The 60,948-nt window shown below is 45.3% G+C and overlaps 1 protein-coding gene, 1 non-coding gene and 1 pseudogene across 2 annotated transcripts; 1 reads left to right on the top strand and 2 right to left on the bottom strand.

Annotated features, from left to right (window-relative positions):
* The first annotated feature begins 783 nt into the window (after positions 1 to 783).
* On the top strand, positions 784 to 31,022 carry LOC121560977 (protein FAM193A). Its single transcript, XM_045211418.1, is given in 29 exon segments — positions 784 to 1,175; positions 3,505 to 3,579; positions 3,978 to 4,232; positions 5,969 to 6,153; positions 8,707 to 8,874; positions 9,486 to 9,717; positions 11,126 to 11,250; positions 11,512 to 11,659; positions 11,848 to 11,922; positions 12,137 to 12,211; positions 12,307 to 12,419; positions 12,773 to 13,027; positions 16,793 to 16,847; positions 16,849 to 16,924; positions 16,927 to 16,949; positions 17,412 to 17,561; positions 17,819 to 17,848; positions 17,850 to 18,092; positions 20,577 to 20,793; positions 21,641 to 21,973; positions 23,780 to 23,844; positions 23,846 to 24,087; positions 27,617 to 27,803; positions 28,159 to 28,410; positions 28,754 to 28,769; positions 28,772 to 28,946; positions 28,948 to 29,624; positions 29,814 to 29,895; positions 30,004 to 31,022. Coding segments are annotated over 29 exon segments (4,851 nt in total). The 5' UTR covers positions 784 to 947; the 3' UTR covers positions 30,098 to 31,022.
* Positions 31,023 to 49,087: 18,065 nt separating this feature from the next.
* LOC123482708 overlaps positions 49,088 to 60,948 on the bottom strand; it is a 14,110-nt pseudogene continuing 2,249 nt past the window's right edge.
* trnai-aau lies at positions 56,877 to 56,950 on the bottom strand. Its single transcript has one exon. It is a non-coding gene; the product is annotated as a tRNA-Ile (tRNA).

The following is a 60,948-nucleotide window of genomic DNA, read 5'->3' as shown; positions in this document are numbered from 1 at the left end:
CGTATGAAGGACATAATGGATGAGGAGAGGAGAAAGGAGCATGAAGACCTAAGCACAAGGACCTAATGACCAATATTCTGCTGTTTGAGCAGAAAGTGAAATGGGAGCAGAACAAATCTTTAGTGCTGGACTGGACTCGACACAAGGCCAGGTTCTCAGACCAGTGGGCCCAGCAGGAGAGACTCTGGAAGAGGGAGAGATGGTGAGGACGATCTGCTGCTCAGTGCTCACCACCAGAGATATCCAGGATACTCATGAGAAAGTGGAGAAAGAGAAAGCTGAGATGAGGGTAAGAGCTTTAGGATGCAGAAGAACTTAAGCGTGCCTCCAAGCAGACCGAGGCTGAGAACGCAAGGGCAGAGACGGAGAAAGCTACCCTCCAGGAAATGATTCACACACTCGATGAAGATGAACAAGGATATAAATGGTGAAGCCTAGTTAATGCAATGAACAATCTGTCATGACCTAGTACAGATCACTCGACTGAAATTATAAATACTTGCCCACTCCCCCTTGAGGACACATGATTGCACATACCAATAACCTACAAATTGCCACTTGCATTGATGAACAGGAGTGGTTGTGAATGGGATCATGAATGGTCACTTCTGGCGTTTTCCCCAATTTTGGGGATACAGTCAGAAAACCAGTTTGTCATCATTCATCTCACCCATAAACTCACCATCACTCATTTAAAAACAGCATTTCCCATGAATCCTCAAAGAGAGAGTGGGACGTACTGTTGCAACGCAAGCTCGAGCAGCCAATTCCTGTCCAGTGGCCATATTGGAATCTCAAGTCTGTTAGGACTCTGAAGGTACTGGGTGGCTGTCTTACTGGAAGTCTTTAAAATATCCTCTATTTATACCAGAGGGATTTGAGCTAGAAATTCCACCTGAGACCCTGCCTGTACTGGACGGCAAGTTGTCTCTGACTTTTGTGGGAAAATGAGTCCAACCGATGCTAAACGAGGAGCTAAACGCAGGAAGAACAAGCGGGGCGGTGGCAGCAGTAGCTGCAGTAGTACTGTCTGCAGTACCAGTGGCAAGGCCGGGGTTTCAGCCACGGCCCTGTGTCCTCAAGCCACGGAAACACCCGTGTCTGCCATGGGCTTTTTGACATCAGGGAGCTCTGGAAATGGGAACATGGCCTCTATCACAGGCCTGAACGGAGAGGTGAGAATATACAGTCGACGTGTTGAACACTAGAGATTGCGATACATTTGAGGCCTGACATTCTTCAGTAGCTAGCTAGTTAGTTAAGCTACTGAGGAAGCTAGCTAGTTAACTAGCTAACATTAGCTAACTCCTGATATGGCAACCTGACGTCGACAACAGCCAACAAGTTAGTTTAGCTGGCTAACTAGTGAACTTTCTTTATAAGGTAACGCGTTAGTTCTAACGTTAGCTACTTGCTCAACTTGAACATAAACTAGCCTGGCTGACGTTTATAGCCGTCTTGTTCTAGCTACTCGACAACCACAATGTTGACAGCCCGAAAATAGCAGAATTTGTTTACTCGACAGTCGTTATCTTATTAGCTAACTACGTTAGCTAGCTAACTGTTCGCGACGTTGTGTGAGTGGACGTTAGTTTACACGCTAGCTAGTTAGCCAGTAACAAACGTTAGCTATGACCAAACTGACCATCGCCACTGCACTGTGCCCTTAAACTTACGTATTGTACCTGACTAGCAGCTAACTAGTAACAGTATTTAGCTAGTTAGTAATGCGCGACAATTTGGACAGCCAGTTGGCCTTTCATTTCTTGTCTGGTGTTTTCATATTCACAATTTTAGCAGGAGTAGTGGCTCACCAGACTAACGTTACTGTTTACAAACAGGAAGTCTCAGTCGAGTCTGTCAGTGTCATCGGGTTAGCCTGCTAAGTAGGCCTATAGTTTGTTTACTCAAACCAATTATTTAATAGGTAGGTCATTACTAGTTAGGTCGTAAGGTGTAAGACAACTGCAAGACTACTGTCAGACAGCCAAGTGAGCCAAGTTACTTCCACAACCACCATCCTGCAATATACCAATGGCATAGCTAAAATTACATACTTGGCTGTCAAATGGCATATTGAGTGTCTTGCTTTACTCATGGTTTTTTGTCTCCTCTCAATATATTGTAGCAATGCCTTGTCAGTCTTCTCTATATCACAACATTAGCTAGGGAAACAACATCCACTAATCACCGAAGACTAGGCCTATCATGTGTACGTCACATTGGCTGCATATGCGTATCGGTTTACCATCTTTAGGGCTGAAGAACTTTCTCATATGATGAGCCAATAGTCCCAAACAAGTCCATAATGCAGACTTGTTAATAACTTGCATACCTAGTCACTGTCTAAGCAAATCCAAGGCAAGTCTGATTTGAGCAAAATGCAACGCATTGTATTGCACTCACTCATTCAAAGATTGAGTTTAATTAGCCTAGCTAGCCTATATGCCAGACAGTTTCTCCATCATACACATTCAGTTGGCCCTATCTCTTGCAGGACCGGTTATTGGTCAAATTATACATGTTGTTGGTTGTGTAGTCAAGGAGAGAGAAAGACGGCTGTCAAGAGATGCTGGGTAGTGTACTTACTTTACATGGCATCTGCTACCTGTCTTGGGGAGGTTTGGGGTCAGTCCCACCCAAGACAAACAAAGCAGCTAGGAGGAGACTTTAGTTTGACTTTGAGGTGACAGGCTGCATCCCAAATGGCACCCTATTCCCTATATAATGTACTACTTTTGACAAGGTCCCACAGGACTCTGGTCAAATGTAGTGCACTATGTAGGGAAAAGGGTGCCATTTGGGATGTAGACAAAGGTTCCAGAAAATAAATTGTGAGGAGAACGCATATTGTGAATACTGAACGTGGCAGAATATAGGCCTAGCAACATCAGTGATTATGATAGTGGTCTTATCTTAAATCTTTGTTTCTTGGAAAGCTCAAGATGAACGTAACTTATTGTGGAAGGAATTTGCCTAGATCTGCTCAGTATTTACACTAGTCAGGACTATTATTTACATCTAAGAAGTAATATAATTTTCTCATAAAAACCTCTTGTTTACCTCATCAATGTCTTTTGATTCATTCTTCAGATGTTTACAAAATCTTTGCATAGTGCATACATACACTGCATTTGATCTATCAACTCCAAATCGAGACTACACTCCGCTTATGTAAAGATCAACTGTGGAAGACAGAAACAGCAGGTGAACTTGCTGGCCGTGTCAATATACTGCTGGACCGAGGCATTAATATGAAACATAATATCTGCATATGTTCCTTGAAATATCGCCAGGACACATCATCAACTGCTTTGTGTTTTATTTGTAGTTCAAATAACGTAATTTGGAGACTAACCTTAATTGTGTGTGGCCAAGTAGCCCCCAGCCAGGTCAAGTGCTAACATGCTTCAGATAGCCTTGTAATTGACGCTTGGCATCAGTGCTAATGAGAGGGGTGACTCCGGAGGTGTTGGTTCATGTCGGGCCCTTTGTGTCCTCCAGGTCCCTATGAACGGTAACGTTACGCCACAGTTTTCGGAGGGGCCGGTGAATTCCGACTTCTCTGGAGTCCTTCAGGTAATGCATCACTCACTCTCTCTGCAGCTTCTCCAGTTAGGCCTACGGTAACATAGATCAGCATCAGCGTGTCAGCTTGTCCGCTGTGAGTGTCACTTTCTGTGTGGACTGAAAAGCCCCGGGGTGGCGTTCAGTAGGCACAACATGTATGAAAAGGTTTTGAAATGGAGAAGGCCCATCCTAAACGTTATGACCAATAATAGCTACCAATCAGTTTCCAATTTAAAACATTTTCCACCCGTTTGTGCTTACTGCTCGTGACCCTGTCTTAATTAACTTTGGAACCTGCCTGGGTAGGCTACATATTGGAGGAAAAGTTAGTAGCTACTGGTTACTGCCACTACAGTAGTCCTACACACACTTGTCTAACTGACATCCACTCCGTCTCCAACCACCAGACCCCGTTCACATTTGGCCTGAGCCAGAGGGCCCCATACTCCACCACAGGCGACCGCTGCCTCCTGTGCCGGAGTGAGCGCAAGCCTGACAGCACACTCCATCCTGACACGGGGCTCCCCGGGGCGGGGCAGAACGGTATGGCGCAGTCCCCCAAGTCCCCCAGCGCTCTGCAGCTGCCCCTGTGGGTGTGCCCCGACTGCCGGCGCACGGTGGAGAAGGAGGACCGCCACGCCGCCCTGGAGCAGTCGCTGGTGGTGAGTCACCACAGGCTGGTGGAGGGGTGTGGGTGGAGGGAGGGAGAAGTAGGGTGATGAAAAGGTGATGCTGGACCAATGAACTGAATGATAAAGGCTGTTTAAGTGGATATTTGTGTACAGTTAGTGGATAGCCAAGCCCTAGATGGATGCAGGCAGGCATTGGTGGATTACATCAAGTAACAGAAACCGGGCGCGTTCAAGCAGATACATTTTGTCTAGGCCTTTCAAAGTGTGTTGCATTATGCGGATAAACATTTTCCGACTTGCACCTCCAGGTCGACTGCATGAACTTGACAAAAACCATGTGATCAAAGGTCATGCAGTTTCTTATGAAGTCGCCTTCAAGTTGCTGCAGTTGCTTCTCACCAACTGCACCATGCAGCCATCACCTGCATTGTGGGAGGCACTATTTGTCAATCAATCATTAGGGGACCCACGCTAATGTGACTGAAACAGGAACCAACTTTACTGCGATTCTAAAGATACAGGGGATACCAACGAAAGTGATAATTGAGACCTCTGTAATCAATTAATTTAACACACGTTATGTTTTCAGTTTGTGAGTGTGATATGGGGGTGTAGAAATGTTTTTTTTTTGGACATTTATAAAGAACAACTTCTATAAACAATAGCAGCTATGTTGACACTTCCTTGATCTGAGCCTTGCTGTTGGAAAACCACCACAGTGTCCGACTTTCGACTGTCGCAGATGCCTCCCCCGACTTCACTTGCTGACTTTCATCTACAGTCGGCTTTGTTAGCGTTGCTGCTCGAACACACCCATAGAGACGGCGCAAAAGAGCGAGATGACGACAGGCATACTAAAGGTAGAGCACAACAAGGAATAAAGAGGTACATTGACAGACAGGGCTTGCAGGTGACTGCTGGCTGACTGATCTACAAATTACCTTGTATCATAAATAACTACTCATTATTATTTGTAGATGAGTCAGTCCGTCACCATTTACCCACAATGCATCACCGATTTGATGCTCTCGAACACGGCCAAAGAGAGAGAGACAGACAGATCGACGCGTACCAGACCGACGTGTACCACACAGATGCGAACCATACAGACGCGAACCACACACACAAAGAGGGGGAAACAGGCACGCTACAGGTGGAGTACAGCAAGGAGCTGAAACACCTGAGTCCTGACCATGACCAAACACACACATTGTATAACATTACAATTTCCGTCTGTCTGATGACTCAGCATTATAGAGGCTTTGGTTCCTCCTTTCCTATCAGCGGGAGATAATGACATCAGACAGAAAGCCACACCAGTGTTTAGATGTCTCTCTTGCTGATGCCTTCATTTTAATGGCTGTTCCGCGTGCACTGCCTTGCCTCACTCATAAGGGCCACTCTGTGTTGGCGACGTCTAGCAACTAATGGCTAGGTTAATTGAATTCCAAAGTTGGGAAGAGCCCGACAATTCCTGGAGTGCCCCTCTGTCCTGGAATGCATTTGTTTTTCTTTCCCTCTTTTTCTGCTATTTGCTTGATTACGTTCTCTAATTTCCTTCCTGTTCTGGAATTTCGTCTCTAGTATAATAAGCATCGACCTCTGTGCACTTTGCTGCAATGAAATACTTCAGAGGACAGACCTAAGGTGACAGTTGGTTACGTTAACTCACGTTTATGGTCGCGCTTGGTTGCATTATCACTGCTTTTTTGCATTTATTGGTGTTGATGCACGTTCTGATGCCCTGTCATTTCTCATTCCCCCAGAGCCAAGACTTCCTGTTGCACATGCCTGTGGGTAACGGAGGCTTGGGCCAGGAGCTGCCCGCCGCGGGGGGCAGACTGACCAATGGTGGCACGCCCCCAACCCTCCCAACTCTTCCCGCCCCGGACCTCACCATCCCTATGACTGCTGACACAGTGTGCAGTTGTGAGGCCTGCAACGAGAGACGGTGAGCTGGATGGACGCCGTTGTGGTGGTCACTAGATGACCACGCTTGAAAGGACGAAAGTGTTTGTCGTTTGACATATTGAGCTAGCCTATATGTTCAGGAAGTTTCTAGAAGGCACCACCTGTGCTACCATCCTTTCTAGCATTGTCAGATAATGACTAATCTCGTCCACCAGCCGGCTCTCTCTCTGTCGAACAGTCTGGTTTCACAGCGCCTCAGAACGGGACTTGACTGGAAATCTATGGCTGGAGTGGACGTAAACAACCGCTGCATCTTGTTTTTTTCTTTCAACTTTTTTTTTCTTGTTCTCTAACTGCACTTGATTGAGCTTGCCTGGTGCAATGGAACCAATGGGATAGTCTCAAAAGTGCAAACACCGCCCATGTAGCGCTCCAGGCAGGCTCAGTGAAATGCTCAACGTTTCAAAGAATGCAAATACTATTTTAAAGTTGCACTATGCAGAAATCGCTCCGCCATTTCCTGGTTGCCAAATTTCAGTTTATGCGACAAAATAAGCTAGTGTATTGTAGAGAATCATTGTACCATCTAAACCGCTGTGAAATATATTTTCCATAACCAAAAATGTTGTTTTAGCTGTTTGAAGCTGGTGTACAAAACCGAAAGTAAAAGACTCAAAAACAAAACTTATGAACGGGAATCATAGAAATAGTGCACATAGAACAGATCTACCGCTTCCTAGAATTGCTTTCAAGTAGAATGGTACATCTAAACTCACATTTCTATGTGAATTTGGTTGGGTCGGCCAAAATATTTCCACTTTAACCCATGACTGATATCTACTCCCTCCAGGATCTGCAAAGTATTTTTGTTATCTGTGGCAAAACAAATTGGTGAAGATTTTTGTTGTTGTTGGTCATGTTCATTTAATTTAAAGCAATAAAAAGTCATGTGCTCAGTTCTAGTACGATTTTAAGCAGAATACGTCTATGCTGCCTGCAGCATGATCTATTTTCTTGTGCGCACATATGATAGACAGTTGTTTGTCTGAACATGTCTCTAGAGCCGCTGAGCCAGAGGAGCGTGTATCAATCCTTCACCTGAAATTCTTGATTTATTGCGGCCAGCAGTTAAAACAAAAAAGAATAATGATTCTCGAATCAGTCAAGAGTCATTCAAAAAGAACGACTCTTTCGCGAAATGCACATTACTACCACAGATTTCCCTGCTATTGCTTAGGTCACGTTGATCCGCTCTTTTGTGGTGGGTGTTAGGACCAGAGTATGTGAGCGGAGCTGGAGCAGAGCGTGCCCAATTTGACTGGCGCGAGATTCCTAAAGGCTGGAGCGTCGGCAATCTCGCCAGCTCCAATTTCGCTCCAGTAGCGCTCACTTCATGAGCTCAGGGCATGCCCGGCCCAGGATGCATTTGTAGTGTAGTCTACTTGTGTGCTGCTACAGCCCCTTGCTTTAGCTACTGTCATGGAGTTCACAAAATATTTTCATAAAGAAACTGATAAATCAAGGTGACTTACAAAGATGAGGACCAAGAGAAGGAGTGCGGTGATGTAGTGTCCACAACTAAAGAATCATTGTGCAATCTGAAAAGACACATATCCCAAAAGCGTAATACTAAAAGAAAGGAACGAGGTGGGTAGATAACTAAGTGTGTCATTGTAGCAAAGTATTTATAAACAAAAAATCAGATCTCTTAAATTTTTCGTTCTATTATCTATACAATAGACCATAATTTTTCGTTTAATTTATATTTAATTCTATGTCACATCCTATATGGGAAATTTATAGACTAATGATTTAATACTACAAAATGTTTAAATGCTGAGTGCTTTATGTCCCTACCAGCCTGTTGTGTCGCACTCGCAAATGCTTCACAATGTATTTCTTGAAATAATTGGAATAATATAGCCTAAATAATTCATTTCCGTTCCATCTTAGGCTCCCTGTCTGGCTCCTGACCTATTTGGAGTGTTTATATGCTGTTTAATATGACATGTAGCCTATTTGAAGTGATGTTCGCTTCTTACATTTGTCTTTTCATGTTTATTGAAATACTTTTCATTCAAATCCATATGGTTTGGTTTCAATACTTAAAAACCAATTGGTAGGCCCATGTAGTCACAGAAATAGATGGGTGTTGGTTAAATTGTGATTTTAATGAATAGAGTGAATTTTTAGCGGCAGTTGTCATTTTTTTGGTTTTTTGGTGGAGTTTTTACATTCTCTTGTTTGGAAATTCTTTTCACATGCTTTGTTGACTCTTGTCTTCCGGCACAACGTTGCACTGAGTGCAAAACAATTTGCCCCCACTTTCATGTAAAATGTTTGGAAATAGTTTAGCACGGTCTTTAACTATGATTTTTGTTGGAAAATGACATGGATTCCTGTTCATTGTTCTGCCTGTCAGTCGTAATCTGTCAGTCATCAACCATCGGCTTCACACGCTGACGGGGGGTGGGGGGAGTTTGTTGATGTGTGGTTTGATTGGGCTGTTTTCCATGGAAACAGTTGTCTAAGAGCACCCAGTGACCTCTCACTGATGCATCAGAATTACCTCTTTGACCTTCACCCCCTCCAGGGAGATTTCGGCCGAGTCCGAGCGCGAGTCCCAGCAGCTGCAGAACCACTGGTCGGAGGTACGCTACCTAGTGCGGTGCATCTACCGCCAGACAGGCACGCCGCTGTCCGACGACCACGACCAGTCCCTGGACCGCGACAAGGAGGGCATGAAGGAGTTGGTGGACAGGTAAGAAGACCCAGCTAGAGAGAAGGCAGCATGTCTTCCACACTCTTTCCCTCTGTTTGCCTCTGCATTCCTCCTTTCCCCCCTCTTTCTATTCCTTCCTCCCATCTTTCCTTCCCTCCTACATTCCTTTACACTCTCTCCTTCCTACCCTCCATCTCTCGCTGCTTCCTGCCTCATTCCTTTCTTCCCTTTTGCCCTCCATGCTCTCTCCCATCCCTACCATCCTCTTTTCACGTCCATCTTTTCACTTTAATCTTCAAAGTGATCAGTTATCTGACAAGAGTACCAGAGTAATTATTTAGGAGTGGTTACCTCACTTTTCCTTACCCAATTTTGCCAGATAAGAGAATACCTTCAGAAAATGGTAAGCCATTTCAGAGGCTAAATCTTCCTCTGTGCTACTACTATGGGCTAGGCCATCTGTTACGTTGTACCAGGAAAACTAAATCAAACTCAAGTCATTTGAAAGTGTTTGAGATGCATTTGACACAGGTCTGATCATATGACGGACCACCATAGATAATCACTACAAGTATTAGCATATTGTGCTATTGTATTAGCCTATTGTACACCGGGTCTTATGATGTCCATCTTGCCCACCTCCTGTTCAGGCTGTGCGAGAAGGACCCGTACCAGCTCTACCAGAGGCTGGAGCAGCAGGCCCGCGAGTACGTCCTAGAAATGAAGGTGCGCCTGCTCAAGCACCTGTCGACCAGCTCCAAGGCTGCAGCGGCCGCCGCTCAGGGCCCCCCGCAGGCCCACCAGTTCATCTCGCTGCTCCTGGAGGAGTATAGCGCCCTCTGCCAGGCTGCGCGCACCATCAGCAGCTTCCTCCTTACCCTGGTGAGTCTTCCGCTGTTAGCGATAGCATTAAAGATAGCATCACGTTAGCATTAGAAATAGCATAGTCTTAGACCAGTGGGCTAACAAACAGTCTTGCTCAATAACTTTCAGGGTTAGCATTTCTGTTAGCCATTGCGCTAGCCATTGCGTTAGCCTTACTGTTAGCCTTACTGTTAGCCTTACTGTTAGCCTTACTGTTATCCTTTGTTCTAGCCTTTCCATTATCATTTTGCGTTAGCCTTTATGGTTGCCTTTGTGTTAGCCATTTTGTTAGCATCAGACTAGCACAGAGGGACAATGCTTGGTGTTGCTCAGTGTCTCTTTAGAGGTTTAGCCTGAGTTTTGGCGACAGCCGTGAGTTAGACCAGACTTGCCCCCAATAGGTGAAGGCTAATAAGTAGCGTTGCCTCAGTAACTCGCACAGGATTAACATAGGCTTTAGAATCTCCACAGAACTCAGGTACAAGCCACAGACGGTGTCACAGGATGACTCATACTTTTCGCCTTAGCTTAGGGACAATAGTCATCAGCCTAGACAGCTGCCACTGCTGTGGTTCTGGAATATGGGGTAGCAGCCGTTAAGCCACCTGACAATGGTGGCGTTCCAGTTAAGTTATACACACACACAGTGGGGTCCAGATTATTGACACCCTTGATAAAGATTAGCAGAAATGACTGGATAAAATAAATAATTTAAATACTGAGCTATATTTTATGCTCAAAGACATTTGGTAAATTATATTTTAAACTAATACAATTGCTCAGAGAAAGCGATTTTGTTTATCAAGTAATACAAAAAATTATCTCAAGGTAGGGGTCAAAATTATGAACCTTTCAATACTTCACCTTTCGAGGATAACGGCACTGAGCCTTAAAAATACATTTAAAAAACACCAGTTGGAGAACACATTGTGGGGGATCTTAGAACATTCCTCCATACAGAACCCTTCCAGATCCTTGATATCCTTCGTCTGTGCTTATGGACTGCCCTCTTCAATTCAAACCACATGTTTTCAATGGGTTTCAAGTCCGGAGTCTGAGATGGCCATTGCAAAATGTAGATTTTGTGACCAATTAAGTATTTCTTTGTGGTTTTTGATGTGTGCTTGAGCATACAATATAGCACAGTATTTGAATTATTTATTTTATGCAGTTATTTTTGCTTATCTTCATCAAGGGTGTTAATAATGTTGGACCGCACTGTATATTAAAGGATTTTCAGATGTTTTAATTTTAGTTAGCAGATAGTGATAGAGGATGATAGTGGGGAAAGACAGAAAGGTTGCGTCAAAGGGCTGGATTCGACCCTATGCCAACACAGTAGACGTGCCGGAGGCTGCGGCATTACCGCTAGACCGGCCGCGTAAACTTGTTTTCTAACACTTTTTTTTTTGTCTGGGTTCCACAGGAGAACGAACACCTGCAGAAGTTCCAGGTGACGTGGGAGCTGCACAACAAGCACCTTTTTGAGAACCTGGTGTTCTCCGAGCCCATCCTGCACAGCAGTTTACCAGCACTGGTTGCACAGCTGAGGTAAGATTGAGTCTAATGACAAAACAGCCATTAAGGAGAGGATTTCTCCATAATGTTATTGAAGTGTATGCTTCTGTGAGGATTATTATATATATATTTTTATAGTCTCCTTATATAATCCCTTTGTTTTGTTTGTCTTAGTATAGCAACATCATTAAACCTTGGTCTATCCTCAAACCTAAATAGGCCATTTGTATGATAAACTGGCCTAGCTGTGTGTTTTCAATGTTTCCTTTAAAAAATAATGCAATTTCTGATTAGGCACGGCATGGCCTCCCACGACTTGTACAGCGAGGACATGTACAGGACCCTGCTGGAGAGCTACCAGCAGCTGGAGCAGGAGATGGCCGCCGTGGCGGCCAAGTGGCAGGAGTGTGAGAAGAGGATTGACGACTACGTCGACGAACAGGTACACACACAGACCGAGAGAAACACATCACATACACACACACTATCCCTGTCTCTGATACTCTCCACGGGCTGTTCCTTGTGTGTGACAATGGGACTTCAATAAATGTCCATGACATATTGTGTTGTCCTGAAGGTTTTCTTTTGGTTTTTCTGATGCTTAACAATTAGTTTTTCTCTTTCTGGCAGCTGCTTTTTAAGGTAGAGGGCCAGAATCTCACAAATCAACGGACAGAACCACATAAGTCTTTAATTAGCAAAAATGTAAGTGGTTTATCAAACATGTCATATAAGACAATTACTGTAGGTGTCAGCATTGTCTATCTTTTCATTCCCTAACCCTTACCCTATTATTTATGTCATATTATTTATATAGTCCAACAGAGAAAAGGTGAATAGGTGCTCTTATTTATTAAAAAGCCGACACATTTCGACCTCAATCTGTCAAAGCTCATAATTAATGTCTACCTATTTCCAGACTTTGAAAACAAAACAACGGATGCTGAAGGAAGACTGGGAATTCTTTAAGCAGAGGAGGTTTATAGAAGAACAGGTATGATGGACAAATAGTTAAACTGGTCGGACAGATTTTGACCGTGTACCTTTTTAAACTGCTGTACGTGAATTGTATTATTTTTCTCTTCGCAGTTAACCAACAGTAAGAAATCTTTAGCTGGTGACAGTAACTTTACAGACACGATGAGAATGCTCTCCTCTCGTCTCAGCATTCCAGACTGTCCAAATTGCAATTATCGAAGACGGTGAGTTTGTAGGATTCGTTTTGCTTGTGATTTACAGATGGTGCGTTTTGTTTCTTTGTTGCGTGTCTAAGTAAAATACTTTTTTTTTTTAACCTATGTGGGTTTTGTATGACACAAACCTTTTTGTGCGGGTATGTTTTTATTCATCATTTATTAACCCAAAGTAAAACAAACCATTGTTTCTAGCCAGTACCCAGTGTTATTCAGTGATCCGAAAGGAAATGGGGTATAGCAGTGTTTAGCATCTCATGAACCACATCAATATACGATGACCTGGAACACCACCACTGGCCACCTGCGACCCAACCTTTGTGAAACCCCCTTTTAATTAACAATCCTCCCTCCTCCCCCAGATGCACCTGCGACGACTGCAGCCTCTCCCACATCCTGACGTGCGGCATCATGGACTCGCCCATTGCCGAGGATCTCCACATCAAGCTGCCGCTTCAGGTCACGGAGCCCCCACAGCACCGGGACTACCTGGCTGAGGTGCACCCCCCCAGTCTCTCCTCCGGGGGCAGCTCAGCGTCCGCTTCGGCCTCCAGCTCCCCCATCACCATACAGCAGCACCCGCGCCTCATCCTGCCAGAAGGGGTCGTCACCACCTTGTAAGTTGACCAGGGGTAGCGTTTTCTTTGTTTTATAAAATATTTAGTTATTTATTCAGAAGACCATAGCAAATGTATTTTCCAAACGAGACCTGAGTATATCATGTAAAGCAATAAAATATCACAGAAAAAACCTTTTGAGAGGTAAAACATACTAAAAAAGCAATACATTACAATAATGTACTATATATATATACAGTGGGGAGAACAATTATTTGATACACTGCCGATTTTGCAGGTTTTCCTACTTACAAAGCATGTAGAGGTCTGTCATTTTTATCAAGGTACATTTCCGAACTGTGAGAGACGGAATCTAAAACAAAAATCCAGAAAATCACATTGTATGATTTTAAGTAATTAATTTGCATTTATTGCATGACATAAGTATTTGATCACCTACCAACCAGTAAGAATTCCACTCTCACAGACCTGTTAGTTTTTCTTTAAGAAGCCCTACTGTTCTCCACTCATTACCTGTATTAACTGCACCTGTTTGAACTTCGTTACCTGTATAAAAGACACCTGTCCACACATCAATCAAACCGACTCCAACCTCTGCACAAGGCCAAGACCAGAGAGCTGTGTAAGACATCAGGGATACAATTGTAGACCTGCACAAGGCTGGGATGGGCTACAGGACAATAGGCAAGCAGCTTGGTGAGAAGGCAATCAACTGTTGGCACAATTATTAGAAAATGGAAGAAGTTCAAGATGACGGTCAATCACCCTCGGTCTGGGGCTCCATGCAAGATCTCACCTCGTGGGGCATCAGATCATGAGGAAGGTGAGGGATCAACCCAGAACTACACGGCAGGACCTGGTCAATGACCTGAAGAGAGCTGGGACCACAGTCTCAAAGAAAACCATTCGTAACACACTTACGCCGTCATGGATTAAAATCCTGCAGCGCACGCAAAGGTCCCCTTGCTCATGCCAGCGCATGTCCAGGCCCGTCTGAAGTTTGCCAATGACCATCGGATGATCCAGAGGAGAATTGGGGAGAAGGTCATGTGGTCTGATGAGACAAAAATAGAGCCTTTTTGGTCTAAACTCCACTCGCCGTGTTTGGAGGAAGAAGAAGGATGAGTACAACCCCAAGAACACCATCCCAACCGTGAAGCATGGAGGTGGAAACATCATTCATTGGGGGATGCTTTTCTGCAAAGGGGACAGGACGACTGCACCGTATCTGAGAGAGGATGGATGGGGCCATGCGCGAGATCTTGGCCAACAATCTCCTTCCCTCAGTAAGAGCATTGAAGATGAGTGGTGGCTGGGTCTTCCAGCAGACAACGACTCAAACACACAGCCAGGGCACACTCAAGGAGTGGCTCGAAGAAGCATCTCAAGGTCCTGGAGTGGCCTAGCCAGTCCCAGACCTGAACCTAATAGGAACATCTTTGGAGGGAGCTGAAAGTCCGTATTGCCCAGCGACAGGCCTGAAATCGAACGATCTGAGAAGGTCTTATGGAGGAGTGGGCCAAAATCCTCCTGCAGTGTTTGCAAACCTGGTCAAGACCTACAGGAAACGTATGATCTCTGTAATTGCAAACAAAGGTTTCTGTACCAAATATTAAGTTAAGCTTTTCCTTATGTATCAAATACTTATGTCATGCAATAAAATGTAAATTAATTACTTAAAATCATACAATGTGATTTTCTGGATTTTTGTTTTAGATTCCGTCTCTCACAGTTGAAGTGTACCTTGATAAAATTTACAGCCTCTACATGTTTTGTAAGCTAGGAAAACCTGCAAAATCGGCAGTGTATCAAATACTTGTTCTCCCACTGTATATATATATAGTACATTATTGTAATGTATTGCTTTTTTAGTATGTTTTACCTCTCAACTATGAAATGACACATGGAATCATGTAGTAACCAAAAAATTTTAAACAAATCAAAATATATTTTATATTTGAAATTCTTCAAATAGCCACCCTTTGCCTTGACAGCTTTGCACACTCTTGGCATTTTCTATGCTTTTCCAACAGTCTTGAAGGAGTTCCCACATATGCTGAACACTTGTTGGCTGCTTTTCCTTCACTCTGCCATCCGACTCATCCCAAACCATCTCAATTGGGTTGAGGTTGGGAGATTGTGGAGGCCAGGTCATCTGATGCAGCACTCCATCACTCGCCTTCTTGGTAAAATAGCCCTTACACAGCCTGGAGGCTTAGTGGGACTTTGAAAGTTTCTTCAAGTGCAGTCGCAAAAACCATCAAGCGCTATGATGAAACTGGCTCTCATGAGGTCCACCACAGGAATGGAAGACCCAGAGTTACCTCTGCTGCAGAGGATAAGTTCATTAGAGTTACCAGCCTCAGAAATTGCAGCCCAAATAAATGCTTCACAGAGTTCAAGTAACAGACACATCTAAACATCAACTGTTCAGAGGAGACTGTGTGAATCAGGGCCTTCATGGTCGAATTGCTACAAAGAAACCAATACTAAAGGACACCAATAATAAGAAGAGACTTGCTTGGGCCAAGAAACACGAGCAATGGACATTAGACCGGTGGAAATTTGTCCTTTGGTCTGCAGTCCAAATTTGAGATTTTTGGTTCCAACAGTCTTTGTGAGACGCGGTGTGGGTGAACGGATGATCTCCGCATATGTAGTTCCCACCGTAAAGCATGGAGGAGGAGGTGTTATGGTGTGGGGGTGCTTTGCTGGTGACACTGTCTGTGATTTTATTTAGAATTCAAGGCACACTTAACCAGCATGGCTACCACAGCATTCTGCAGCGATACGCCATCACATCTGGTTTGGGGTTAGTGGGACTATCATTTGTTTTTCAACAGGACAATGACCCAACACACCTCCAGGCTGTGTAAGGGCTTTTTACCAAGAAGGAGAGATGATGGAGTGCTGCATCAGATGACCTTGCCTCCACAATCCCCCGTCCTCAACCCAATTGAGATGGTTTGGGATGAGTCGGATGGCAGAGTGAAGGAAAAGCATTCCCAGGTGAAGCTGGTTGAGAGAATGCCAAGAGTGTGCAAAGCTGTCATCAAGGCAAAGGGTGGCTATTTGAAGAATCTCAAATATAAAATATTTTGATTTGTTTAAAACTTTTTGTTACCACATGATTCCATATGTGTTATTTCATAGTTTTGATGTCTTCACTATTATTCTACAATGTAAAAATAAAGAAAAACCCTTGAATGAGTAGGTGTGTCCAAACTTTTGACTGGTACTAAATGCACAAAGAACGGCCTTATCAGTTCATGCTAGAGCTGGGACGATCAAGCAAAAATGATCGACACCGACCACTTATCGTGGATATTTAGCTGACATTGTGCGTTACGATAAATAACCTATAGGTCCCTACTAGAGAAATATGAAGTATGAAATAGGATTGCTAATATGTGTAATTGTTGATAGCTGCAATTGATAGCTGCAACATTCAAAGTAGTAGTTTTTAAGGGTAATATAAAAAATAACTGTTAATGTTATAAACTTGTCGTTGAATTTATCATTATCGTGATAATACATCCAATTTATTGTGATATGGATTTTTTGGTTCATATTGCCCAGCTCTAGTTCATGATACCAGCAGGATTTATCCCAATATCTAGATGGCGTTATGGTTGTATTTATTGGGGTTATGGTTACTTTTGTGGTATATGTAGTTATAAGTCCTTGTTATCAGGTATGTGCTCTCTAATCATGTAATGTAATTTCCTATAATAATTTTATCATTAAATATTTACCTTCTTTTTCACTTTCACTTTCTCTTTGTTCTTCCTCCTCTCCTCGCAGTGGTAGCGACGATGACGAAGTGCCTCCTCTGTTGGGCAAGTTTGCGGACATCCCCCTACCCCATGGGCGGCTACGAGGACCCGGGGGTGGTGGCCGGCATGAACGGCCTGCACAGCGAGCTCAACGGTGGCGGGAGAACATGGCGCTCAAAGATGAGGTGTGTGGGTGGTTGACAGCTCCGGGGTTAAGTTTACCCTAGGTACAGATCTAGGATCAGCTTCCCCTCCCCCAATCCTAACCTTAACCATTTGGGGGGAAAATGAAAAACTGGCCCAAGATCAGCGTCTGGGGTAACTTCACCCTACACCGTGTGTGACGGTGCCCTTAATGCAACTTTGGCACATTTCTCTGCTGAATTTCTGTGCCAAGTTCCTGGACTGGGAAAGATTTGATTGAGGAAATGTTATTTGACTCTGACTCATTCCTGCTGCCTTTCTCTCTTTCTCTCTCCCCCCACATCTCTATCCTCCCCTCTCCCTCTGTTTTTCTCTCAACATTTTCTCCCTCTCATCCTCTGCCCCCCTCCTCCCTCCCTCTCTCTCCCCCTCCATCTTTCTCTCTCTGTCTCTTTCCATTCCCCTCATTCTCCCAACTTCCTCTGATTTCTCTCTCTGTCCAGTCTCCTGGAGGGAGCAGCAGCAGCAGTAGTTCGTCGGTGGGCGACGAGGAGGAGGCTGACGGGGAGAACGGCGGGGAGCCTCCGGGGCAGCGGGGGGAGCTCTCCCCAGGGAAGAGAAACAGCCCTCCGCCCTACTACCCCCAGCAACAGGTACAACCACACCACACAACTATGGCTTGAGGTAGAATTCGAATCAGGTTAACCTACTGAGATATAAAATACCTAGAGAAAGATTCTATTCAATTTGAATGGATTCCAATGCATGGGGCACACAGCCTCCACATACCATACCGTTTGGGTATGTCACCATCTAGCTCAAAACGCTCGCACAGTAGTCTTAATGCTGAAAGGAGGAGACAAAACGACAAGAGAAACTCACGGTAGCTATCTTGTTTCTCTCATTCCAGGTGCAACAGCATGCCTGCGAGTGCCATGTGTTGCAACCAGGACCTGTCCTCCCTCGCCCCCTGGGCCCAGCTCCCCCCTCCCCCAGTCGGCTCCACGCGCCCCCTCCGGCCACCAACAGTTCTTCACCGGGGCGGCGACAAGACCCCCAGCCACCCAGCCCTCCACCTCTACCCCCACATCCACGGCCACCTGCCTCTGCACAACCTCTCCCACCTGCCCCGGCCTCTACTGCACCCCACACTCTACCCCAGCCCCACCCTTTCACACAGCAATGTGAGTGAACACACACATACCACCAAAACTGTACTAGCTTGGGGTAGATGTTGCCCTTAACCACAGATCTAAGGTCAGATTATTACCCTACTTCCAATACTGACCTGGGGTGTCGGGGGGTGAATGAAATCTGACCCTGTGTCTGAGGTTAGGGCCAGCTTCTATTTACTCCTCCTGAATGCTCGACAGATACAGGCTTCCTTTACTTGTGTCCCTTACTGATCTTACCACTGCTCTGTAAGGATGTTGATATGTGAAAGCCATTTCAATGGTCTCGCCATAATCGACTTAGTACATTCATTTTAGGAGAATGGGGGATAGAACTATGTGTAGTTTACCCAATAGCAGTTTTTCATTTTTACATGAAGTGGGTAAAGTTGGTAATCATTTTACGAGCAGAACTGCATGGTCGGGAGGAGAAGCTGCATTTCCAAAAGTTCCAAGCATTCAAAACCATTTGTTTTTGAGACAGCGGTTTCACCAAAGCTGTGTTGTATTCATTAGGTATGTTGTAGCAAATTTTCAAAGTTCAAATTTTCAACAGTGGTCATTTGCATGACAATCATTACCAAAAATTATAATCGTCACAGTTCCTAGTTACAGACACTGTATTTGGCTATACATTGTCTAGAAAACTGATGGGGATTTACATTATTTAAGTTTAAGGATATGATTTGAGTGGTAACACCTCTCATATCCCTCTTAACTGGTAATTCTGGGTGTTTTCACCCTGGGAACTTTTCATTGGGCGAGTTCGTTTTGCATGGCCCGGTGACCCGGGTGGGTGGAGTTTTAAATCTTAGACCATTCCATTGGTCCTTAAGTGAAATCTCCACCCAACCGGGGCACTGGGCCATGCAAAACGAATTTGCCCATTGATACATTCCCTTCAGGGGATTTACACCGAAGTCACAAGGAAGTGATTCAACTGTTATACCTTTTGGTTGGAAATTCTGCTGTAATTGCATGGATATACCACAAGAGGTCGCATTGTATCAAATGAGCTCAAATCTACTTGGTTATGCCAAGTGTTGTAAAAAGCCTCACTATTGGAAATATGCTGAGAGACTAGGGGTCCTTATTCCATTTATTGGCATTACTTTTTTTTCTTTTTTCTCAGACACATAATTAATATGGGCTGAGGGTCCAAGCACCATGTCCCAGTTTCCCGGACCCAGATTAAGTCTACTCCTGGACTGAAAAGCAAGCTCAATATAAAATGATTTTTATTGTAGGACTATCAATCACATTTATTTATAAAGCCCTTTTTACATCAGCAGATGTCACAAAGTTTTTATACAGAAACCCAGCCTAAAACCCCAGAGAGCAAGCAATGCAGATGTAGAAGCACGGTGGCTAGGAAAAACTCCCTAGAAAAGTAGAAACTTAGAGAGGAACCGGGCTCTAAGGGGTGGCCAGTCCTCTTCTGGCTGGGCCGGGTGGAGATTATAAGAGTACATGGCCATTAAGGCCAGATCGTTTATCAGGGCTCCCGAGTGGGGCAGTGGTCTAAGGCACTGCATCTCAGTGCTTGAGGCGTCACTACAGACCCCCTGGTTTGATTCCAGGCTGTATCACAACCGGCCGTGATTGGGAGTCCCATAGGCGGCGCACAATTGGCCCAGCGTCGTCCGGGTTTGGCCGGTGTAGGCCGTCATTGTAAATAAGAATTTGTTCTTAACTGACTTGCCTAGTTAAATAAAAGTAAAATACAATTTCAAATGTTCATAGATGACCAGCAGGGTCAAAAACAGCCAGGAGTCATCAGGCACACAGGACTCCAGATAAGACAGGAGAATTACGCCAGATAGGACAGACTGACCCTAGCCACCCGGCACATAGACTATTGCAGCATAGATACTGCACCCCTTCTAGGGACGGCATGGTAGAGCACTAGTAAGTCAGTGACTCAGCCCACGTAATAGGGTCAGAGGCAGAGAATCCCATTGTAGAGGAGAGCTGGCCTGGCAGAGACAGCAAGGGCAGTTACCGTTCACCTTCGCACCCCTGGGCCAGACTACACTCAATCGTAGGACCTACTGAAGAGATGAGTCTGCGATAGGCAGACCATTCCATAAAAAATTGCTCTATATGAGAAAGCCCCGCCTCCAGCTGTTTGCTTAGAAATTCTATGGACAATAAGGAGGCTTGTGACTAGCGTGTGGAGAGGCTAGCACTCAAAATGTCATATTTAGCCTTAACTGAAGTTTATTTAGTGCTTTACCCGGGTAGCTGGCGAGTAGAGCGTTGCAGTAGTCTAATGTAGAAGTGACAAAAGCATGGATTAGCTTTTCTGCATCATTTCTGGATAAAAAGTATGTTACGAAGATGGTAAAAAGCTGCCCTTGAAATATTCTTGATATTTTCGTCAAAAGAGAGGTCAGGGTCCATAGTAACGCCGAGGTCCTTCAGTTTTATTTGAGACTACTGTACAACCATCAAGCTTGTCAGATCAAACATAGAACTCTTCTGTCCTGTTCCCAGCCTCTCCCCCCTGCTCCCATGTCGAGCCACACTGGGCCCAAACAGCAGGCCTTCAGCCCCTCCCTACCGGACCACGTCTACCAGAACTGCTTTGGCGGCGGCGCTGGCGACTGGAACAGCTCGCTGCAGTGCCTCTCGCTCAAGTTCGAGAATATCTGCGACGCTGCCATGATGAAGAACTGGAACCCATCGGTGCTGCTGCAGGAGCCCCTGCCAGGTGAGAACATACCTCTTCATCTAGCCCATGGACGACCAACCTTCCTCCTGGAGAGCTGGTGTAAGGTGAAGTCGCCCCTTGACGCTGGTACTGGGTCCGTTTAGCATTTTCCCCACTAATGGTTACAGTTAAGATTGGGGAGGGAAAGCTGATCCTAGATCTGTGAGGGAACGTCACCACGGAGCTAGCTACCCTACTGCAGACTTTCACTCCAAAACCTAATATAGCCCACCTGATTCTACTAATCAGCTGCTCACACGGAATAATTAATTAATTAGCTCAATCAGGTGTGGTACAACAGGGCTGGAGCAAAAACCTGCATACCAAGTAGTTCTCCAAGAGGAGGATGATTCGGCCATCCCTGATGTAGGCTAAAGGAAGAGGGCCTCATTTTATTTCAGCTCCGTTGCCTGCAACTACATGCCTGCTCTTGTAGTAAGAGGCCCCATTCCACTCCCATTTCAGCCTCCTTCCCCCAGCTCCTCCTCCTCCTGTCGGACCAGTGTCTTTGCCCGAGGGGTGTGGTGTGACTTGGTCTCTGTAGTTTATACAAGAATGGGTCCCGACAAGGTTCAGTGTCGTGTTTGTGTCTTTTGGCTGTATGAAGTAGAATCGTTCCACCCTCGTGCCATAGAATTCAATGTACACTTTAACTCTGTATACAGCGACAGCCATCCTTATGGTTTGTGTCTGATGTTCTTTCTCACCCGTCTAAATCTTTGGACTTACACAGGATCTTAAACATGCGGCTAACTCTTGTTTTTCAAATGTTTTTCGCCAGGCTATCCTTGTAAATAAGAATTTGTTGACTTGCCTGGTTAAATAAAATGTTTGTCTTCATATCCAGGGGACATGCTGGGACCACCCCTCCACCCCGACGTGCCCCTCCCCCCGCCCTCCTCCTCCGGCTACGGGGACCACACCCACATCGCCTCATCTGAGCCTACCCCCCTTCATCTCCTTCCCCCCTCGCCATCCGATCAGCAACAGCCCCTGCCCAGGGAGAGGAAGAACGGCGCCAAGAAGAAGTGTCTCTACAATTTCCAAGATGCCTTCCTGGAGGCCAACAAAGTGGTGATGGCCACCTCTGCCTCCACTGCCTCAGTCTCCTGCACAGCAACCACTGTCCAGTCAAGTAATAATCACATCCAAGTTTCATCTAAAAGACCCAACTCCTTAGGTAAAACTGAGGAGGTGGAGGAGCGGAGCTTAGGGCTAGCCCAATGGCACACATCTACATTTCAATATCCATACTAGCACACCACCACATGCCCGATACATTTGGTTCGTTCTAAAGGCGTCAGCATGCTTCAATTTGGCTGGCGCCGAACTCGGCAAGGCGAACCGAACGAGTGTGCTCGCATACTCCCTTAAAAGACCTTAGCTTTGGGGCCTCCCGTGTGGCGCAGCGGTCTAAGGCACTGCATTGCAGTGCTTGAGGCGTCACTACAGACCCGGGTTCGATCCCGGGCTGTGTGACAGTCATGAGGCGGCGCGCAATTGGCCCAGTGTCGTCCGAGTTAGGGGAGGGTTTGGCCGGACGGGATTTCCTTGTCCCATCGCGCTCTAGCGACTCCTTGTGACCTCGGTCGCCAGCTGGACGACCCATTTTTGCGGCCGGCTTCCGGGTTAAGCGTGCAGTATGTCAAGAAGCAGTGCGCCTTGGCAGGATCGTGTTTCGGAGGACGCATGGCTCTCGACCTTCACCTCTCCCGAGTCCGTAGGGGAGTTGCAGTGATGGGACAAGACTGTAACTACCAATTGATATCACGAAATTGGGGAGAAAAAAGGGTAAAAGTACAAAAAATGTGTACAAAAAATGTATACAAAAATACACACAAAAAAAAGACCGCTTTTAAAAATGAGAAAAAAATGGCAATAGTACTGGTTGTCCATTTTGAGACGCCGTAGTCAGAATTAATCTAAGATAACTAAAGAAATCTGTCATAAGTTGACGATTTTGTAGAGAAGATCTTAGTCGTGCAATTTTACATCTATCTAAGATGTTTGCAGTATTTCACAATGAAAAAACTTGCATGAAAACGAGTCGTCTCTCGTAAAATGACAACAAAGATCATTGAAGAATCCCTACTGTTGACCAATCACCGACAAAGGGGTGTAGACTTCGGCTACTGACTTCTGCTTGCCTCAAGAAAACATTTGTGCCCAAACTGTGTCTCAATAGCCTGAATTAGCTTCCTCTCCTTGACATATCCTTGATCTGTACTGATGTGACAGGAAAGGTGAAAGGAAATCTCTGAGAAGCTGCTTCTGTCATTGCTCTCACCTTTCCTGTATTCTCAGATCAGTGCTGATGCTGATGAAGGAGAGGAGACAAGGAGAGGAAGCCATTTTAGACCACTGAGATGCAGCAAAGTGTTTCTTAGGGCTAGCTGCCTGAGAAGGCGAAAGGGAAAGTGTTAAGTGTTTGCGGCATTGATTGTAATTTGGCATGTTCCGAATACACAATCGACAAGCAGAGGTCAGAATATACCCGATGACCCGAAATCAAATGTATTTATAAAGCCCTTTTTACATCAGCAGATGTCACAAAGTGCTTATACAGAAACAGCATGCAATGCAGATGTAGAAGCACGGTGGCTAGGAAAAACTCCCTAGAAAGGCAGGAACCTAGGAAGAAACCTAGAGAGGAACCAGGCTCTGAGGGGTGGCCAGTCCTCTTTTGGCTGTGCCAGGTGGAAATTATAAGAGTACATGGCCATTAAGGCCAGATTGTTCTTCAAGATGTTCAAACGTTCATAGATGACCAGCAGGGTCAAATAATAATCACAGTGGTTGTAGAGGGTGCAACAGGTCAGTACGGGTAAAAACGGGTATGACTTAGCGTTGATAGATTGTAAATGTATTTCCTCCATTATTGATGCATTTGAGATGACTTAATGTCAATTGTCTCTGATCTTCATTGACCAGCTGCTGAATGTGCATCATTTCGTATGCATTTGTTTTTTTCTTATGTCTCTGCCAGGTGACGTATTTCACAATATAGGTAAAGAGGACCATAGGCAACAACCCACCCCCATCGCCCCTAGGGAACAGTCCCACGGGCCTGGCCTCCCTCCCTTCGCTCTCATCTGGCCCAGCCCTGCCACCTGCCCCTGGCCCCACCACCCAGCACCACTACCCCAGCATGGGCTCGCAGCCCTTCCCAACGACTGCCACCCCGGCTCCAGGCTTCATGGAGGCCCACCATCAGGGCATGTGCCTGTCACCCGCCGAGCCGCCCAGTGCCGCCCCAGCCGACGGGACCATCAGCGCCCCACCCAGCGTGTGCAGGTCAGTCCCTTGTTTATGTTGCCTTTTACCACAGATCTAAGATCAGATTAACCTACTCCTGATACTAACATTGAACAGTAGAGCGATGAGAAAATATCAAGGCCTATATACGGTGTCCAATCAAAAACGCATTGTGTAGATAATCCTCTAAGAAAACCAATGGTCCAAACCTCATGTCTCTATCATCTGTTCAGAATTTATTGGAGTTTTTACCCTTGTAGAATGGTAAAACATTTGGGTGACTAAATCAATGGAGGCCAGAGGAAAGAAAGTGGTCAAAACTCCGGAAAATAGCATTGCGTCAACTAGGCTGGATGCTGTGCGAGAATTAAGGCTACCTCACAGATTTACCATTTAACTTGTTATCTTTCTTCTCAAATCTGGAGGACATAAAACGAGGTAAAATGGATATCGATTTTGAGACATGACGTAGCATTTACATATTTTAGTATACGCTGTTCATATTAATGCGAAGTTCCTGTTCTTTTTCAAAGACTTATCACAAAAACAAGCGTATGTATCTCTGTGAAATGTCAACAGAGCACTAATTCAGTTGCCTTTAACCACCACAGCTCTGGGATTAGATTAACCTATTCCCGAATACTAATATTGCCCATTAAAGGTATGAATTAAAATCTGATCCCGTATCAGTTGATTGGGCACTACTTCTGCCTACTACCTCTCGATGGCTATTGAGCGCATTGAATCGTAACCACCAACTGATGCTTTGAGGTGGCTCCTAATCAACTAGGTCTTACTCATAACCAGAACATTTGAAGCCCATCGCTCCCTTCTATACTCCATAAAATGGATGAGCTACATTTCAACATTACGCTCCAATGGGCATACCGAGAGGCCAACCTGATCTGTCTTACTGAAAGATGGTTAGATGACACGCCATTGACTCAGAACTGAGCTTGGTCGGAATCGTAACACCATACAGACATGACAGAGACATTTACATTTTAGTCATTTAGCAGACGCTCTTATCCAGAGCGACTTACAGTTAGTGCATACATTATTTTTTTTCATACCCCCTGTGGGAATGGAACCCACAACCCTGGCGTTGCAAACGCCATGCTCTATCAACTGAGATACATCCCTGCCGATCATTCCCTCCCCTACCCTGGACGATGCTGGGCCAATTGCGCACCGCCCCATGGGTCTCCCGGTCGCGGCCGGCTACGACAGAGCCTGGATTCGAACCAGGATCTCTAGTGGCACAGCTAGCACTGTGATGCAGTGCCTTAGACCACTGCGCCACTCGGGAGACATGGGGAAAAGCACGGAGGTGGGGTTTGCATTTATGTCAACAAAGCGTGGAGCAGATCTGCCAATTTCCTGAGCCCTATACTACGAATGAGGTTTGAAGAGTTAGTGAGGTAACTTCGGTCATACGAATGTGACTCACCTTTTAGCCAGGTAAATTTCTATTGCAACGAGTCCTTCAGAACTAACTTGCTCCGGGGCAGGCTAACTCGGGGCTAACTCCATTTACCCTGAATGAAGTGTCTGAGCTGCGGTTTGATGACCATTCATTCTTCTTTTGACGAAGATGACTGAGTAAATATTTTATTAATCAAAGTTTTTTTGTGTGTGTTTAAATATAGTAATGTTAAAATACCTAGCACATTTATTAATGACAGAATGCGTTTGAAACTTCACGCACCTTTGTATGAATTAGCTAATACAATTATTTTAGATCGGAGTGGGAAAAAAGCTGCTGTTGCATTGATAAGCACACCAAAGACATCATTAAAGATACGTAATAAAATAAAGACAGCAATTCTAGCTGCCTATTTCACACCATAGCCTGCTGAATTTGCAAGAAAACTCTTCTTTCATTTGATTTCGCCACAAATTAAAATGTGGCACTGACTCGCCCATCGATTGATTTTTCAGCAGTCTCAATGAAGAGTTAGGTGTTCGACTCGCCACGTGCGACTGCACGCGCAGTTACAAGCCTCCTAGAGTTAAAGGCAGGCGGACGAGCAATATCCACCATCGTAGTATGAATGAAGTCTCAGCTGGAATGTGAAGTTAACTGAAGTTGGCTAGCTTTATAAAAGCCTAAGTAGATCTAGCTTGCATCGTAGTATACTGTACCACTCTGGAGTCACACTGCTCATCGGATGTGGCGGTACTATCCCTCTCCCTTCAGACTCAAAGTACCTGCCCGGTGAATTCGGTCAGTTCTTTATCATTCTTGTCTATGTGCCACCCACAGCCAATGTTACTCACACAGCAGATGTTATCACGTCATGTGTGCAGCGCATAGTCAAAATCACCGGACTCCCCGATTTGTATTAATACTGGGTGATTTCAACAGCTGTACTCTCAAAAAGACTCCTTCTTATCAGCAATATGTTACATGTGCAACAAGGGGTAGTAAAACAATTGATCCTATTAAACATGCCTACAAGTCGATTCAGAAGGCTCCTCCTAAGCACCGCGGTTCATATAGCAGTCCACCTAATTCCAGCCTACCAAACTAAACTACAGAGAGAGGGAGTGGTCTATAAATCAGTTGAACAGTGGAATGACACCTCCAGTGCAGTGCTGCTAGACTGCTTTGACAGTACCGATTGGACTGTGTTCTCAGAAAATGCCACACTGGATGAGACTTTAGAGGCTTTGTCTGATTGCATACATTTTTGTGAGGATACAGTGGTCCCTTCAAAAAGAGTGAAAGTGTTTTCAAATAATAAGCCCTGCATTACAAAGGAACTGAAAACAACATTAAATGAGAAAATAAATAGCACCAATAAAATAAGCAAAAATAGTTACAAAGAGAAGTCTTATCTAAATGTCAATCCAGACTGTACTTCCTTCGTAAACTTAGAAGGCCTAATGTAAATCTATTTTAGTCCTTTTACAGATTGTTTTATTGAGCCTGTCTTAACATTTTGTGTAGTTGCCTGGTTTGGCTCCCTCACATGGGCAAGTCAGAATATCCTAGAGAGAGTTGTGCAGGTCAGTGGTAAGATTGTAGGGAGAAGGCAAAAGGCTCTCCAACATTTACAAAGAGCGCACACGTGAGAGGGTTAAAGAAATCATTTTGGATCTTACACATCCACTGGACAGCCAATATGCAGTACTGCCATCAGGGAACAGACTCAGGTCTTTACCTCTTCAAGCCAAGAGAGCTACTAACAGTTTTGTATCGGTATCAGTACGGCTTTTAAGTGAAAATTGATTTGTGTGACTTAGTGTGTATCTTATATAGCACAGCTCTTTAATGAAATATATTTTTGTGCCTTACAAATACTTACAAGGTATACCTTGTAAGTATTTGTATCTGTCATGTGTGAACGTTTCTGTTTTATATGTTTACTATACATCTTTATCTTATTTGACTTGCCACAACTGAAGTTCCTTCTGGAAAAAAAGTATTTTTCAATTGGAAGCACTTTATTTGACAGTACAGAAAGTTCCAGATATTTATTGGGTGAAATTACCTACCGGCACTTCAACTACTTCATATTGGCATCACATTGACATTTTGACCTTGTCGTTTGACCCCTTCTAGTGACCCCGAGTGCGAGGGCCACCGTTGTGAGGGCAACGGGGCGTACGACCATCAGGGCTACGACGGCGAGGAGAGCCAGGACGAGGACAGCTGCTCAGAGCACAGCTCCTCCACCTCCACCTCCACCAACCAGAAGGAAGGGAAGTATTGCGACTGCTGCTACTGCGAGTTCTTCGGCCACGGCGGGGTAAGACATGCCCGCATATACTCATGTACTAATATGAGCAGATTACTATGCATCAACTTGCAGAAAAGTCAGAAACAGAAGTCTGTAATGGTGTTTTATGATGTAGAATGACATTTTGTGGAATACAATATCTAAATCTTTACTAGAATGGCCTGTTGAACACTTTAGCCAGCAGCTGAACTGGCCTAGTCTAGAGAGATGGCACTTTATATAGCACTTTTGATTAGGTCCCCAACACATTGTATGCAGTTAACTCACCCCATTAGTTAGTATTGAGGGCTCTGATATTCAACACACATTTAAACTCAAACTACCAGAATAATCTAAAACCCTATTTCCTTGTTTCCTACCCTAGCCCCCGGCGGCGCCCACCAGCCGCAACTACGCGGAAATGCGTGAGAAGCTGCGCCTACGGCTGACCAAGCGGAAGGAGGAGCAGCCCAAGAGGGAGGAGCAGCCGGCAGTGGTGGAGCGCGACAGCGGCGCTGACGGCGTGGAGGACCACCGGCGGGTGGAGGACCTGCTGCAGTTCATCAACAGCGCCAGCGACAACAAGCCCGCATCCAGCTCCAAGGCCGCCAAGCGGGCCCGCCACAAACAGAAGAAGGTAGTGGTTTAAAGCATTTAGAAAACTTTTTTAAGGTGTTTGAAGTGTTACCCTTTTGTTTAGACGACAGTGTTATTGAAGTGTCACTTTAAAGTAATCGTTCACCCCAGGCATTTTCAGACCTCAAAAGTGGTCTATAGTTGCACTGATAATCCACACATGATTTTGAACTGAACTATCTCTTCAAGGTGTAATTTTAACATTGGTGTTGTCGAAGCAAACCATATCCTTTCGGAAGGACTTAGTTCAAAAAGGGAGTTGGTTCAAACCAGAGTTTCTTTTGTTACTAAATGAAGCAAAGGACCAACCGGATATGAACTGTGTGTGTCTCTGTGTGTCTCAGATGGAGGAGAAGGTGCGTCTGAGGCGGAGGCTCGCGAGCGGGAGGAGCAGCAGGAGCAGCGGCTCCTGGAGGAGCAGCGGCGGCGGGAGGAGGAGGAGGCCCTCCAACGGGAACTCCTCCGGCTGCAAGAGCTGCAACACCTCCGCGTCGCCAAGAAGAAAAAGAAGGAGAAAGCCAAGGAGCTCGCCACCCCCTCCCCGCCCCGTACCTCAGAACAACCCCCAGCCCCTCAAACAGACGGCCCAGAACGTCCTGGAGAACCTCCGCAACGGCAAGAGCCAGCTCCTGCACAGCCTCATGCGCCTCCCTGGCCACAAGGATCCCCGACTGGAGCACCGATCCCAGCCCCGGCCCCAGCCTCCCCCCTCACAGGACAGCCCAAAGAGCAGCAGGGAGAAAGCCCCTACTCCGGCCCCCTTCCTTCACAACGGCACATCCGCCGCACCACAACCGACTGAGGCCAAGCCTAAACAGCAGCAGCCAATCAGGCAAGCCGCCAGCGAGACAACGAATGTCAAGAAAGCCCCAGAAGCGCCCAAGATGGTGACCACCACCAACTGTACACCACAACTACCACCAGACGCCAAAGTGACCCGACCCAGGCTTCCCGCAGAAGACTCGGTCGCCCCTCCGGCACCGGGACCCAGGAAGGAGGAGAGGAGCAACGGGAAAAGGCAGCACCATCAGCAGTCGGCGAGCCAGGTGAAAGAGGAGAGGAGCCAGCCCTTGTTGGAGCCCTCCCCACCCCGTGCCTCGCAGACGGAGCAGCCCCAGCAGAACAGCAAACCCCTCAGCGCAGAGTCCCCCCAGCCCAAGGCCAAGGCCAAGAAGAACAAGAAGAAGAAGGCCGACAAGACAAACAACTCAATAGGTCAGCATGCTATGCAATGCTATGTTATGCTATGCAGTTTTATTTATCCCTGTAAGACGGTTAGTTTCAGGGCTGCAGAAGTGCCACAGGCACATACAACATCCAGACATATTGAGACGGGGACAATATGAAACATACATTTACATTTGTTAAGTTGGCATTTTGTGACCGAGTGTTCTCTTATTGTAGATGACGTTTTCCTGCCCAAAGACATTGATCTGGACAGTACTGACATGGACGAGACTGAGAGGGAGGTGGAGTATTTCAAAAGGTACGGACCTAATTCTATTCACGCACATGACTCATGCTTCGCATTGACTCCATAAAGCTTTGTTGAAAGAAAAAATTGCTTAAACGATCTCTCGCCTTCCCTCCCCAGGTTCTGCTTGGATTCCGCCAGGCAGACCCGACAACGGCTGTCCATCAACTGGTCCAACTTTAGCTTGAAGAAAGCAACGTTCGCCGCCCACTGATGCGACCACGCGTAGGGCAAAGAAAAAGAGACTTTGGCAGGAAGCAATCAGCACCCACTTCCCCCTCCACCCCTCCATGCAAACACCCCCTAGTCATGCTGTGCCCAAATCGCGCCCACCCACGCTGCCTTCGCCTTGTTCCTTGTTGCTGTGCGGTTCTACCATGAACCCATCCTCCGGTCATCCTCAAACAGAACTCTGAGAGAGAAAAAATTTAATTAATTAAATGACACACAAAAGAAAAATCACAAAATGCTACTTTCTACCTGATTTTGTTTTTATCGCTCGTTTGTGTGCTTTTAGTCTGTGAGTGGGGCATTTCTCTTGACTTAAAAAGCCATGTTCTGACATTCATTTTCTCTCTTTTTTTGGCTGATTGTAGTCAAAAGACGCTTACTATGTATGCCTTCCGAAAACAGACATACATGGAAAGAATTCTGAGAAGAAAAATAGATATATATGATGAATTTAAACCTTTTAATTCAGTCACTGTGGCTTACTATCCCCTTGTTACCCACAATTCCTAGCACGGCATATCATTCAGATAACTGACAAGGGAATGGGCATGGTCTGCCGCACTCTCCCCTGCCCAAACAACTCTCACTTCACTGAGAGGAACTTGGCTTAATACTTGACAATGTTCTTTTTTTGTTTTTTCAGTTCCATTTAACAAAACCGATAAGTAAAAGTGTACCAGTTACAGTTTTTATTTCGTTTTCTTTCCTATTTCTGACTTGTATCCAGCTTGTATCACAATACTTTCAGAATGAAATTGAAGAAAAGAACAATGCACACTATCAATCTGTAATAGAGTGTATATTGTATTAACACTGAAGCCAAACTGGCTAACTTTTAACATATTGTTAAGTAATATTAAAATCTTATCTTTCTTTTTTGAAAGATGGAATACAGTAGTATGGCAGGATGTGTGTGTCTTGTCTGTACTTATTTCCTTGGTGCAGTGGGGGTGGGGGGTATATATTTAGTATAGTTTTATTTATGTATTTTTAAATTTTCCCAAAATATATAGGGGAGGTCCATTCTCTCCTTCGTACTTGGATCGACCTCTGGTGATAATTGTAAATCATATCCATCCACACATTATACACCGAAATCGATTTATAGAGAGCTGTAGGCTAAGTTATTGGTTAAGTAAGAAGATGCTGTAGCACTATCATCCCCTCGATACGAAGTGACTTTAACTGTCCACCATTACCGTCCTCCCAAGGCGAGTAATATTTACTGGATGTGCTCTCAGGGAATATTTGGCCTATAAAGACATCACTGATGCTTCTCCATTTGTGGTGTGCAGCCACACTAGGCTCGGGACAGTGAGTCACGTGGAGGACCGTGTGCTTTCCGGGATCTCCACCACTGATGGTAGTCAGTCAGTGACACGATCAAACGGTAGTGGAGCTATGACTGAGTCCTGTGGGACCCCACATTCTCGAAGCAGTGACTGAAAAGGTAAATGACTGACTTGACTATCATATGTCAGTCAGTGGTGAAATGTGAGTGTGGGTTATTTGCCCTCAGTCCTCTAGAAGAACATAAGTCGCTCTGAGTCCTCGATACTCACAGAACCCTGGGGAAAACATGGTTGATGACGGTGTTATGAAATTGAAGGTTTTCCTTCGGCGGGTAAATGGATGATGTGTTTGTGGAATGACATTGTGGTAGTCTGGTAGAAATTAAGGTCCTAGATGCCTACATTCCAAACTACTGTATGACACTGTTGGCATTGTCTGAGCCTCTTACTATATTCTTATTAAATTATATTTACTCTAAATGTAAGCTTCTGTGGAACGTGCCTTCAGAAAGTATTCACAGCCCTTGACTTTTCCACATTTTGTGTTACAGCCTCAATTTAAAATGGATTAAACGTAGATGTTTTTGTCACTGGCTTCCATAAAATACCCCATAATGACAAAGTGGAATTGTTTTTTTATTTTACAAATTTAAAAAAATTAAAAGCTGAAATGTTGAGTCAATAAGTATTCAATCCCTTTTTATAGCAAGCCTAAAGTTCTGGAGTAAAAATGTGCTGAATAATTTACATGTGCAATAATAATAATTGTGTTTAACTGCTCAAGGATTTCACCATGAGGCCAGTAGTGACTTAGTGACTTTAAAACATTGAGAGTTGCTGTGATAGGAGAAAACTGAGGATGGATCAACAACATTTTAGTTACTCTACAATACTAGCCTAATTGACTGAGTGAAAAGAAGAAAGCCTATACAGAATAACAAATATTACAAAACATGCATCCTGTTTTCCTGCAGAAAATGTGCCAAAGCAATTAACATTTTGTCCTGAATACAGTGTTTGGGGCAAATCCAATACAACACATTTTTGAGTACCGCTCTCCATATTTTCTAGCATAGTGGTGCCTGCATCATGTTATGGGCATGCTTGTAATCGTTAAGGACTGGGGAGTTTTTCAGAATAAAAAATAAACAGAATGGAGCTAATAAGCACAGGCTAAATCATAAAGGAAAACCTGATTCAGTCTGCTTTCCACCAGACACTGGGAGATTAATTAACCTTTCAGCAGGACAATAACCTAAAACACAAGGCCAAATCTACACTGGAGTTGCTTACCAAGAAGACAGTGAATGATCCTGAGTTACAGTTTTAACTTAAATCTCCTTGAAAATCTATGTCAAGACTTGAAAATGGTTGTCTAGCAATGATCAACAACCAATATGACAGCTTGAAGAAATATTGTACAATCCAGGTGTGCAAAGCTCTTAGAGACCCAGAAAAACTCACAGCTGTAATTACTGCCAAAGGTGATTATAACATGTATTGACTCAGGGGTGTGCTAATTTGCAAAAATTTATACAAACAGGTTTTCACTTTGTCATTATGGGTTATTGTGTGTAGATGGGTGAGAGAAAAAAGATATATTTAATCAATTTTGAATTCAGCCTGTAACACAACAAAATGTGGAATAAGTCAAGGGGTATGAATACTTTCTGAAGGCACTCTATGTCCAGTTGAACATACCTAAAATGAAAGCAGTGCACATTCATAGGGGGCCCAGGGTGATGTGCTCTTGAAATGGAAAACCACATGATTTTCAACCCCCAATGGCAACCCCCATTCATTTAATTTTTTATGACCCCTACAAAAGGGAACTTTTTGAAGCTATATGTCATCTTCTGAACTTCCATTATTTAATTTTTTTGCATCCTGCCAAGCGCCATAGTGCGCGGTTGAGCAAGCACCCTCTGTCACATGACACCAAGCGAGATTAATTTAACAAAAGACAGTTTGCTCTGGGGACAAACTAGTCATTAGGTAGATTTGCTGTCTGTTTTACTGCATGAGTAACTGCACATTTGCACTAAGGGTTCACACAGGAATGAGGTCACAGTCACACAGTAACCAGTATGTACTTCCTGTGAGGCAGATTTGTGTCTGCTACAGTTCAGTTCGGTAACACCTACTTAAAACTGACAGGTATAAGGCTTTATACTTGTTAAAAAGCATGTATGAGCCTTTATGATGTTGTATTATAAGGATGTTATATCAATCTTTGTAGCAAATTTTCAACTGCCCCAAATGACTTTAATGGGCCATACATTTTTATGACAAGTCTTACAGTGCATTTTAACCGCATTATAATGCATTGTAAGTAAAGTTTTCTCATAACATTACATACTCATCAAATACAGTTTTATTTGCCCATAACCTTAACTCTTAAAACTACATACCTCATTGAAGAGTATTTAAAATAAATCCCATGGCACTTGTCTTTTCCTACTTTGATGATAACTACTTTGTTGAGGGAAAATGTACTTGCTACGATTGTCATATGTTGTTGTCTCACCTAGCTATCTTAAGATTAATGCACTAATGTAAGTCACTCTGGATAAGAGAGTCTGCTAAATGACTAAAATGTAAATGTAAAACAAGGTGGAGTGACTTAATCAAACATTTCACACTGAAGAGGAATTGAGTAACAATGGTAGGACATTCTCCCTTATTGCTTGCTTCCTCATATTTTTCAAGGATCAACTGTTCTTATCATAGATGGGTTTCATAATGAATAGTCACTATTCATACACATTTGATTAAAGAAATGCGGGAATTTTTCATCACGCAGAGAAGTAAAAACAGTATGGATTGAAAAGACAGCACAGCTGAAATTAGTCATTGTTTATTTCTGTAATGAATAGCTGACCAACTGACTTTCTGCCTGTACTGTGTGTTCGCTATCAGTCACCAATGATGTACTGTGTTTCCTTCAGTCACCAATGATGTACTGTGTGTTCGCTATCAGTCACCAATGATGACTGTGTGTTCGCTATCAGTCACCAATGATGTAAGAACAGACATCTGCTTCTGAGTAAGTGAGGGTGTGCAAGAAAAGACTACCTGAACTAGACAAGGACATTAACATTTTCTCAGGTATTTGTGAAACATAATTTAAATTACTGTAAATTATACATTGAGGAAAGTATTATTTATTTCCTTTTTCAGGAATCCCCCAGTGTCCAAAGCTCATGAAAATGAACATGTATGATACTGTCACGACTTCGGCCGAGGCTGCCTCCCCTCCTTGTTCGGGCAGGCTTCGGCGTTCGTCGTCACCGGAGTACTAACCACTGCCGCCCCAATCATCATCACAATTGTCTTGTCTCGTTATCACACACACCTGGTTCTAATCCCCTAATTAGTCCGTGTATAAGTGTTCCCTCTGCCCCCTTGTCCTTGTGGGTGATTGTTTATTGTGAAGGTTAGTGAAGCTCGTGTATTTTGTTCGAGGGGAGTATTTTCCTGTGTGCCTTGTATTTTCCAGTGCACCTGTTTTGTGCCCTGGAGTGTGTTTGACGCAGTTCTCGTAAACCTGTATTTTGTGGATTAAAGCCTGTTATTCTGTGATTTACCCTCCTGCGCCTGACTCCTTCAACACCACCTCATCACAGAATCACCCACCCTGAATATGGAGTCAGCGGGAGAAGAGTGCATGCCTGGAGTCGTGGCACGGGTCCAGGAGCATTCCATGATGCTGGTCGTCCAACGCCTGGAGAGGAGAGAATCCGATCTGTCGAGACCAGCTGGCCAACCGGATCCAGCCACCTACACCCCAGCACCCGGAGGGATCCAGATATCCCGACCACGGGCGTTTGATGGGACAACGGCGCTGTGCCAGGCATTCCTCCTCCAATTGGAGATTTACTTCACCAGCATCAGGCCGGAACCATCGGAGCGGGAGAAGGTATCCGTCCTTGTTTCCTGCCTCTGTGGGAAAGCTCTGGAGTGGGCCAACGCGGTGTGGAACGAAGGAGGAGCCGCGTTGGAAGACGACAGGGAGTTCGCTCGCCTCTTTCAGGCGGTCTTCGATGAGAGACTGGTCCATCTAAGGCAGGGGACGAGGACCGCGCAGGACTTCGCGTTGAAGTTTTGGACGCTGGCAGTGGGGTCCGGGTGAAACGAGCAGGCCCTGATCGACCAGTTCTGGTGCCATCTGCGTTAGGACATCCAACGTGAGCTAGCCTGCTGAGACACAATGTTGTCCTTCAACAAACTGGTGGACATGGCCATTCGTTTGGACAACCTGCTGGCAGCCAGAGGACGTCCTAGTAGGGGTCTGCCCGTTTCCACCCCGGACGACTCGGATCCCGAGCCGATGGAGCTGGGTGGAGCCGCCGGCCGAGAGAGGGAGGAGGACAGCGACAGTGCCACTCTGGTGGTACGAAGGGACAATACACTACACGTCGTAGTCAACGTTCTTTTGGGCCGGGAGGCGGCAGGCAGGGCACTCACGCATCACCCCAGGTATCGAACACCCACACTTGTTCAGAGCCCTCTACTGCGCACTGTACCCTACCTATCCACTTTCCCGATTTCATGGTAGTTCCCCAGTGTAAGGCGCTAGTCGATTCAGGCGCAGCTGGGGAACTTTATCGACAGGGCATTTGCATGCCGTCAAGGCATAACATTGGTTCCCCTATCGATTCCACTCCCCATCAGAGCACTCGATAGTCGACCAATAGGGTCCGGGTTTGTTACGGAAATCACGATACCAGTCACCATGATCACCCAGGAGACTCATTTTGAGCAGGTTATTTTTACGATTATTGAATCTCCTGCTTTCCCTGTGGTATTAGGTATCCTTTGGCTAGCACTCCACAACCCCACCTTCTCATGGCCGCAGAGGGCTCTCACGGGGTGGTCGCGAGAGTGTCAGGGTAGGTGTCTAGATGTATCCATTGGTGCAACCACGGTGGAAAGTCCAGACAGTACCTCCACTGTGCGCATTCCCCCTGAATACCTCGATCTGGCGCAAGCGTTCTCTAAAACGGAGGCAACTAAATTACCACCTCATCGGGCGGGGGATTGCGCGATAAACCTCCGGGTAGACGCTGTACCTCCCAGGAGTCATATATACCCCCTGTCACAGGCTGAAAGGTTGGCTATGGAAACCTATGTCACCGAGTCCCTGCGGCAGGGGTATATACGTCCCTCCACATCACCCGCCTCCTCGAGTTTCTTCTTTGTGAAGAAGAAGGACGGAGGTCTGCGCCCGTGCATTGATTATTGACCACTGAACAGGGAGACGATAAGATTTAGTTATCCTCTCCCCCTCATTCCTTCGGTGATTGAATCAATGCATGGAGCGCGCTTCTTCACCAAATTAGATCTCAGGAGTGCGTACAACCTGGTGCGTATCCGAGAGGGAGATGAGTGGAAGACCGCATTCAGCACAACCACGGGGCATTATGAATACCTGGTGATGGCCTATGGTTTGATGAATGCTCCCTAATTTTCCCGTCCTTTGTGAACGAGGTGTTTCGGGACATGCTTGGTTGCAGTGTAGTGGTCTACATCGATGACATCCTGGTTTATTTCCGCTACGTGCGCCGAGCATGTGTCCCTGGTTCGCAAGGTGCTGGCCCGACTGTTGGAAAATGACCTTTATGCTAAGGCAGAGAAGTGTATGTTTTTCCAGCAGTCCGTCTCCTTCCGCATTTCCATCTCAGGTGTGGAGATGGAGGGAGATCGCATTTCAGCCGTGCGTAATTGGCCGACTCCAACCACGGTTAAGGAGGTGCAGCGCTTCCTTGGCTTTGCCAACTACTATCGGAGGTTTATCCGGGGCTTTGGCATGGTCGCAGCTCCCATTACCTCCCTGTTGAAGGGTGGGCCGTCCCGGCTCTGCTGGTCTGCTGCGGCTGACCTGGCCTTCAGCAAACTGCGGGGTCTGTTCACCCCAGCCCCAGTACTGGCCCACCCCGATTCATCACTACCGTTCGTAGTGGAGGTGGATGCGTCCGAGGTTGGGATAGGAGCTGTCCTGTCTCAACGCTCGGGGTACGCCACCCAAGCTCCGCCCCTGTGCCTTCTTCTCTAAGACGCTCAGCCCCGCGGGAGCAGAACTACGACGTTGGTGATCGGGAGCTGTTGGCTGTTGTCCGAGCCTTGAACGTGTGGATTACCACCGTAACCTGGAGTACATCCGGGCAGCGAGAGGCTGAATCCTCACCTGGCTAGGTGGGCCTATTCTTCACCCGGTTTGATTTTACACTATCATACATTCCGGGATACGAAGAACGTGAAGGCAGACACACTGTCCCGGCTGTATGACACAGAGGAGAGGCCCAGAAACAACACCCCCATACTCCTGGCCCTCCAGCATTGTGGTGCCGGTAGTATGGGCGATGGACGCGGATATAGAGCAGGCATTACGCACAGATCCATCTCCACCGCAGTGTCCAGCTGGGCTGCGGTACGTGCCTGCTCTTATCCGTGATCGTCTGATCTTCTGGGCACACATGTTACCCTCCTCTGGTCACCCAGGAATCGGCCGTACAGTGTGCTGTTTGAGCAGAAAGTACTGGTGGCCTACCTTGGCTAAGGACGTGAGGGTGTACGTCTCCTCCTGCTCGGTGTGCGCCCAGAGTAAGGCACCTAGGCAACTCCCAACGGGTAAGCTACAACCATTACTGGTTCCACAACGACCATGGTCTCATCTTAGTATTAATTTTCGGACTGATCTTCCCCTCTCCCAAGCTAACACCACCATCCTGGTCGTTGTGGACCACTTCTCGAAGTCCTGCCGCCTCCTTCCTCTGCCCGGTCTCTCCACGGCCCTGCAGACTGCGGAGGCCCTGTTTACTCACGTCTTCCGGCACTACAGGGTGCCAGAGGATATCGTGTCCGACCGAGGTCCCCAGTTCACGTCCAAGGTTTGGAAGGCGTTCATGGAACGTCTGGGGGTCTCGGTCAGCCTGACCTCTGGGTTCCACCCCGAGTCAAATGGGCAGGTGGAACGAGTAAATCAGGATGTGGGTAGGTTCCTGCGGTCCTACAGGGGAGTGGTCGGTGTTCTTGCCATGGGCAGAATATGCCCAGAACTCTCTCCGCCACTCCTCTACTAACCTAACAAAAAAGTTTTTCAAAAACTATAGCAGGAAGCACCAGTGACTCGGTTAATAAAAAAGTGGTCAGATGACGCAGATGCTAAGCTACAGGACTGTTTTGCTAGCACAGACTGGAACATGTTCCGGGATTCTTCAGATAGCATTGAGGAGTACACCACATCAGTCACTGGCTTCATCAATAAGTGCATCGATGATGTCGTCCCCACAGTGACCGTACGTACATACCCCAACCAGAAGCCATGGATTACAGGAAACATCCGCACTGAGCTAAATGGTAGAGCTGCCGCTTTCAAGGAGTGGGACTCTAACCCGGACGCTTATAAGAAATCCCGCTGCATGCCCTCCGACGAACCATCAAACAGGCAAAGAGTCAATACAGGACTAAGATTGAATCGTACTACACCGGCTCTGACGCTCGTCGGATGTGGCAGGGCTTGAAAACTATTACAGACTACAAAGGGAAGCACAGCCACAGTGACAGAAGCCTACCAGACGAGCTAAACCACTTCTATGCTCGCTTCGAGGCAAGCAACACTGAAGCATGCATGAGAGCACCAGCTGTTCCAGATGACTATGTGATCACGCTCTCCGTAGCCGATGTGAGTAAGACTTAAGCAGGTCAACATTCACAAGGCCGCAGGGCCAGACGGATTACCAGGACGTGTACTCCGAGCATGTGCTGACCAACTGGCAAGTGTCTTCACTGACATTTTCAACATGTCCCTGACTGAGTCTGTAATACCAACATGTTTCAAGCAGACCACCATAGTCCCCGTGCCCAAGGACACTAAGATAACCTGCCTAAATGACTACCGACCCGTAGCACTGACGTCTGTAGCCATGAAGTGCTTTGAAAGGCTGGTCATGGCTCACATCAACACCATTATCCCAGAAACACTAGACCCACTCCAATTTGCATACCGCTCCAACAGATCCACAGATGATGCAATCTCTATTGCACTCCACACTGCCCTTTCCCACCTGGACAAGAGGAACACCTACGTGAGAATGCTATTCATTGACTACAGCTCAGCATTCAACACCATAGTGCCCTCAAAGCTCATCACTAAGCTAAGGATCCTGGGACTAAACACTCCCTCTGCAACTGGATCCTGGACTTCCTGACGGACCGCCCCCAGGTGGTAAGGGTAGGTAACAACACATCTGCCACACTGATCCTCAACACGGGGGCCCCTCAGCGGTGCGTGCTCAGTCCCCTCCTGTACTCCCTGTTCACCCATGACTGCATGGCCAGGCACGACTCCAACACCATCATTAAGTTTGCCGACGACACAACAGTGGTAGGCCTGATCACCGACAACGATGAGACAGCCTACAGGGGAGGAGGTCAGAGACCTGTCCGTGTGGTGCCAGGATAACAACCTCTCCCTCAACGTGACCAAGACAAAGGAGATGATTGTGGACTACAGGGAAAAAAAAAAGAGGACTGAGCACGCCCCCCATTCTCATCGACGGGGCTGTAGTGGAACAGGTTGAGAGCTTCAAGTTCCTTGGTGTCCACATCACCAACAAACTATCATGGTCCAAACACACCAAGACAGTCGTGAAGAGGGCACGACAAAGCCTATTCCCCCTCAGGAGACTGAAAAAGATTTGGCATGGGTCCTCAGATCCTCAATTTAATACAGCTGCACCATCGAGAGCATCCTGACTGGTTGCATCACCGCCTGGTATGGCAACTGCTTGGCCTCCGACCGCAAGGCACTACAGAGGGTAGTGCGTACGGCCCGTACATCACTGGGGCCAAGCTTCCTGCCATCCAGGACCTCTATACTCAGGCAGTGTCAGAGGAAGGCCCTCAAAATTGTCAAAGACTCCAGCCACCCTAGTCATAGACTGTTCTCTCTGCTACCGTACGGCAAGCGGTACCGGAGTGCCAAGTCTAGGTCCAAAATACTTCTCAACAGCTTCTACCCCCAAGCCATTAGACTCCTGAACAGCTAATCATGGCTACCCGGACTATTGCACTGCCCCCCACCCCATCCTTTTACGCTGCTGCTACTCTGTTAATTATTTATGCATAGTCACTTTAACTCTACCCACATGTACATATTACTTCAACTACCTCAACTAGCCGGTGCCCCCCGCACATTGACTCTGCACCGGTACCCCCCTGTATATATAGCCTCCCCTACTGTTATTTTATTTTACTTCTGCTCTTTTTTTCTCAACACTTTTTTGTTGTTGTTTTATTTTACTTTTTTATTAAAAATAAATGCACTGTTGGTTAAGGGCTGTAAGTAAGCATTTCACTGCAATGTCTGCACCTGTTGTATTCGGCGCATGTGGCCAATAACATTTGATTTGATTTGATAACACCATTCCAATGTGTTTTAGGTTACCAACCGGTTCTGGCACCGTGGCAGCAGAGCCAGACCGAGGCTCCTGCGGTGGATGACTGGTTTCGGCGCGTGGGACGCTGCCCACGTTCACCTCCAGCGCGTCATCAGAAGGCCAACGCTGACCGTCACCGCAGTAAGGCCCCGGTTTCCGTACAGGGGGATCGGGTCTGGCTCTCGACCCAGAATCTGCCCCTCCGCCTGCCCTGCCGGAAGCTGAGCCCGCGGTTTGTGGGGTCGTTTAAAGTCCTGAGGAGAATCAACAAGGTTACGTATAGGTTGTTACTTCCCCCTGATTACCGTATAAACCCCTCGTTTCATGTGTCTCTCCCCAGGCGGTGGTGGTTGGTCCGCTCCAGGAGTCTGAGGTGCGGGAGGTTCCTCCACCTCCTCTGTCCTTGCCATCCTGGATTCGAGGCGTCGGGTGGGGGCCTTCAGTACCTCGTGGAGTGGGAGGGTACGGTCCGGAGGAACGGTGATGGGTCCCAGTGAGGGATATCCTCCCTGTTGTGGGATTTCCACCGTTGCCATCCGGCTCGCCCTGCTCCGCGTCCTCCTGGCTGTCCCCGAGGCCGGGGTCGGTGCGCTGCTAGAGGTGCGCGTCGGGGAGGGGGGTACTGTCACGACTTCGGCCGAGGCTGCCTCCCCTCCTTGTTTGGGCAGGCTTCGGCCTTCGTCGTCACCGGAGTACTAACCACTGCCGCCCCAATCATCATCACAATTGTCTTGTCTCGTTATCACACACACCTAGTTTCTAATCCCCTAATTAGTCTGTGTATAAGTGTTCCCTCTGCCCCTTGTCCTTGTGGGTGATTGTTTATTGTGGAGCTCGTGTATTTTGTTCGACGGGAGTATTTTCCCGTTTGCCTTTGTATTTTCCAGTGCACCTGTTTGTGCCCTGGAGTGTATTTGACGCAGTTCTCGTAAACCTGTATTTTGAGGATTAAATGCCTGTTATTCTGTGATTAACCCTCCTGCGCCTGACTCCTTCAACACCACCTCATCACAGATACATAATATATGCCATTTAGCAGACACTTTTATCCAAAGCAACTTACAGTCATGCATGCATACATTTTACGTATGGGGGGTGGCCCCAGGAATCGAAGCCACAACCCTGGCAGTGCAAGTGCCATGCTCTACCAACTGAGCCATACAGGACCACAAGTATGGGTGCATGTATGACATTACTCTGATTCTACGTTTTCTATATAAAAAAAACAAAAAAAGAATAGAAAAAAACCTATCTGCATCACTATTACTTTGAAGAAATCTGACCATCCTTGGCTTTGGCCTCCGCTTTGACCTCTATCCCTAGCCAGTGATGGCTGTGGTTAGAAAAATATCATGGTGCCATTGATTCTTCAATACACAGGGCAGAGCTCTAACTACAGGGGGGAGAGGCAATAGGGTTATTAGAGGGAATCAGAGCTTTCAGATGGCTGCCTGTAGCTTGTAATCAGTGTGGGGGGGACCCCAGTCATTGGGGGGGAACCCCAGTCTTTCCTACATATTATACTCCACAATTGCATTTTGTACCAACAAGTGGCGAACCGCTCTAAACCAATGAACTGGCCTTCCTTATAAAATAAACGAACAAAGGGAATTGGCAATAATACCAACCACCTCCACCCACCTATAACTAATAATGATCTACAGCTCCCAAGTATGGAGCTGCCACGCTCCACTTTCAAGTGAACCAGAGAGTGTGTTGGGAATTCCCTTTATGGGAATTTCCCATTCTTTTCGGATACACATGAGATTTTGAGGCCACATCTATCCATTCTGTAGTCTGTCTAGATAAGTGTCAGGCTAAGTTTTCCCATTGCTGAAAAAGTGTATGACAGGGACAGATCTCGTAGACACCCGGTTAATGGAAACCTAGTGGCGCCAGGAACTGTTTTGCCACATCATCTGACTTGAAATTAATGGATTTGTAAATGTAGGTAGTCAGCCATTGTTTCTATCAAAAGGTCGCTGAGTACAGCAAAGGGATGTGTGACACCGAATGTTTCCACTCCATACAGCTGGGCTGTGTGTGTGTGTTCACATATAGACCAACTGTGCAGTTGTGTAGGTGTTTGTGTAAGCGTGTGAGGGGGGAAATTCCTGTCAACCCCAACCATGGCTTATTTGGGGGCCGTGTGTGTGACACTGTGTGTGTGGGTCTTATGCAACAGTCAAATAATGATAGCTGTACAAAGCTACAATCTGAAACACAATCAATTGAATTCTTGAATTAAACTTCTCATAGAATCACCCTCTTTTCACTGAACAGATGTAAATGTGTGAGAATGATAGAACTGGTCCGACCGGAAACATCTTCCCCAGACTGCATATGAGTTTGTGAGCATGCGGCGTACTATGTCATCTCGAGACTGTGGCTGAGTCTCAAATGACACCCTTTTCCCTATTTAGTGCATTACTTTTGAGGGAATAGTACTATATGGGAATAGAGTGTATTTGGAACACAGACTGTGACTTGGCTCTTTGGAGGATTTTGAAACCTCTGATGGAGTTTCTATCTCTTTCAGCTGCTATAGTCCCTTGACACAATTAGCAAGGCCTTTCTTGTAGGAGGTCACAGGTCCTATAAGTGAGGCCTCATCTGCATCTGTACGGCAAGAGGGACCTAGTGTCTGTACTCTAAATCTATATAGAATATAGTCTTTAAAGGCTATTCAGGACACTTTTTAGAGTTTAGAAGTTCAGTTTAAGTGATAATGCTAGAAAAGCCGTTGTTTGTGAGGATATATTGGCACGGGTGTTGTTAGGCCCGAGACGAATATATCCTCCAAACAACGGCTTCGAGGGCATTATCACTTTTATACAAGGGGTTACCAACATATTTAAATAATGATTGACATATTTTCATTAAAAACTTTATTTTGATTAATTTATTCATACTATTTCATCCTTCCACAAGATATAGTCCCGACACAGATCTAGGGTTGCTAGCTTTTTGTTCTGTATGTATCTATGGACGCGACCCAGTCGTTCATGCTAAATATTCCATTGCCATACTGGCTGGCAACGTTCTTATCCCTTGCTTGCTAGCTAGCCAACTATGGCTAACTTACAGTCCGTCAAAAGTACAGCCAGAATAACAGCAAAGTAGCTGCATTTGCATTTGTTTAAGCTGTTTTCTAGTGACATTTATTTGGATACATCCATAACAATGAGCTAATGAGGCACGATTCGCCTGGCATAGAAAATGTGCTCACTTGTCTGGACACTGTTGTTCAGAGGAGCTAGCCAACAACACAGCTACAGTAACACAATCACTTCAAACTGAAGCTGGAAAGACTGCAAATTAGCTGCGCTTCATTTTACCTTTTTTCAATGTACCTTTTTCCATAGAAATGATGCCAGCTGATTCATGATTTCGACTGGCTGAGAAACGCTGCCTGCCTGTCTGTCTCGTCCCGACTCCCAACATGTTCATTACTATGGGACAGCAGGAGATCGAATTTGAATATTGAAACAATATTGCAAATGCCGGAGAGACAGAAAGCAAGGCTGTTGAAAATGAAATGTTAGTCTAAAAGAAATGTTAGATAATGTCTAGATGCTTTTTATAGTGGAGATCAAGTTTATAAACTGGGCTGATGAGACAATGGATTGCGCAGTCAGATGGAACAGAGTAAATAGGCATTTTAACGTCATAAATTTAGCAGATGGCAATTTGTGGAACTGACACCGGCTGGAATGCGGTTTTAACCAATCAGCATTCAGGATTAGACCCACCCGTTGTATAATCTATAATATTACAACAGCAATACATATTACAGACTTGAAAAACCATATTGTATATACTGTATGTGACACTATATCAGTATCAGCCATAATACATTAGGCTAAATCGTAAAATTCAAATGTAGAAAAAACAAAGGTACAATAAACAAAGTAACACCTATACCTCACACTACCGGTCAAAAGTTTTAGAACACCCACTATTCAAGGGTATTTCTTTATTTTTGCTATTTTCTACATTGGGAGAATAATGTGAAGAACATCAAAACTATGAAATAACACACTGTGGAATCATGTAGTAACCTAGAAGGTAGTTAAACAAATCAAAATATATTTTATATTTGAGATTCTTCAAATAGCCACCCTTTGTCTTGATGACAGCTTTGCACATCTTTGGTATTCTCTCAACCAGCTTCACCTGGAATGCTTTTCCAACAGTCTTGAAGGAGTTCCCACATATACTGAGCACTAGTTGGCTGCTTTTCCTTCACTCTGCGGGTCTGACTCAATCCCAAACCATCTGAATTTGGTTGAGGTCGGGGGATTGTGGAGGCCAGGTCATCTGATGCAGCACTCTATCACTCTCCTTCTTGGTAATAGCCCTTCCACAGCCTGGAGGTGTGTTGGGTCATTCCTGTTGAAAAACAAATGATAGTCCTGCTAAGCCCAAACCAGATGGGATGGGCGTATCGCTACAAAATGCTGTGGTAGCCATGCTGGTTATGTGCCTTGAATTAGAAATAAATCACAGACAGTGTCTCCAGCAAAGCACCCCCACACCATAACACCTCCTCCTCCATGCTTTACAGTGGGAAATACACATGTGGAGATCATCCATTCACCCACACCATGTCTCACAAAGACACGGGGTGTTGAACCATAAATCTCCAATTTGGACTCCAGCCCAAAGGACAAATTTCCAACGGTCTAATGTCCATTGCTCGTGTTTCTTGGCCCAAGCAAGTCTCTTCTTATTATTGGTGTCCTTTAGTAGTGGTTTCTTTAGCAATTCAACCATGAAGGCCTGCTTCACACAGTCTCCTCTGAACAGTTGATGTTGAGATGTGTCTGTTAATTGAACTCTGTGAAGCATTTATTTGGGCTGCAATTTCTGAGGCTTGTAACTCTAATGAACTCATCCTCTGGGTCTTCCATTCCTGTGGCGGTCCTCATGAGAGCCAGTTTCATCATAGCGCTTGATGGTTTTTGTGGACTGCACAAAATTGTCCGTATTGACTGACCTTCATGTCTTAAAGTAATGATGGACTGTAATTTCTCTTTGCTTATTTGAGCTGTTCTTGCCATAATATGGACTTGGTCTTTTACCAAATAGGGCTATCTTCTGTATACCCCCTCTACCTTGTCACAACACAACTGATTGACTGTTACGCATTAAATTATTTAAGAAGGCACCTGTTAATTGAAATGCATTCCAGGTGACTACCTCATGAAGCTGGTTGAGGGAATGCCAAGAGTGTGCAGAGCTGTCATCAAAGCAAAGTGTGGCTATTTGAAGAATCTCAAATATAACATATATTTTGATTTGTTTAACACTTTTTTGGTTACTACATGATTCCATATGTGTTATTTCATAGTTTTGATGTCTTCACTAATATTCTACAATGTAAAAAATAGTAAAAATAAAGAAAAAACTCTTGAATGAGTAGGTGTTAAAATTTGTTTTGACTGGTAGTGTATTTGAATTGCAAAATAATTGAGTAGAGTTTTTAAATTGTGTTCTAATCACACCAGAACACAGAACAGTGTGACGGATCTCTCTCTTTCAAGATTGCTTTAAACTGGGGACTCCAATAACAATGGAGCTCTGCAATATTAAAGTTGATCTACCCACTAAATACATTTAAAAAAACAATGGCGCTTAATGATCCAGTGATCTGCTACTTTAGTGTCTCTAAACCGGAAGGACATGGTCACACGCACACACTCGCACACCCTCGCAGCACACACACACACACACACACACACACACACACACACACACACACACAAAGTCCTTGTTTGGTGCTTCATCTGCCTTCCCTTTAAATAACTACTTTCTAACAGGGAATGTCCAGTTCCTTGCGGCCATCTATACCCGTAAAAACTGGTCCTGGACTTGTGTTGTTTAGCTCAAAATGATTTAATTGAGAACTAGTCTGAAGACAACTGATCCCAAATCAGTAGTTAGGAGCAGGATGTAACCAGAGCCTCTGTCTGACTGGTCTCTAGTCCCCTTGCTGTGTTAACTTCAGCCACACAGGACAGCTGGGAATGTGGCACAGACACACAGGGAAGCATGCCCATTCAGGCTACTCTGGGAAGGGGTTTTCCAAAGTGTGTACAAACACACACACAGTCAGACAAGGAACTTACATAGTCACACAAATGCACACACACACACACACACTTGTCACACACAGGAATAGGAATTAACAGTTGGACACACATGCACACACACACGAATGCAGATACGCACACGCACACACATGCACACACACACTTGGTCCTGTGGTACCTGAGTTTCATGAGATTTATCTATGGTCAGAGCCTCTCGATGTCTCACACTCACTCCTCATGACTCTGCACCCCAAACTATAACTTGACCGGCAGTTATCCACCAAGCAAACCAAAATCCAACAAATGTTCCTCAAGCTGAGATGTTGTATGGTTTGTATCACAAACACTCCACATGATTGGTCAAACAACAATGTTTTTAATTACAAAAAATATCCTTTCAATTTATCAGGTTAAAACAGATAATCACAATTTGATGTTTATAAATCAATGGCTTCTAGAACATTTTTACTTGTGTCAGTTCGAGGTAATTTCTCCAAATGTAGTTTCAACTGTCAGATCTGACATGGCACTTTTTTTAAGATGCCATGTTATGGAGAATTTGTCTCCCACACTGTGTTGTCTTACCAGGATGTGGGAAACATCCTGCTTTGCTGTACCAGGATTCAGACGACACCTCAAAACATGATGGCACTGTTCATTTTGACACTGTAAAGATTTGCCTATTTTGAAAAAAAACCCACTAATAGCAAATAAATATTAAATCGTATATAATACTGCGAAAACATATTTCCAGGCACAAAGATCACAGGTCAATATCTATAGGTTAAACTGAAAATAGATTACTTACACAAACATGTGAAGAACATCAAAATATGCAGTTAAACAAATAGCACCATGGTAACAAAGACAACGTTCATACAGTATCTTCAACCAGAAAGAAGCTTATGTATTTCAAATCAAAGAAATCTAAAAAAGAAATCTGTGCATTAACGATTACTTTGGTAAACAGGTTAGGAAAGTGCAACATGTTAACAATTTGATGCCGGAATATTGAATTGAGGTATGTGACATTCAAATATCGCAATTAACATCCAATTTCCCATCTAGATTTTCTACAGACCACACAATCAACCATCTCCCATGAAACACACCCATGCAGCATCATGTGATAATTCATATGGATCATGTAGTCAACATGAGTGGTTTTGCACTGGAAAGCTATTTCACAAAACGTTATTTTACAGTTACCTCTTTTTCCACTGGTATTTACCAGGTATTTACTAGGAAATTCTATGGTAACAATGGGTACTTTCTGGTATTTCCTTCAAGGAACTCAACCCATTCAAATGGTGGCCAGTGGTGTTTGTTGTTACGATTCGAAAGCAAGGAACTCAACCCATTCAAATGGTGGCCAGTGGTGTTTGTTGTTACGAATCCGAAAGAAACAAAACAAGTAATTCAAAGTCATTACTGTGTTATCATTTTACCATGTAGTTTCCTGGTAAATACCTGGTCTTTCTCCCACTACGACCACCAAAGTAGTACTGACACTCCAACTCAGTATCGATAATCTATTAGATTCTGTCCTTTAACAACCAAAAAGCATGGTAGCATCTGAAGTCCAGGTAGTACCTCCCTGTTTCAGTCCATTTTCTTCCATTTAGTGCCTAATGAACACAACCCAGTTGAACTAGTCAGTTTTCTAAGCTGCCCGGTCCCGACCCTTCTTAGGGTGCATGTAGTGCTTTTTCTTCAGTGCTCAGTTATCGTCAGTTAGCGATATTTGTCTCAACACCCCGTGGGGTGGGCGGGCAGTAACTCTCATAGCTTGGGAGTAAGGCAAGTTGCCCCTAGACGCTGATCTTGGGTCAGTTTTGCATTTTCCCCACTTTATGATTTGGATTGGGGAACGGAAGCTGATCCTATATCTGTACCTAGGGGAAACTTCACGCCGGAGCTCATAGCCTGGCACACTCCTCGCAGTGGTTGAGGTACTCCACCGCATGTGCTTCATCATATGTGGTGAGGCATCTTGGGCATTGGAGTTCCGACAAACCCTGGCACTTTGTCCAGGTGGGACCGGGGGCTAATACCACCGGCGCCGCCCCAGCCGAAAGCCCGCTTTGAAGTTTTGCCGCAGGTGGATTGGCGCTGTTCCTCAGCAGTGGTTCGGCCGAGTCTGTGCTCATTCGTGGGGAGATCCGGTGCCCTATATGGACTCGGCACGTGGAGTTGACATCTCTAGTAGGGCTCTGGAAGAGAAATGAATGATGATCATGAGTAAATGTGTTCCTCCCATAGCCAACCTGGGCATAGTAGCACTTTGAGGATAATGTATGAAACACTCCACACAAATAAAATGATCACTATGTCATTATTATTGTAGGGAAGTGCTCTTTGTTGTTCCCTAATGTGATAGCTGACCAATCAGCCTGTTACCAACCCTTAGTAAACTTTTGGAAAAAATTGTGTTTGACCAGATACAATGCTATTTTACAGTAAACAAATTGACAACAGACTTTCAGCACGCTTATAGGGAAGGACATTCAACAAGCACAGCACTTACACAAATGACTGATGATTGGCTGAGAGAAATTGATGATAAAAATAATGTGGGGGCAGTTTTTTTAGACTTCAGTGCTGCTTTTGACATTATCGATCATAGTCTGCTGCTGGAAAAACATATGTGGACAAAGAGTTAACTGTCTAACAGAACACAGAGGGTGTTCTTTAATGGAAAGTTCTCCAACATAATCCAGGTAGAATCAGGAATTCTCCAGGGCAGCTGTCTAGGCCCCTTACATTTTTCAATCTTTACTAATGACATGTAAAGCCAGTGTGTCTATGTATATGGATGACTCAACACTATACACGTCAGCTACTACAGCGACTGAAATGACGACTGCAACACTTAACAAAGAGCTGCAGTTAGTTTCAGAATGGGTGGGAAGGAATAAATTAGTCCTAAATATTTCAAAACTAAAATCATTGTATTTGGGACAAATCATTCACTAAACCCTAAACCTCAACTACATATTGTAATTAATCATGTGGAAATTGAGCAAGTTGAGGTGACTAAACTGCTTGGAGTAACCCTGGATTGTAAACTGCCATGGTCAAAACATATTGATACAACAGTAGCTAAGATGGGGAGAAGTCTGTCCTTAACAATACTATCAACAAGGCATGTCCTACAGGCCCTAGTTTTGTCGCACCTGGACTACTGTTCAGTCGTGTGGTCAGGTGCCACAAAGAGGGACTTAGGAAAATTACAATTGGCTCAGAACAGGGCAGCACGGCTGGCCTTTAAAAGTACACGGGAGCTAACATTAATAATTGCATGTCAATCTCTCATGGCTCAAAGTGGAAGAGAGATTGACTTCATCACTACTTGTTTTTGTAAGAAGCGTTGACAGGCTGAATGTATCGAGCTGTCTGTTTAAACTACTAGCACACAGCTCGGACACCCATGCATACCCCACAAGACATGCCACCAGAGGTCTCTTCACAATTCCCAAGTCCAGAACAGACTATGGGAGGCGCACAATACTACATAGAGCCATGACTACATGGAACTCTATTCCACATCAGGTAACTGATGCAAGCAGTAGAATCAGATTTAAAAAACAGGTACAAATACACCTTATGGAACAGTGGGGACTGTGAAGAGACACACACAAAGGTACAGACACACGCATACGCACACAAGCGCAAGCACATGCACTCTACACACGTACATTGTAATATTGTTGTATGGTGGTATTATACTTTTTGTATTGTAGATATGTAGTGGTGTAATAATGTTATTTGATGTACTGTTTTATCTTTGTTTTATATGTAATGTAAGTGCCTTAATGTGTTTGGACCCCAGGAAGAGTAGCTGCTGCCTTGGCAACAGCTAACGGGGATCCCTAATAAATACAAATACAAATACTGTATCTTATTAGCTCGTTAGCGAACTGTATGAAGAACATGTCTGTCGAAACATCATTGTATCATCAAACCTCAATAAATGGCAAATAGGGGACGGACATAAAAGCTTCCCTTTTTCATGGCTATTTTTTGTCTCCTGTAACACGTTTGTTTGTAATGTATGTTAGTAATGACTATGTGTGTGTGGCCTTACCTGTGCCTGTGTGTGTAGCTGCTCCTGTAGTCGAGATACTTCCTCTTGCAGGTCCTGGATCCTGCACTGCGCTCTCTCCCTGTCTGCCCGCTCCGACTTAAAGTCATCTGTGTAGATGAGAACCTGTGAAGGAGAGCGGGAAAGGGTGAGGGTGTGTGTGAGAAAGAGAGAGAGGGATATGTTTCTGATTCAACTGAATAGGATGGAACTGTATGTGAGAGAGAAGAGAGAGAGGTTTCTGATTCAATGGGGTTTTCTTTAAAGACTGTGCTGTGTGATGCATATATTCATGTGTACGTGCCAGAGAGAAAGAGAAGGAAGAGGGAGAGCAAGATAGAGTGGGGAGACAGAGGGAGAAACAGACAGAGAGATAGAAAGAGAAAAAGAGAGATAAAGAGAACGTGAGAGAGACAAAGAAATTGAAAGAGAGAGGAGTTAGATGATCCTACACCACACTAACCTGTTGCTCTAGCATCTGGATGCGCTCCTGGTATCGTCTCCTGCTCTCATCCATCTCCCTCCCCCAACCTCCCACAGTCCCTCATCTTCTCCTCCAGTAGGCCATTGAGCCTGGCTATCTCCTGCTGGAGCAACCCAGCATTGGCTAAGTCCAACCCGTGAAACAAGCCCAGGCCAGCCCCAGGCTCTTGTGTAGGCCCGGGCCCTAACCTAGGCCCCACACCTGGAGCAGGGCTGGAGGCAGCAGCCAGGGCACTATACTCATTCAGCCTCAGACACAGGCCCCTCACATACCCTTCCCTGCTCGAGTCATACTTTTGCCATTTGGAGTTCAGACCTTCCACCTGGGAAAACGGAGGGAGGAAGAGGGAGACATTAGTCACAAACATGTATGCACACTTGTGCGCACACAGCTTCTCACTCACACACACACACACACACACACACACACACACACACACACACACACACACACACACACACAACAAGCACACACACAAGGCTGTTCAACTTTGGTTCTGATAGCCCATTTGCTATGACAATGTTGGATTACTAAAGTCTGCAAAAACACTACAGTAATTGCTATAGTATACGAATACTACAGTTTTTTTTACTATAGTATTTATACTATAGTAAACTGTAAATTCTACAGTATACTACAGTCATGTATATTTAGTCCGCAAAAACACTACAGTGAATACTACAGTAAAGTCTGCAAAAAACACTACAGTGAATACCATAGTATAGTATAGTATAGTATCTTTTCATGTGGGTAGAGGGGGAATTTCTACAGTGTGTTCCTGCTTACATATGCTACTCTTTGCTTTAGTTGTTGGTTCTCTTCTTGGAGTTTGTTGACCAGGGTGTCAACACGACCGCTTCCGTAGAATCCGACATCTAACCATGAAAAGGGGAAACAAGAGCTCAAAATGATACTATCCGTTTAGAAATCCAACAGAAACAAACACTAATAACTTGGCTGAAAAGCACATAATGGCAGAGACAGAGACATTCCAAATGCTTTACATTTACATTTTAGTCATTTAGCAGACGCTCTTATCCAGAGCGACTTACAGTTAGTGCATACATTATAATTTTTTTTTTCATACTGGCCCCCCGTGGGAATCGAACCCACAACCCTGGCGTTGCAAACGCCATGCTCTACCAACTGAGCTACATCCCTGCCGGGCATTCCCTCCCTTACCCTGGACGACACTGGGCCAATTGTGCGCCGCCCCATGGGTCTCCCGGTCGCTGCCGGCTACGACAGAGCCTGGTTAGTACACACCTATTTTTCATTGCTTTCATTTTTAGTTTTGAAAGACAGTTACAGTGAATAAGCTCTTCCCAGTGAGTATACAAGGCGTTGAAAATACGTATTTTCAACGTCTTTTGCTCATGGGTTGTAGCTCGGATGTAGCCACTGCTGTTCCAATCTCTCAGTTGGAGTTTAGGTGCATGCAACCCCAGGATTGTGGGCTTTGGGTTCGATTCCTGCATAGGCCACATATCCTGAATATAACATTTAGTATATACACAGTTTGTGGATATGAGTTAGATCTTTACACTCATACCCGTATATGGGTTCAAAATAGCAGATTTGGGCGATTATAAGCGGCTAAATTGGAACCCAGTGGCTGTACAGTAACATGCTATACTTGACGTCAAAGAGCAAGGTCTCTGCTTCCCAGCGCAGTATTGGTTTTGACTGACAGCGGTTCTGGACTTGAACACCGCGCCCGACAAGAAGTTACCCCATCTCTCCCGTAAATGTTATTGTCTGAGTGAGGGAAATGCTGTAAATAAAGAGGACTCGATGCATTTTGAAAGATTAGACGTTGAGGATTATAATACCACTTTGATTTCACACAAGCAAGCCAAACACCCGTTAGTTCAAATGTGCATTTCCCCATTCCATATCATAAAACTCATGTAATATACAGTGCCAACGTTTATGATCACGATGCTTGATGTACAGTTACAAGATGACATGGCGTATTGTGAAAAAATTTGGCGGGGAAATCTGAATGCACTCGTGATTCTATTCTAGTCGCACCAAAATTACAATTTTCTTCTCTGGAATTGCCTTGTGAAAGCCTAACACTGTAAGATTGTATTTTGTAACTTAGCTAGCTATGTTCGCAATAGAACACGCTTTCAAATGATGCCCACCTGACCAGATTGTGATTTATAATGGACCATTTTTGGAATGCGTAAACAACAACAGTCATTGTGTAAAGGCGGAGATTCAGGGATGTGTTCCACAGAAAACAACTATAAATCTGCTTGCTTTAGTTCCTCAAACGGTACTCAACGGTACAGCTAGGAGAGCTCAAAATAGCCCCTTATAGTTGAAGACTCTTCTTTGAGTCATAAAAGTGCACTGAAATTACATAGGAACTGTGCAGACTTTGGAGAGGTGTGTGGCCACATGGAGACACCAGTTAGACCTCTCACTTGTCATTTCTTTGTCTTATGTTGTACTTACCCCAAATTCCCATGAATATTCTTATCATGTTACTGAATGTATCCAGAGTATTTTCGGTTTTCATTATCAACAAATGCGGCAAAAAGTACAGTAAATGTAAAATGCACATAAAATCAACAGTGTAATGTTTGGATTCAGTCTTGAGTCAGATTAACTGTTTTGTCCTCACCTTTAGTCTAATAATTTCCCCATAATCTCCAAACTGTTCCCTTATGATTGTTACCATGGTTATGCATTTGCTTTCCATATTTCTTCTGTAAGAAACATTTCAATTTAGCCCCTATCTATATGGCCAATTCCCACGAGTGTAAAGGGGGTTAACTGTAATTTGCTTTTAATGTGCTTGAAAACCATGCTATTACACACTTATTATAATCTGGGTGTTTCGAGCCCTGAATGCTGATTGGCTGAAAGCCGTGGTATATCAGACCGTAATGGGTATGACAAAACATTTATTTTTACTGCTCAAATACGTTGGTAACCAGTTTATAATAGCAATAAGGCACCTCAGGGGTTTGTAATATATGGCCAATATACCACGGCTAAGGGCTGTGTCCTAGCACTCCGCATTGTGTCGTGCATAAAAACAGCCCATAGCCGTGGTATATTGGCCATATATCACACCCCCTCGGGCCTTATTGCTTAATTATACAACCTTCATACACACCTCTTTTGCCTTCTGCTGCATTTTCACCTCCTCCGTCACTTTCTCTCCTCCCTTCTTCTCTCCCTCTAGTCGGCCCAGTAACTCCTGACACACCCTGACCGTGGCTCCCAGTTGGCCCCGAGCTGCTCGGCCTCTTCAGCCAGCGAGGTGCACAGGACGGCCCGGGTGGCCTGGGCACGGTCCCTCTCGGCCAGGGCAGAGCGGAGCCTCTGGATATCCTGGTCCTTCTCGTGGTCCGGTTGACGGGTCACACTCTCCAGCTCTCGCTCCATCTCCCTCAGCTGCTGTCGCAACCTCTGTATCTCCTTCAGGGGTGAGAGAATAGAATAGAATAGGCTTGAGTGTCAAATGTGAGTCAAATGCTGAAGATACGTTTTTTTTCCTTCTTATTTTTGATGGACAATATAGCTTTTTGGAATTATTTTATTGTATTGAATTATGACTTTTATGTGATACAGATATGTTTGTTTCGTGAAGTTAAGGCGAAACAACACTGACACCAGCACCCCCGCGGTTGTACACATTGAAATGGAAAAATAGAGGTTTTGCTATAGCAACATACATGCTGCACCGCAAGGTGGTTTTGAAGCAGGGACATTTTTATCAAGCCTGGTTGGCAAGTTTGGTGGTTGGTTAGGCCTACACTAGTAGTCTTCCCAATAGACCTCAGTTGTGAACTAGTGTAGGGTTAGGGTTATCTCAAACCAAGTGCATATGGGCATGGTGTAGGCTAGTGGGTATTTTCAGTGAAGACCATTTACTGTAGGACTAAGCTACCGGTAAATCCCCTGCTTTCATAATGTGCTAATTGAAAACGAAAGAAAGAAAGGGCATATATCTGTCATAAAGGATCATTTTAATACTTGCAGAGCAGACGTTGACATTTCAAGTAGGGCTATAATGTTAAAAGGCACAACTATTTTTCACAGGGTTAACGTTAGCCTAAATATTCAATTCACATGATACACACTTAGAACACATCAAATTCAGTAAATTCTACTCACTTGTTGGCTCAACTCTGCTTGCTGAGCCGCATTCATTTCTGTGTCTTTCCATTTTTGTTTCAGTTTGCAGATTTCTTTGCATAAACTTTCCAGCAAAGATTTGGACGGTGCTATGACAACAGGGTCATACCCTTCCACATTGATACAGGTATTCTCGTATTTGCCCAACCTAGCCTTTAAATCTGCGATTAAATTGTCCCTTTTGTAGATGTTCTTACTTAATGTGTCAATCTCAGCCGAGTTTCATGGTAGAAAGTATTCAATGTATTGCAGCTCCGTATCTTTGCTTTCAGCACATCATTATCCAAAGTGACATCCATCGTGTTCCTGATTCCAGAGGTAACGCCGTTGCTTCTGACAGATGAGGATTGGGAAAAATCTTCAATATTCCATCAGTTTCTGGGAAAATATTCTGCTTATTGGTTCGATAGAGTTTGTGTTCGTAGGTTATGCAACATGTCTTCAAAATTAGACTGAGGAGGATGTCAACTATGTAGCCTAAAGGATGTGGCGCATCTGAATTTGGAAATAAATAATTCCGACACTACAGGGGATTTCCTAGAGGGACTTCCCCTAGCCAATAGGCGGACTTTTCTTGTACTTTACTTTTTAACAACGTCGGGTAAATTGACAACTCCTTTCCGAGTTGTGCAATCATCCATTCCAGTAACAATCTAAATAATATGCTTTCGTTCCTTAATTTATTTTCTAACAATAAAGGACACTGGACTAAATTGACACCGTTTGACATGAGTTAAGGAAAAAAACGCCGCCGCTAGAACTATTTGCACATGCGTACAACTTTTCCGGTAACATAGGCTACCTCCGCCTTGTGACATGCGTAAATCCACAGATCATACAATTCTGGTTTCTAAACAAATGACCTTTGCCTGAGTAATGCGCCTTGGTAAAAATCCGTGAAGCAACTCTGTTTTATCGGATGGAATGTAAATGAGTTGCCGGTAGCTCTATTTTCCCGAATGAATGTCAATTCCGATTAATTTCATGAAAAGTTGTCTGCTATTATGTAGCCCTAATCTGATGTGTTTAATTGAATTGTTTACAAAACAGATGTTGTATTCAACAGTATGTAAAAGCGTCAATTTGAAATATGCCAGCAGTGGGATGTAGGCTAGCCTATCTGGGACTGATAAATGAGTTCACACGTAGGCAATAATTTATCAACCTCTAACCTACCGAGCCTACATTGGGATTTTGGCCAAAAATCTTTGGCCAGTACGGGTATCGAACCCGCGACCTTCGCGTTATTAGCACGACGCTCTAACCAACTGAGCTAACCGGCCGGATATGACCAGGAACGGAATATTGTAGTATTTACAGCAAACATTAAATAACATGCATGCAGTCTGCAAGCCCAGTTCATAATGATACATTGTAAGGTCGGTCGCACCACACGCGAAACAAATCATGGTACTAATGTAACAACATCGGTCGCCAATGTCAAATGTATTTTCCCCTGTCGATGTAGGCCACTGCCTTAAATATAGTAAGATCTGGAGTGGTAACAGCTCATCACAATTTTCTTTGCCCAAGGCCATGAACTCAAATAAACACGAAAATGAGTCAAAACATCTACAATTGGTTCAGACAACAGACGGATTCATTTATTGACCCTTATTCTATCAGGTAAAATGACTGAGAACTTACTATCTTTTACAGCAACGACCCGGGGAAGAGTTTCCACGGGGAGGAGAGGGGATGAATGAGCCAATTGGAAGCTGGGGATGATTAGGAGTCCATGAGTGCCAGATTGGGAATTTAGCCAGAACACCAGGGTTAACACCCCTACTCTTAGTATACAGTTGAAGTCGGAGTTTATATACACCTTAGCAAAATATATTTACATTTACATTTACATTTACGTCATTTAGCAGACGCTCTTATCCAGAGCGACTTACAAATTGGTGCATTCACCCTATAGCCAGTGGGATAACCACTTTACAATTTTTTAATTTTTTTAATTTTTTTTTTGGGGGGTGGGTAGAAGGATTACTTTATCCTATCCCAGGTATTCCTTAAAGAGGTGGGGTTTCAAATGTCTCCGGAAGGTGGTGAGTGACTCCGCTGTCCTGGCGTCGTGAGGGAGCTTGTTCCACCATTGGGGTGCCAGAGCAGCGAACAGTTTTGACTGGGCTGAGCGGGAACTATGCTTCCGCAGAGGAAGGGGAGCCAGCAGGCCAGAGGTGGATGAACGCAATGCCCTCGTTTGGGTGTAGGGACTGATCAGAGCCTGAAGGTACGGAGGTGCCGTTCCCCTCACAGCTCCGTAGGCAAGCACCATGGTCTTGTAACGGATGCGAGCTTCAACTGGAAGCCAGTGGAGTGTGCGGAGGAGGGGGGTGACGTGAGAGAACTTGGGAAGGTTGAACACCAGACGGGCTGCGGCATTCTGGATGAGTTGCAGGGTTTAATGGCACAGGCAGGGAGCCCAGCCAACAGCGAGTTGCAGTAATCCAGACGGGAGATGACAAGTGCCTGGATTAGGACCTGTGCCGCTTCCTGTGTAAGGCAGGGTCGTACTCTCCGAATGTTGTAGAGCATGAACCTGCAGGATCGGGTCACCGCCTTGATGTTAGCGGAGAACGACAGGGTGTTGTCCAGGGTCACGCCAAGGCTCTTCGCACTCTGGGAGGAGGACACAACGGAGTTGTCAACCGTGATGGCGAGATCATGGAACGGGCAGTCCTTCCCCGGGAGGAAGAGCAGCTCCGTCTTGCCAGGGTTCAGCTTGAGGTGGTGATCCGTCATCCATACTGATATGTCTGCCAGACATGCAGAGATGCGATTCGCCACCTGGTTATCAGAAGGGGGAAAGGAGAAGATTAGTTGTGTATCGTCAGCGTAGCAATGATAGGAGAGGCCATGTGAGGATATGACAGAGCCAAGTGACTTGGTGTATAGGGGAGAAAAGGAGAGGGCCTAGAACTGAGCCCTGGGGACACCAGTGGTGAGAGCACATGGTGCGGAGACAGCTTCTCGCCACGCCACTTGGTAGGAGCGACCGGTCAGGTAGGACGCAATCCAGGAGTGAGCCGCGCCGGAGATGCCCAGCTCGGAGAGGGTGGAGAGGAGGATCTGATGGTTCACAGTATCAAAGGCAGCAGACAGGTCTAGAAGGACAAGAGCAGAGGAGAGAGAGTTAGCTTTAGCAGTGCGGAGAGCCTCCGTGACACAGAGAAGAGCAGTCTCAGTTGAATGACCAGTCCTGAAACCTGACTGGTTTGGATCAAGAAGGTCATTCTGAGAGAGATAGCAAGAGAGTTGGCTAAAGACGGCACGCTCAATAGTTTTGGAAAGAAAAGAAAGAAGGGATACTGGTCTGTAGTTGTTGACATCAGTGGGATCGAGTGTTGGTTTTTTGAGAAGGGGAGCAACTCTCGCTCTCTTGAAGACGGAACGGACATAGCCAGCGGTCAAGGATGAGTTGATCAGCGAGGTGAGGTAGGGGAGAAGGTCACCGGAGATGGTCTGGAGAAGAGAGGAGGGGATGGGGTCAAGCGGGCAGGTTGTTGGGCGGCCTGCAGTCACTAGTCGCAAGATTTTATCTGGAGAGAGGGGAGAAAGAAGTCAAAGCATAGGGTAGGGCAGTGTGAGCAGGACCAGCAGTGTCATTAGACATAACAAACGAGGATCGGATGTCGTCAACCTTCTTTTCAAAGTGGTTGACGAGTCATCCCACAGAGAGGGAGGAGGGGGGAGGGATTCAGCAGTGAGGAGAATGTGGCAAAGAGCTTCCTAGGGTTAGAGGCAGATGCTTGGAATTTAGAGTGGTAGAAAGTGGCCTTAGCAGCAGAAACAGATGAAGAAAATGTAGAGAGGAGGGAGTGAAAAGATGCCAGGTCGGCAGGGAGTTTAGTTTTCTTCCATTTCCGCTCAGCTGCCCGGAGCTCTGTTCTGTGAGCTCGCAATGAGTCATCAAGCCACGGAGCTGGAGGGGAGGACCGAGCCGGCCGGGAGGATAGGGGACACAGGGAGTCAAAGGATGCAGAAAGGGAGGAGAGGAGGGTTGAGGAGGCAGAATCAGGAGATTGGAGGGAGAAGGATTGAGCAGAGGGAAGAGATGATAGGATGGAAGAGGAGAGAGTAGTGGGAGAGAGAGAGCAAAGGTTGCGGCGGCGCGTTACCATCTGTGTAGGGGCAGAGTGAGTAGTGTTGGAGGAGAGCGAGAGAGAAAAGGATACAAAGTAGTGGTCGGAGACATGGAGGAGTTGCAGTGAGATTAGTAGAAGAGCAACATCTAGTAAAGATGAAGTCAAGCGTATTGCCTGCCTTGTGAGTAGGGGGACGGTGAGAGGGTGAGGTCAAAAGAGGAGAGGAGTGGAAAGAAGGAAGCAGAGAGAAATGAGTCAAATGTAGACGTAGGGAGGTTGAAATCCCCCAAAACTGTGAAGGGTGAGCCATCCTCAGGAAAGGAACTTATCAAGGCGTCAAGCTCATTGATGAACTCTCCAAGGGAACCTGGAGGCGATAGATGACAAGGATATTAAGCTTAAATGGGCTAGTGACTGTGACAGCGTGGAATTCAAATGAGGAGATAGACAGATGGGTTGGGGAAAATTGAGAATGACCACTTGGGAGAGATGAGGATTCCTGTGCCACCACCCCTCTGACCAGATGCTCTCGGGGTATGCGAGAACACATGGTCAGACGAGGAGAGAGCAGTGGGAGTAGCAGTGTTTTCAGTGGTAATCCATGTTTCCGTCAGCGCCAGGAAGTCGAGGGAATGGAGGGTAGCATAGGCTGGGATGAAGTCAGCCTTGTTGGCAGCAGAACGGCAGTTCCAGAGGCTGCCTGAGACCTGGAACTCCAGGTGTGGGGTGCGTGCAGGGACCACCAGGTTAGAGAGGCAGCAGCCACGCGGTGTGAGGCATTTGTGTAGCCTGTGCGGAGAGGAGAGAACAGGGATAGGCAGAGGCATAGTTGACAGGCTGTAGCAGATGGCTACAATAATGCAGAGGAGATCGGAATGAAATGAACTAAACATCTGGGAAAGGAGAGAGCAGGGCCTCCCTCACCAAAAAATATAACTCTCCCAACTTCCACCTCAGAAACTATAATTGTTTCACTGAACCACCCGAATAAAACTCTCCCAACTTCCACTTTAGAAATTAGAATTGTTGTAAACTACAGCGGTTCAATGTTTCAAGGAATAGACTCAACTTACTTTATTCAGCTAGCTAACTATGACGCCATAGCTAACTAGCATGCTAGCATCCAATAACACACAGTTTAGCACCAATACTTGGTTACAACAAACTACCAATAGTGTGTTAACACACTA

The sequence above is a fragment of the Coregonus clupeaformis genome, chromosome 36, assembly GCF_020615455.1.
Source record: "Coregonus clupeaformis isolate EN_2021a chromosome 36, ASM2061545v1, whole genome shotgun sequence".
Taxonomy (NCBI): domain Eukaryota; kingdom Metazoa; phylum Chordata; class Actinopteri; order Salmoniformes; family Salmonidae; genus Coregonus; species Coregonus clupeaformis.
The sequence above is the reverse complement of the archived record's forward strand: the minus strand, read 5'-3'. Positions and strand labels throughout refer to the sequence as shown.